The 71,321-nt window shown below is 44.3% G+C and overlaps 2 protein-coding genes across 3 annotated transcripts; one reads left to right on the top strand and one right to left on the bottom strand.

Annotated features, from left to right (window-relative positions):
- Positions 1-2,817: 2,817 nt before the first annotated feature.
- On the bottom strand, positions 2,818-22,723 carry ZDHHC7 (zinc finger DHHC-type palmitoyltransferase 7). Of its 2 annotated transcripts, none has more exons than XM_036390287.2 (8): positions 22,622-22,723; positions 17,144-17,229; positions 14,601-14,929; positions 11,947-12,071; positions 7,482-7,578; positions 7,146-7,227; positions 5,908-6,038; positions 2,818-4,899 (listed from the first exon to the last, which is right to left on the bottom strand). In XM_036390287.2, the coding sequence occupies exons 3-8, from the start codon at positions 14,910-14,912 to the stop codon at positions 4,723-4,725; spliced, it is 924 nt and encodes a 307-aa protein (XP_036246180.1). In that variant the 5' UTR covers positions 14,913-14,929; positions 17,144-17,229; positions 22,622-22,723; the 3' UTR covers positions 2,818-4,722. The 2 variants fall into 2 exon arrangements, with proteins under 2 accessions (XP_036246180.1, XP_036246182.1); XM_036390289.2 differs by lacking the exon at positions 22,622-22,723 and adding an exon at positions 22,536-22,606.
- Positions 22,724-27,127: 4,404 nt separating this feature from the next.
- Positions 27,128-35,641, top strand: LOC118691373 (uncharacterized). The gene is made up of 11 exons (XM_036390540.2): positions 27,128-27,364; positions 28,230-28,364; positions 29,145-29,269; positions 29,570-29,638; positions 29,816-29,929; positions 30,629-30,744; positions 31,043-31,098; positions 32,454-32,506; positions 33,235-33,362; positions 33,919-34,075; positions 35,147-35,641. The coding sequence occupies exons 1-11, from the start codon at positions 27,164-27,166 to the stop codon at positions 35,232-35,234; spliced, it is 1,242 nt and encodes a 413-aa protein (XP_036246433.1). The 5' UTR covers positions 27,128-27,163; the 3' UTR covers positions 35,235-35,641.
- Positions 35,642-71,321: the final 35,680 nt, after the last annotated feature.

The following is a 71,321-nucleotide window of genomic DNA, read 5'->3' on the forward strand; positions in this document are numbered from 1 at the left end:
AGAAAAGGAAGAGGCAAGTCTGTGAGCCACTTTTTAAAAAAAGGGTTTGTATTTAAAACAAGGTGCTTCTGCCTTAATGTAAAATTTAATCAGCAGTTCAACAACAAATGAAATAATCCCAGTGGTGACTACAGAGCCCCAAGAGTTCCCAAAGTGCTGTCATTGTGCTATGGAGTTGATTTGAATGAATGGGACCTTATTACAAAGCAAATTATCAGATTTCCACAAAACCTAAGCTCATTTGTGCACCAACCTCTGCCAACCAGCCACTGTGGGATCAGGAGTGGCCATCCTGAGCCCTGGGACACGATGGAGAATCCCTGGTTCCAAGCCTCTGCACAAATTCCTGAGCCACCCCTCCCTGCTGATGGCAAAGCCGAGCTGGTGGAGGCCAGAGGGGCTTTGGGGAGCCCCTGGAGCTGCTGAGGAAGCACCTGGAGCTGGAGGAAACACAATCCCAGCCCTGAAAGGGAACTTGGGAGGAGCATCAGGACTTCCAGCAGCAGCAGGGGAATTTCAGCATTGCCATTCTGCAGCACCAGAGAGAGCTGAAAGCCACCAGAGAGCAGCTCGAGTTTCACCTGGATCAGGATGTTTTGTTTTTCTCCTGCCTCTGATGAATTTGAGCTGACACTTTATGCTGATAGGCCTGATTTGAAACAGCTCTATCTGGAGAGAAGGTTCCACTGCAGGCATTCCTGCTGCATGACAGATGCAACTTCCAGTGCCTCCAGCAGCTCCATCCCATTCCTCTTCCAGGCATTAAATGTACATTTATACTCATTAATGGTAAGAAAATAAATCTATGGGGGAAATAAATTCCATATTCTCGTATTTCATCCAGACAGTTTGCCTTTTTTCTTGAATTCAAAACCAAGTTTCCAAGGCTCTCCACTGATTTCTCCAATACAGATATCTATTTTTCATTAAAAAGAATCACCTTTGGCTGCAAAGCCTGGCTTCCACTGGACACTGATGGAATTCACAAACCAAGAAGAAAATAAAGTTGTCCATGCACCTGTGGATATCAGAGTCAGCCCCCAGTGTTCAGCTGGTCTGGTGAAGGTTTGCAGCAACAATAATGCACTGTATAAAGGCCCAAAATAGAGAGTTTTGCTGTGAGTCTTCCTGGCTTCCCTATCTCAAACCCCACTCTAATTAAACCAATATTCTTAGGCAAACACACCTTGCAAGTGACTATTTTATTGCAATCATGGTTTGTTAACAAAAGAGGTTCAAAGCCATAATTAATATTTCCCTTCTCAGGTGCCAGCTACTTGTCAGAATGGGACACCTCAGGCAAGAAAGTATTGAAATATTTCTGAGTTATCCCTTTCCTTGCCAATTCTAACATTTGGCATCTTTAACACTGAATGTGGGTCCAATATTAACTTTATGCTGCACTATAACATAAGGAGAAATTGCAGAAGTATTTTGGAGGTGCAAAGTTTTGTTTGTGTTCTTAAAAAGCAGCCTGTGCTTGCTTTGATGCCTGCTGGATAATTTCCAGGGCTCTGCTTGGGGATGACAAGAGTGAAGTGCAGGACAGGAGCAGATGTGCTACTGGAATACAGGCAGGAAAAAAAATAAAAAAAGATATTCAGAACACAAAAAGCCATGACTAAGTGAAAGAAGGAGAATAAAAAATTAACAATCTCATCAATGAAGAAGCACCAGCACATTAAACTTAAAATTGACCTGCAACACTGTTCAGAAGAAAAAAATAATCAATATACAGAACCAATGCTGGTGCACTTAATTTTAGTGTTATTAACAGATTCCAGAATAATTGTACAGCCCAATTTCTGTATTTCAAAACCCCTTAAGCCATTTTCTTTCTCCAACAGCACTGGCCCTGAAGCCAACAGAGAGAAGCAGAACAGTCATAGAAATTCATCATTTCTGCACAAAACAGGCAGAAAGAAATCCATAAATGAATTCTTGCTAATTTCAAGACTTCAAAAAGGATTTCTGGAACAATACTGACGTTACTACTAGAAATTAAATAAGACAATAAAAAGGAGATAAATTGGCAGGATCCATCTGCTGGGATGTCTGTTCCCTTCAGAGAATAAACAAACTCTTCCTTAAAACACACATAAGCACAACCAAATCATTAACCTGCTCCAAAATATCAGCAGCAATGGCACAAAGTCTGTGTTCATGGATTTGGAGCTCTTTTCTCCATAGAAACATCAGAGTAGAGTGTGATACAGACCCAGAAAATATCTCAAAGTGCTTTTTAAAATTATTGCAAAGGGGAAATGAACAGCTTTGAGTCTCCCCATCCTTTCCTGCCATTTGTTCCTCCTCCTCCCCTTGTTTGGGTGGACACTCCCAACCTGCTGCTCTCCAGGCTTAGAAATCTCTTTGCTCCAGAAGCTGCAGAAACAGAGGGAAAATTCAACATTTGCACAGAAAATCTGGAGACTCAAACCTGTATTTATCCCAAATTCCCTGGAAGTGCAAAGGCTGGAACACTGGGGTGAGTTTTCAGACTGGAAGTGTTTTCCCACTGGGTGGGAACAAGATGAGCTTTAAGGGCCCTTCCCATGAAAACCATTCCGTGGTTCTATAATAAAATAGGCAATTACACCAGAGGATGAAGAAAACAGAATGACCAAGAAGGGCTAAAAGGGTGTAGCTTAAAATTCTTAATAAGCAGAAGAACCTCTTTAATTTGGAGCAGTTAATTAATATAAATATGAATTAATTACAAACCAAAGGATTCAAGACTATTTCCCTGAAGCTGCTTCCATCTAAATATATGTGTGAAAAAAAAACCCCTGACATGTAGAGAAGTTAATCAACTAAGACTTCAATTCATTAGTTTATTCTTTTTTACATTAAAAAAAAAATTACAAGGTAAGGATTTGAAAAGCCAAGTAAACCGGATTTCACACGCACACATTTGCCAAGTCACAGGGTCCAACCACCTGGAGTGCTATTTTCTGATTTTCCCATTGAACAATTTACACAGTAAGAGCCTCAGGACAAAGCCAGACACCTTTTTTTCTCCCCAGTCTTTAAGATGTGCAGCTGAATCTGCACAGAATCCTGTGGAACCTCCAGCTTCCCCCTCAGTTTTGTTCACAGGACTGCAATTCCAGTGGATTTCCACCTAGGGAAGGCTCCAGCATTCCACACCACCACCCTCCCCCAAAAGCAAAGTGAACATACCCCAGAGTATTGCACAGTTTTGTTCACAGGGCACAGACAAGAAATGGATCCCTCAGAGCCTTCAGCCACCCCATGGAACAGAAACTGATGGAGCTGGGATCAGGATGCCACGGAGAGATGGAGAAGCAGGGCACTGAGAAAGGAAACAGCTCCTGCAGGGCACAAAGGTTGGAATGCAGGGCTCTGAGCTGCTGGAGGTGGGACAGGTCACCAGTGCCACTGGCTGAGCAAAAGCAAGAACAGGACAATTTTAAGGCAAGTCCCAAAACAGGGAGCTATTTACTTTCTAGGCACGATTTCAAGCTATGCATCATGGCTCCTGCTTTATCCTTTGCATGGTCAGTAATTTATAGGTTAACAATAATACAAAAAATAGTCTAAATGTCATTTTCAAAGAATCAACTTTTAGCTGGATTTGTATTACTTGCAGCTTGTATTTCATTACTTGCAGATTTATGAACATTTTTAGCACTACTGTTGTTTGTCAGGCCCACATAAAGCAGTTCTAGATCTATATTGCTCTCATTTCTTCAAAGTAGTTTTGGTTGGAAACGGTTAAATTCAAAAGAATATTGCAGATGTTTCTACATTTAAGATGTGCTGTACTTGAGAAAGGAGGGAAGTTGCCTCTTTCTCTGCTGTCTTTGTCCAAGGGATCAGGAAGGAGCTTTCCCTCTATGAAAGGTGTCTACAGTAAAAAAGGGGCAGAGCGAGACCCTACAAGGACAAAGTGTTTGCAGTGAATGACCCCCAGTTTGTCCACTCACTGTCACCTCACACAGCAGGACACTGGTCCCACTCATCCCTGTGCAGTCCACACCCGAGTTCCTCTGCAACCAAAGCAGGAGGAACTGGAAATGCACATCCCAGGGCAGGATTTGGCCCCCAGCCAGCTTACAGGTGAAAATTCAGCCTTTCCCCAAATGCCAGATGGGATGGGCACTGCCAAGCACAGGCCACGCTTTAGGGCAGGGTGTGACAGTGCTGGGCACCAGTCCTGGGCACCACCTGCACATGAGGAGTGTGTGGGACACACAGGGACAGCTCTGCTTATCAGGACAAGCTGAAAGAGAATGGAGAACTGAACAAAGCACAATTCCCTGAAATCTGGACTGACAAGGAAGGCTGTGTCTCACTGGAGATCAACTTCCACCAGAAGGCTCCTCCTAATGATTGACAACTGCATCCAAGGACTTAGACTCATTATAAAAACACACAGGTAATTCCCCAGACATTTATCAAATAAAAAGGGTTTAACAAAAGAATGGGGAAGTAATCTCAGAAAATAAATTACAGTAGCATGACAACATTTGGCTTCTTTAGTGTGACCACGTGCTTATCCTGCTGTGAAGATCATGGCAGATCCAGTTCCTGTCTCAGAATTAATGAGATGTCTGTGACAAATAAACGTAGAAAACTCTGCTTGCTACAAGCAAATGTCTGATATCAGTTTCACCTGGTCACAGATTATATGTAGACAGCCTTCTCTGGCCCCAAAATAAATACTATATAGGATTCTTGCAAGTTCCAGCATATTTAGACTCAAACAGAAAACTCAGGTCCTCCTTTCTTCCCTCGCAGTAGAAGTCTCCTGATGCGAAATCCTGCGAAGGGGTTGATCCACAGGAGGGAGGGCTGGCCCCCAAAAACAGATTTCATCCCTTCCCAGCGCAGCCTGCGCTCCCACGTGGGCTTTTCACTCTTCAGTCTCTCAATCTCCTGCAAATGAACACAGGCAGGCATGCCCAAGGTTTAGTTTAATCTAATATAAAAACCTGGTTGTAAAAAACCGGGCTGGCATTTTTATTGTGCTGTTTCATTGTGTTGTGCCTCAGCTGATTAGCTTCTTACTGTAATTTATTAATTATTAAGGGACGAGTTAGAAAGTGTTTTAGCCCTGAGGATACAGGGAAGAAGATTTAGAACATAAAATATGCACAAGAAGGTTGATCTATCTCAATCTCTTTCCCCCTCAAGCTAAAAGACAAAAATCCCAGAAAAGCTGATGGATCCATGTGCAATACCCTACACTACAAGCTGTTTACTCAACTAATGAAAGCAGACAATAGGGCTCCTGCTCCACAATTACTGGAGACAGGATTACTGTCCCAAATGCATTATTTTGATGGTCATTTTTGGTGCTTCCCACTAATGAAGGCTCAATATTTACCAGTTGTTTTGCACTTACTCCCCAGTACAGAAATACACTTTCAGCCATGAGAAAATATTGACCAGTCACAGGATTCAATTTCCTTATGTTTCCAAGCAATTATTCTCTCCAGGTGTGACACTGCAGATCTAAGGACAAGGGAGCCAATGGCCCAAACTCTGTTTTATCCTCTGATAAAATCTATCACAGTGAGGTGAGAGAGAATAATTTTCAGTGTAAACCTGAGAAAAGCAGACACTTCCTGTGGCACCCAGCAGGAATTTGTGCCAGCTGAGAAGGGAAAGTCCAACCTTAACTCAGAAGCTCTGCATTCTTTGTCATTTCTAAACCAAATTACAAAATGTCAAAAAAGCAAATAGTGCAAGAACTTCTGTTAGAAAGCAACCCCCAGTAAACCATTCCAATCTTCCTCCAAGTGCAAAACATAAAAATTATGAACGACTGAAGTTTTGCAGCTTTCTCTGAAATAAGAGCCTCTCCTCATGCAAATAAAACCACATCTAATCACATCCTCCCAGCATCAATTTTACAGAATACAAAAAAGTCAAGGTTTTTACCGTTTCATCATTGCATATTGAGTGGATTTGGGTGCCAAACATGACTGCAGTGAAAGTGAGAAACAGAAAACCCTCAAGGCACAAGAAGATCATCAGGATCACAGTTACAGGTGGGGAGAAGTCACTGCACTCTGTGAAAATGAAATATTGTAGTTACAAAAAAAAAAAAAAAAAAAACAACAGCAAATTATAGAGCATGTCCTACATGTCTGGCACTTGAAATAATATTTCACATTTAAAACAAACTTCTGATTTCGCAGCAGCTTTGTTTGCTGATCAAGAAAATAAAGAATTTTATGGCAGTAACACTTCTGGCTTCCTATAAAGCACATGGTAACTATTTCTGCAATCCTGCCTCAGGATTTCAAGGCTACCAAACAAATGTTTGCACATGAGGGGAGTGAAGAACTCAGAACTGAAAATGGGAGAGCAGCTTGGAGCTTCCTGCATGACAGAGACTGCAAAACCATCCCCACTGTCAGCCCTGACTTGCTAATACAGATGTTCCACTTGGCTGTCATTGCTTTATTACTCTTTTTATTTTCATTCTCCACACAAAGTAATCAAGTTCTGCCTCACACATCTCTGGAGAGCCTCTGATCACCTGATTAACTCAATTATATTTAAACAGGGATAATGTACAGGAAGGTGAATGTTTCAAATGAAACAAAGTTGTAAGATTCCATCTATTTAATGAAACACTCAGAAAGAAATAAAAACCACATGGATTTCCCAGTTGCTTCATATACCAAAAGCACAAGACCAGAATGAGCTCTGGCACACAGGAACAGTAAGAAATACAAGCCAGAAGCCTAAATAAAAAAACCTGGGATAGTTCAGGGAATTTCTTTTCTGCAGGAGCCCCACAGCTGAGCTCCAGTAATGCAAAGAGGGAGAAATCTGTTTAAATTTCAGGTGTCATTCCCAGAACTGAGGTGGGGCACACAGAGCCCAGATTTAGGAGATGTAGTGCTAAGCTCAGTTTCCTTCCTACTACAGAGGTAGTGAATTACTACTGAGTGTAAAGGGGGTGAGAATGCCCCTGACAGCCTCAGCTCTTACAGAGAACAACTGAAGGAAAAGGGGGAAAAACCCAGAAAGGAAAGGAGAGTGATGGATAAACAGATCTAAAATGTTTTAAGGATATCACTGAAAGATGGGACTAAAATAGGAATGCTATGACATTTCCCAATATCTGCTAGATTATGATAATGAAAATTAAGTATTTATGTGCTCACCAGTCCATTGCCCTCGGACACAGGAGAAGAACTGAAATCCACAGAGTACAAGAGCATGAGCTGAAATTAGGGCTATGTACATCTGCAAACAAGAGACAGCATCATTTCACTCACTGTCACTGCATAAAACAAAGCACAACTTTGAAGAAGAAACGTTGAAACAACAGCACAAAATTAAAATGAATATGGGTAGAATCACCTTGCACAGAAGGAACAAACCCACCCAATTTAACAACACAATCACGTCCTAAAGCCATTACTCACCAAGCACAACCTAAATTGTTATAACCAAGGAAAGTTCAGACTAAAACCAAGCTGCTGTTGCTGCTCACTTACCGTAAACAGAACAAAAAATCTCTGATTTTTCTCCCCCACACAATTGTTCACCCAGGGGCAGTGGTGATCCATCTTTCGGATGCATCGCTTGCAAATACTGGAAAAAAGGACAAGAGGCTTCTGCTGAGAAATTGTATTTGAAATGTAGAAACAAGGGCAGCCAGTGGTCACTGGATGATGTGCTGAAATATTTCTTGACAAACTGCAGACAGGGCTTTTATTTGCATTTCTTTAAAGAAACTCTTTGTTCCCTCTCACAGCTCAGCTTTTGGTTGTTCCAAAATGGACTGTGGACATAAAATACTCCTCACAAGAAAACAAATCCAGACCTTCATACACCTGCAGCTCAGAACAAGCAAAGCTTCACCTCTCTCTCATTCAGTATTAAAAAGACCCTTTCCCTTCTGGATAAGTTTTTTAGATAAAATAAATATTTCACTTTTACAGGCTTTTAAGTTGTAAATTTTGTTTGTGGATAAGAAGAAACACAAGAAATTCTTATCTTCAAGGGAGAAACTGTCACTCTTGAGGTCTCAGCCATAAAATTCTAACTTTATGCAATTAAAATCTCAACTAAAGCACAGCTTAGAGTATCAAACCTCACTTCCTCAAGAGAAAACACAAATATTGAAATTATAAGCAGCATTTATCAAGGAGCTACTTGTCCATGAGTTCTTGAACGCTCCTGTTCTCTGCTGGTTCACTTGTTCCTGCCCAGTTTTGAGTCAAGGTTATGTCCACAGAAGTCAAAGAAATGCTCCAATAACTCCATTTTACATCTGCCATAGAGCAGCAGAGGGCTCAGTTCTGCAGCCAAATGTGAAGAATTACACACCAAAAATGAAACAGTTGCAACATCTTTTGTAGTTGTTCATAAATCAATAGCTTGAGCAATGCTGATATTCCATTTTCCCAGCTTTGTACTTAAGACAGCCACACACTCAGTGCTCCAGATTTTCCCACAGAATATCCAGAATATTAAACATTTTCACTTCAGCAGTCACCAAGCCAAATAAGCCTAAAAAATGCAGGCACTGTTATTGAAAGAAACCCCTTTGTTTTTGACACAGGCTGATTTAGGTGTGGTATCTACAAGTGCTGCAGTGACAAACCACAAAGCAAAGCTGGGTGACTCTCACTGGAGAGACAAAAGAGGGAGGTGTGGGGGGAAATCAGTGCTCTGAGGCAGAAAATAATTGTTAAGTTGGCACATTTGTATGATTCTAAAGTAATTCAGCACGAGGCAGAGCGCACCACGTACAGGTCATGGGGTAGAACCCCAAATGAAGCTGCCTTCGCTCTGGGCTATCAAAACCCAGCCCCTACATTCCCCCTGCCTCTTGTTTTGTGGACATGAAAGAGGATTCATCCTCTGCTACAAATGATTTTCTAAATACAAGTGAAAATCCCAATAGATGAACACCACAAGCACTCTCTGGTGCAGGAAAAGTGGGTATCACTCAGGAGGAGACATTCAGGAGGCTCCTCCAAAGACTTTCCTTGCTGCCTGCAAGTTCAGCCTCTCATTTCCCTGAGTACCACAACCAGAGAAGGCTCCTGATGTGCCACAGAATCTATGCCAGCACTCCAAAAAGCAATATTAATGTGAAGTGCTGAGTAAAACCCTACCCAGGCTCAACTGAGCTGAAGGCTGGAGGATGTGAGGTGGGCAGGACTCGATTCCGCTCATTCAGAATTTCTCACAAGCCCACACAGAGCTCTCACAAGAGCTCAGATATCTGGAACCCTGCCTTCATTCCTGATCTCCCACCAACAATCTCACAGCAATGCTTCCAGCAGTGGTTCTGCCTTCTTCCTAGCCCATCCCTTGTATTTTATTCCTTTTTCTGCAGCAGGAGTTTGGGGAAATCCCTCCTTCAGCTGCAGCCAGGGAGAAGCAAACAGCACAAGCACCTGTGGATGGAGGAAGGTCTCTCCTCCAAGCTGGAACTGCTGCTCCATGGACTCAGGCAGGTGCAGTTACAGCTCTGAATGCCAAAGATAACATTCAGAAAGACACAGCTAAAGACTCAGGAGCAATGGGTGTGGATAACAGATATTCCCTGGGAGCCTGGTGGAAACATCTCAGTGACTTTGTTCAGAGTAACAGTTCCCCACACACAAACACAGGCACTCAGAACAGGCAGAAATGATGACAGCTGTGCTCCTTCAGTGGAAATGAAATCCCATTCACTCAGGATAGGGCTCTTCCCTGTGCTGAAAATGTTAACTGCTCACTAAAACATCACTTCAGTTGCATCACTTTATTGCAGAGCTGCTTAGCTGTAAATAAAAGGTTCTTGCTCTTTTCCCCATCACTAATGTGTATTATGAAACTATTTTTCTTCCTTTAAAGAACTTCTGTTGCAGTGTTGCACAACAATTTTCATAACTACATCCTAAGAGTCTCTTCTGTTAATAATTTACTACTGAAAACATGCACTGTGGCTCTCTCTGAGTGTAAGTATTTCCCAACAGCAACCAACTTCAATTTCCATTTTCAAGCCTTTTCTATCAGCAAATTGCCACTTTAAATACTTGGGACTAGATCATCCTTTTAATGTCTTGGAATGGGTTTGCAAACCAATAAAGAAGTTGGCAGCATAATCAAACAAACCTATTTTCTACTGGGTAAACTCCTGCAGTGATAAATTGAAGGCAAAGAATCAAATTAACAGAAACAGACAATTAAACCAGAAATCCAGCTGCTGAGAAAAACATGACAGCAGCCTCACAACACCTTCAGGCTCTGGCTTTCTCTTTCAGATATTCTGTGGAGCCAGGGATGCACTGAGCAAGCCCCAAAATGCCTCCTTTCCCCTTAGGTAAAATATTTGATCAAGGATTAAAACAATTCCTAAGACAGACAAAGCTGGATCCCCAAACAGGTGCTTGGGAAAAAAAAAAACCCTTTGAAAATATCAGGTATTTCCTTTATCACAGACATTATCCATCCTTGCTCTGCTTTAAAAATAAATGTTGCTCAAATTCTTGCTCTAAAGAAGGCATTTGAGCTCCAGGATGTCTGATACATATGACAGAAAAAGAGCTGGAGTATTTCAACAGATGATGTCTTCACTTAGGGCTCCTTCCAAATTAGCAAATTCTACCAGGAGCAGGGATGTGGGAAATGCTTTCCATAGATACCTGCAAGGTCTGTGTAGGAATCAACCTCAATGTGGGATGAGGAAATGACTGAGACCCAGCCCATCTTGGCAGGGGCTGCCAGCTGTCCCCCATGGCCACAGAGCCAGGCCATGTGCACACTGCCCAGCTCTCCTGCATCCCCAGGGATGGATGCTCTGGGAGCAGCTGTGCTGCCTCCACCCCCAGCCACCCTCCAGTGAGCGCTCCTGAGCTGACAAAGCAGCAGCAGCAGCAGCATCCCTGCACAGCAAGGCAGCCCTGGGATGTGCACCTGAGCAAAGCCAGCCTGAAGCACACACCAAGCAACTGCAGACCACTCCATCCTCGCCTGTTTATGCAGGGAACTTCTCCCTTCACACTCCAATCCCACTCAGAGCTGACAGAAGAACAGGAGCTCCATGCCAAGGCTGAGTATTTATAAATGGAGCAGCTTCTCAGCCGTAGCACTGAGCACTGACACACACATGAGGCTTTTAATTTAGAACCCACAAAGCTCCAGAAGCATCTCAGAGTCCTGACAAGACTCTGCTCTGTTCTTTTGACAGGCACTAAGTCAGAGATTTCAATTTAGGACTTCTCACAATTCAACACACATCACTCCCCACACCTAGAGAGCCACCAGAAGCATTTGCATCTTTATGTAAGCCCTGATTATGCAGGCACAGCTATTTTCAACTGGCACACAATAAACACTACAAAAGCATTTCCACAGGGCCTGGAAACTCCAAAGATTGAGAATTAAAAATATACATTTACTATCTCTTCCATAGCATGTTTAGTTCAAATGATCATCATTTCTGACCTTATTCAAATGGATTTTCAGTAAGTGGAAGTGCATTTAACCCATTATTCGTGCAACTTTGGGAAAATAATCTGCCAATTCACATATAACTTCAAATGCACTGCAAAGAAGAGATGACACAAAGTAATCATTTTAAACTACTCTAAATTTTGTTCATTTAAGGCTGCAGGAGTGACTTCTTAAATCAGCTCCCTCAGAAATTTGAGATTCTTTTCTTTGCCCTACATTACCCACAGCACAATAACTGGAATGATATACAGGAAAAGATATTTACTGATCAAAATTATTTAAAACACCAGAGCACAGTTATTGTAATAAAATCTTAGAGTTTCTTACTTCTCTCCCCTCATCCACAGTCATTTTTTGTACATTACACTCATAAAATACTCTGCAATGTAGGAATTTGAAAGTTCAGTGGATACCAAAAGAAATTTGTGTGAGGAAAAAAATGAACAAACATCAGGAATGTTATTCCAGGCCTCCAAATGCAGAACTCTTGAAGGAACTCTGGCATACCTGCAGTGGTGTGCACGCTCAGGTTTGATACTACAGCACTTGGGACATTTGTAGATCACTTCTCCTGGTTTCAGCTGCAAATTATCCATGTATTCTTTAGTGGCATTTCCTTTGGGCACAGCCCCCTGAAATCATTTCAATTAGAGGAGAAAAAGCTTCTTAAATGGCATGAGAGCATTTAAAAATACATTTCATAGACTTCATACCAGCACCCTCAGGATAATTGCTGAAATAAGTTCATTTATTCAAAGCCAGTCTGCTATAAGCCAGAATCAATTCCAAATGAATAAATTACCTCTGCTCGACCTCAAATTCAGCTTTATTCCAGCAAGGCTCATCCCTGGCCAAGTAATACCTTAATTCTCATAGAATATCCTGTGACCAGCCCACAGAAATGAAGAGGGAGACACATCTTACCCTGCAGATACAAGCACTGCCCATCATTTGCTGAGGGGTTACCCTGAATATTTCTTGTGGCATTTGATTAATGGGCCAAGCCACCCACAAAAGTTAAATCAGCAATTATTTGAAAGATGTTATTTCAACTGTCTGAAGCCAGGGTTGAACCACCTGCCCCAAGTTTTTGAGAATTGTAATTTTTCTTTCTAAAATCCTTAGTTTGGACACTGTTAGCAGGACCAGCACTGCCTTCTTTACTCCTCTTTATTGTGCACCTTTGTGGTAAAGATTTGAAGGAACTGATTCAAAAGAAAAATAATTGATTGGGAAAAGAAATTAACTTTTAGTGATTAGTTCTCTGATCTGATTATCACAGAGCTGCACCCTGAGATCAGCATCTAAATTTGGATTAGTAAGGAGAAAATAATGGACAGCATCATTGTCACCCTGCTCATTTATGGAGATAAAGCCTTATCTGTGAGGGGAAGTGATTGTGAAACAAACTGGGATGTGACAGCCAAGTGGCCTTTCTGTACAACTGCTCCAGGTCAGCACTTCCTTCACACAGGGAGAGCCTTCTGCAGGTCAGCCTAAGCCAACTGCAACACTCTGCAATTAATGCTCATTCAAAAAAGCCTCCTGGCAACATCAGCACTTGACACAGACACCTTAAGGCCATCTGGGACAGAATTAAGAAGCCAGCAGGAACTCAGATTCCACTGCCAAACACCCCTCAGCTGAGGCAGGGAGTTTTTGTTACCCATGGCCTGGAATGATAAATTTGTGTTTGTGTTGGCCAGGCCACAGCCCAGGTCCTGTCCCAGGTGAGCTCTGTGGCTGAGTGGTGCTTCAAACCTGACCAGGTGCTCCCAGGGGCACACAGGGACTGCCTTCAGCACTCATGTTGCTCTCCTGAGCTGGATTTTGCAATCTGAGCATTCTCACCCCAGTCAGTGTTTGGTGTAAACATCTCACGCTCCCCTATTCACCTGCCACAAGGATCAGAACCTCAGACCATGCTTTCAAGCATTTTGCTGACAAAAATATACTCTATTTCAAAAACATCTTTCACAGTCACAGCCCAGCCAGCAACAATCTATCTTTTATAGTTACAAGTGTAAATTTAATTCACATGAGTTTTGAGGCAGTTCATTCCTTTCATCTTAGTTTCTATCACACAGTTGTGCCTTCCATTCTGGGAGCCAGCACGAAAGGAATGGAGGAAAAAAGCAGTGACTCATCTCAGTTAGGATCATAAAAAACACCACAGGTCTAGAAAGACACCCAGTTTCACCAGCTCATATTTATAAGCAGTAAATCCTTAAACCATTAACTCTCTGAGCTGTCACAGTTTGTAGAAGTTGTGATATTTCATCACTGGGTGTGGACAGAAGTAAATCAAAGACCTAGAAAATCATTAACTACAACACCCTGCTGGGTTTTTGAATGCTTCTCTATACACTGCTACTGGTGAAAAATCTCCATTTTTCTCCAAAAATCTGGAGAAAATAGATGTTTTTCCCAGATTTATTCCCTAAAAATAGTAATAGATTTTAGTACAAAATCAACCATTTAATCTCTTGAAACCTTGAGGAGTAAAAGTTCTAAGAAATGAGCACTTTCAAGAGTGTAAGAGTGCTCTTGAACGTGCACTCTTACACCTACAATGCTTCAAGGTGTGTTCAGTTTAAATCTCCCTTCCCTCTCCAAATATTCAAAGACAAAAATGCAGGAGTCACATGGGACAGCGGTTTTTCCATTATGCCGAGTGTGCCTGAGGTTTTGCAGCACATCCACCTCTAAAAGTTCTTTCATGTGCCACAAGTGGGAGCATTTCAAGGGATGCAAAAGGATGAAGGTACAAATTTTGATTTTGTATAAATCTGATGAAAAAAAGTAAGAAAAATGAGGACAGAGAAGACTAAACTTTATTAGCTACTTCAGGACCTGGAGTAATATTTTACTGGGTTTTTTTTGAGTCTAACACTTTTATAAATTTTATATTGACCGTTCTATGGCTTCATTAATAGAGTAACAGGAGAAGTAGAGGTACCATCCTGATGATAAGAACAGGTATCATCCAAACCTTGAGGGTTTTGAATCTAACACAAATATTTTGAATCTAGCATGGGGATTTTGAATCTAGCACGGGGATTTTGACTCTAGCACTACTTTTCCCAGCAGGAGAAGACTTCTCCAGACTTCTGTGCAGATGGATGGGATAATCCAATGCCAAGGAACTCTTGGATACTTACTGGATCAGTCAGCATAGTCCTCAGGTGTGACGACAGAGCCAGCACTGCCAAGCAGTTAAAGAGAACCCCGTTGATCACGGAGTACCAAAAGTCTTTGGAAGGCAGCAACATGACAAAAGTCACTACAAAGTCTGCATAGACCACCAGGAGCCAGGTCATGATGGCACAGACCATGCCACAGCCATCCCTGATGAACCAGACCCTGTCAGCCATGTCAGCCTCTGAGGAGGAGGAGGAGGAGTCGTAGCTGTCATTGTCGGCCAGGAGCGGGTGGTGCTCGACATCGCGGAACCGGTGCCCTGATGACTGCATGGTTTGCTGGCCTCGCCCTGCAGGGACAAGCACACCACAACCATCACCATCACCATCATCATCATCACTGTTATTAATTATTAATGAGGAAATAGAGTACAGCTGGCTCTGGGTTTCTGTTTCTGGGAGATAAAGCTTGTTCAAGTTCAAAATAGAGCTGGGATTTTTTACGATCGACACCTGAGTGATTCTGTGACTGCAGCAAGAGGAATATGAAAGAAGGGGGGACAGGCTTTAAGGTTTAGGGTTTAGGGGTTCCTTTTGTTTTTAGTTTTTTTGTTTGTTTGTTTTGCTTTTATTTCTTATTATTCTACTCTAATGTCATTGGTAATAAATTAAGCTGATTTCCCCAGGTCAAGCCTGTGATGGTAATTGCTGACTGATCTCTCCTGCTCTTACCTTGACCCACAAATCTTTTTTTTTATATTTTCTCTCCCCTCTCTGAGAGAGAGACACAGATCAGCTTTGGTGGGTGTCCAGCCAGAGTTAAGCCACCACTAACATGCAATTTCAAAGCCTGACAAAGGGATTTTAGACTGGTTTAATTTCCATCATGCTGTGCTCATAAACCACTCCTCATCTTCTGTCAAAAAACTCAACTTCTCTCTTTTATCTCAGCTAAAATGGCAAAGTCTTCATTAAATTACAGCTCATGTCTCTCTGAAAACAGCAAATTATGGCACCAGACTTTTCATTCTGACCTAGCAACTGAGGGAAGAGCAGAAAGAAACCAGGATGGAAATAAAGCTGTTCTAATACACTGCTCACAACAAACAGCACAACAAGTTAGAAAGCAGCTAAATTTGTTGACAAAAAATGTTATTGTTTTGGAAAAACCACAAGCCTGTCACAAAGATCTATTGGATAACTTATCAAATGGTCTCAGATCAGCCCAACCTTAAGGGAAACAAATGGTTCTGGTTAAATGAACATGGCAACAGATTACATGAATCAGATTTTCAAAGAACACATTAATTCATTTAATTTCATGAAAACTCTTTTAGGGCTTTGTTGTCCTTCCAACGTGGAGCAAAAACCAGACGTGAAGCCCTAACAGTTCTCATGAAAACAGAATTATTTTCCAGACATCTCTCCCAAGGAAAGATATGGAATGGCAAAACTGAAGTGCTATCAACAAACAGGGGACAAATTAAAGCTTAAACATTAGGCCTCAAGAATATCCTGCTGCTTTAAAAGTATACTGTGTTCTAAAAATCATATTGATTCCTGCTATTAAAGGCTGTGTCTGAGAGAAACCTGAAAGCATTTCTATTGATTTATGACAGGCACACAGAGGTCTCCCTTTTCTCCCCTTATTAATGGCAGCCTATACATGACTGTAGGGGTTATGGCACTGCAATTTCAATTTCCATCCCAAGACATTGAATATGGCATCACTTTGTTCCTCTAGAATGGTCCAAGTGACCATTACCAGGTGAAGACACTGGCACTGAGATGGTGTTTGATGAAGCTGTGTTTTTGTCTAAACCCTTTAGAAATTCTTGTTCAGGAATCAGAGTAACACATTCTGCCCAGGAAATCCAGGCAGGAGCGACCTAAGAAACTAGAAATGAAAATAAATACGTGCAGATGCAGCAGAGAGATGTGAGAGCAACTGCGAAAATAGCTGGGAAGCTCCCAGGACACTGGGAGGTGTCTGAAGGACACATTCTCTGCTTGTGGAACAGAACAAACTGAAATTCAGCTCTGCTGCTTGGATCTATTACAATTTCTAGGAGTTAAATTGTATTTTCTGTTCACACATTGGGCTTTTTTTGGACAATATTCCTCTCTCTCACCAGAATGCAGCTGCTAAGCCAAGGATGAAGATGTCACACACAAGAAAATTACCTTAGGGAAGAATGAACTTTATCTCCCTTAAAAGTAATTTAAGCTTAACCTAAATATGACCCTCTTTTCACCCTGATCTTTCTTAATGTTCAAAATTAAAACTGCAATCTGTCCCAATCAAGTCCAATAGCATTTTGGGACGACACCAGCCCTTGTGGTCAAGAAAATTTAAGTGTCATAAAAATACATAATTATCAGTTGAAACATGAAGATAACCATGCAAATCAGTTATTACATCATCAAAAAAGGGCTTCTAAAACTTTTAAGGAATGTTTGAAGTATGGAATGGCACAGAAATACTGCATTCATTTTGCTTAAATGTCTTAAAGACAACCAACAAATTTTAGCACAATTAAAGAAATCCAAACCAGAACAAATACCTCAAAAATGTTTTGTATGTTATTCTGACATCCTGTCCTGCCTTTGGGTTATCCCTGGTTATTCACATAGTCATGTCTGATGTAATCTGCAAAGACATCACCAGCAAACTGATTAGCAAAGCTGCACCAGGAAAATACTGTCAAATACAAATAATAATAGACATCAATAATAGAACAGAATAATATACAGAATAATAGAATAGAGTAACAATAGAACATCAATAGTAGCACTCTGAAACATGCTGCATGTAGCTACAATGGAAAAGTTTGTGTTTTATTTAGAAAACCAGGTACTTGAAACCTTGACATTTTTGGTTGTTAACTTTTGGAAATCACCACATGGCACTTGGAGCAGGATTGCAGCACAGAACCTTGCATTTCATTTCTATTTGGGGAAGAGAACAGAAGAGGTGTGGGCCTGAATTGCTGTCTGAATAAAGTGCCTAAAGAAGCACCTAGGGTTTTCTTCTTCATTGGTTTTATTCTCTATTTACTTGAAGGAATTTTTGATACGTGGAAATCAATCTTATTTGCAAGGTTAACTTAATATATTTTGCAAGTACCATAAGGATTCTGACATTTCAGAGCCACAGCAAATACAAAGTCACTTTCTTGAAAAGCTTCTGAAAGCAGCTTGTTAGAAATAGATACTTCAAACACAACATTACTGGGGGAGTTCTTCAGTACCCGTTTTCAAATGTTCCCAGTTCAAGGGGAAGTGAAAAGGAGAAGTCTCTTACCTTATTGAAATAAACCCAAACAATCTACTGCAAGACCAAACAGTAATGCAAATATTAATTATGAACATATCAGAATTATTGAATCGATTGGGGTGGAAGGGACCTTTAAATGTCACCTAGTGCCACCATCTACCATGGGCAGGGACATCTCCCACTAGCCCAGGCTGCTCCAAACCCCCAAGCAACCTGAGTTTGGACATTTCCAGGGATGAGGCATCCCTGACAGAGCTTCACCACCTTCGCTGTGAAAAGCCTCTGCTATCAAACCCCAACTGACCCTCTTTTAGTCTAAAACCACCCCCCTTATCTTCTGTACCACTGCAGGAAGCTGTGATTGCTTTGTGGTTTGCTGTACAAATAAGCTTTTAGACTTTCCTTAAACTTCACAATATTGTGAAACGCACACCCATTAAGTTGTCAGCGAGGTGGCATCTGGTGGCAGCTGAGCAGAGACACAGAGCAGCCAGGCTGAGTGTGTGCCATTAACGTGCAGTGCCACCCACCCGTGGGGAGCTGGGGATGACAGGCAGTGACACACTCGGCCTGTGCAGGTGAAAGATTCAGCTCACAGCCATCAGCTGCTGCTGGAGACTTCACTGACGAGACAGGGACGTGATCTGTTCAGTCAGCCCCTGATCCCAACTGCAATCCTGTGCAAAATCATCTGGGTTTGTCACAGCCTCACCAGTTCCTGGTTTATGTGCAAGTGGCCCCTCAGCTCAGCTTTGCAGGGATAATGGATTTAGGCATTCCCATGGGATCTGCCCCTTCCTTCTCCCCCCCAGCTGCCCACACCTGGGTCCCTGCAAGGGAAGAGGATCAATGTTTGAAAGCTCTCCCTTTATGAGAGCTCAGCATCCCCACTGAGATGCTCACAACTTCCCTCTACTCTTCATTTATTTGCTTCAGTGCCTGTCTCAACCAAATTTACACTTTGAGTACAAAAGGGCAAAGCATTACACTTCAACCTCTCATACATCAAGCAACAGTTTTTAATGTGACCTTGTACAAATCTTTATTTAGCACCAGAAGATAACACCAAATTATTCAATGCTTCATGCCCAATGTTATGTTTGCACACGTGGTTATATTAAACCTGACCCAACCCTGTTCCACTCTTAGGTGTTATTTGAAATTCTCATCTGATCTGCACCTCACTGGTACTGAAACTCAGGTCCAAAATGCTGATGTACTACTGGAATAAAAAACCACAAACAACTTTTGAAGAAGTTATGTTATAAACTCGTGATCACCAGGAGAATGGCCTTGTAAGATCACTGGGTTTAGTGGAAGAAGGTTGCAAAGGGCACTAGGAAGACAAATGACACAACACAACTAATTGTATCATAAGGCCCCTGAACTGGTAATTAAATTTAAAAAACCAGGCACTTCAGGGTTAGGAACAGTCTTTTTCCCTGGTATTTTTTGAGGATGAACAGAAAAACATTGTTGTAGGAAAAAATAAAACCTTAATTCTCTGTGATTTTTTTAAACAAGTAAGAATTTATATTTATAAGGCTAAAAATCTATCAGCTGTCAAAGCATCAACTTTTTTGGTTGCCTTTTCCTTCAAGCTACACAATGGACAGCTCCTTAGATTCCTCCCATTTCAGTGGTAACACAATAAAGAAAATGCCTTGATGTCAACATTTCCGATTGCTCTCCATAGCTGCAGAGACACCAACACATATTCCACATTAGAATAATAATCCTGCAGCACTTACATACAATGGACTTAAATCCCAGCTGGAAGCAGAGCACTGGGGGCAAATCAAAATTACAGCCCTGTAATCTCCCTAAGAGGCTACAGCATAAACATTAACTCCAGGAACTTGGCAGTTTGAGGTAAACCAAGCAGGCAAAGCTCCTCCTGCACCCATGGGCAATTTGGACTGTGCACCCCTGACAGATAAACATCAGATAATGCACAGAGTCATGTCTCATTTAGAAGAATCACCTCCTTTTATCACAGATGCAGGCAAGCCAAGCTGCAAAGGCATTTAAAGAGTCAGCTGTGGCTGTTTTAATTCTTTTCCAGGGACTGGTCGAGCAGCCACCTTCTCAGCAATTTGGGAATCTGGGATGTCCAACACAGCACACACAGCTCTGGAGAGGAGCAGCTGGAAAAACTTGTGATGGAGATCCATGACACAACCCTGCAGTGTTACCATCAACTTATCCTCAGATCCATGCTCAGGGGCACAGCTCACCATCCCTCCAAAACCCTGCTGTTGCTCTACAATATAATAAGTGTTTCTCTCTTGGATTTCCCATTTGTGCCTTGCAGCCCTTTCCTTGTCCTGGTCCATCTCTGCTCTCCTGCAGGCACACAGGGACAGGTCACAGTGAACACAGAATTAATGTGAGATTATTTGTGTGCACACATTGAAGAGAATATTCACTAAGCACATATTTAATACAGTCAAGTTTCAAGCTGCTGTAACAATTCTCCTTAAGCCAGCCCATCATGAAACACTGGAATTGCTCCTTCCCAGCTGTGGAAAGGGGATGTGCTGCTTCTAAACCTCCTCAGACTAAAGGTATTTAGAAATATACAGAAATACTTCAGCATAACTATGAAGGTCTTATTGGGAAGTTGATCATCGAAGTACTTATGTCTTTTTTTAAACTGAAAGAGAAGAAATTTAGTTTAGATCTACAGAATGAATTGCTCCCTGTGAGGGTGGGCAGGCCCTGGCACAGGGTGCCCAGAGCAGCTGTGGCTGCCCCTGGATCCCTGGAATTGTTGAAGGCCAGGCTGGATGGAGCTCTGAGCAATCCCATCTGGCTGAGGATGTTCCCAGAGGGGGTGGGAACAAGATGATCTTTAAGGTCCCTTCCAACCCAAACCATTTCTATGATTTATGCCAGTAGCATCTTTATAAACACCCTCAAAACACAGACATGAGAATTCACAGTAAAAGAAGTTATTAAAAATGCAAGAAAAACACCCGGATGCATGTATTCCGAACTCATGTTTATACAAAGTATTACAAAGCTTTGCTATCAGACATGGAAGAGATTTATGATACCAACACTTTAATAAAAGCACAAAGTAATACCAGAGATGTTCAAGAGGATATTTTTTCAATAACAGATCTTTCACTCTGAAATGTGAAAGTCAAAGAAAATATATCCCACATGACATTGCTGCCCAGCAAAGAACACTATCTGATCCACCAGGAGTTCACTGGGTACAGCAGCAAGGACAAAAGGCTCCTGGATGAAACAACCTTCACCTGAGAAGGACACGAACACAATCTGTGGCTGGGCTTTGATTTCTGCCTCTTCTGGAACAGGGCCACAGGCTCAAATTCAGATTAGACCCCACAAGGCTGCAGGCTCACACCAATATCAACACTGGCATGTGAAAGCTGAAAGTTTTACCTCTTTGCCAACAACAATTGCATGGATCACATCCTACTTGAGAGAGTATTTTTTTATTTCTCATTTTTGCATTCATCAGTGCATGCTCTGTCCTCACACTCCACTGAAGAGAGCTCAGGTATCACACACAGTGATTGCTCTGTGATATCAACCTGGCAAGCACATTTTTATCTTAGCTATTATATCCACATCCACATCTACACCCATGTGATTCTTCTTCCCAGGTCCCAAAAAATAATGCTATTGGTTAAACTATTCTCACTAGCAACTTCCAATATTCATTAGAGGAATGCTCAAGCCTTTCTTTCAATTGTTCCTCGTGTTCAATTGTTCCTCATTCAAATGTTCCTCATATTTCCACTATGTTCTTCATGTTCAGCCATTCAACCACTGCAAAATTCCATCTATTCACTTTCTTTAAAAGCTCTCCACCCTCATAAAAGGCATAAAAAAGAAATCATCAGATCTGTATGATACAAAATATCCCATGCCAAAGGAAAACCAAGAAGGGAGATAGAGTATTTAGAGAGATAAAAGTATTACCAATTCCTTTCAGCCACAAAGAGATCTCAGCTATTTAACTCTAATCTCAAAACACTAAAATTTCACATCAGTTTCATCTCCTAATGAACCAGTACGGCTCCTTTTTATCTGCAAATTTTCAAAGCCAGAGAGCATTCACTTCAAAAGAGCTAATTTAAGTCTGTTAATGTGAACAGTCACGGCGACTTCAACCTCATTATGTCTCCAGCAAAGCAAACAGTTACATCACTGTAATTCTGCATCCCGATACCATCACACCAGTGGATATTCAGTACAAAAAGTAGCCAGTGATTTCCCAATCCCTTTTTTCCACGGCACGGCTCACACACACGAGCTGCACGAACCCACCCTCTCGTTTGAGAGCTATTTGCATTCCCACTTCCTGCAAGCGCCCTTCTCCCCTCCTGGAAACGAGGAAAAGGAGAAGCACAGAAAGCAGGGGAACTGCCCGGAGCAGGCGGCAGGGCACGGCCGGAAAGGAGCGAGGCAGACACGGGAGCTGCCCCGCTGCCCTTCAGCCTCCGCCGGCGGCAGCCCGGGCTCCGCACCGCCCGCGCTGGGGCACCGGGGCACGGCCGCGCTCCTGCCCGCAGCTGCCGGGGGATAATTTTTAATTTTTTTGGGGATGTAAATAACGCGGAAAGCGACGGGAGACGCGGAAACACCCCACGAGCTGCGTCCACAGCGCTCAGCCCGGCCTGAGGCGGCTCAGCCCCGCTCACCTTCCCCGCTCGCCCTTCCCGGGGCCACCGCGCTCCCTGCCGCGGGGACCCGCCGGGGCGCGGGGAGGGACCGCCAGCGGATTTACCTCAGCAACAGCAGCAGCGGCGGCGGTGGCGGCGCCGCTGCCCTGGCGCGGTGGGGCGCTGGGGCCGGGCCCCGGCCGCTGGAGCTCCGCGCCCGCCGCCACCGCGCCCGCGGCTCCCGAGGCTCCCCAGGAGCCGCAGGATCCCGGAAGCGGCGGGGGCGGCGCTTCCGCGGGAGGCGGAAGGGACGCGCGCGTGGCCCTGCGCAGGCGCGGCGGGCGGGGCGCCCTTGGCGCGGCCGTGAGGGCAGGGCTGGGGATGGGGCTGGGCACACCCGCAGCGCCTTCATGGAGCGGGCACGGAGGGCAGCGACCCTCCCATCCCACCCCTGTCACCGGCAGGGACACCCGCAGCGCCCTCATGGAGCGGGCACGGAGGGCAGGGCTGGGGCTGGGGCTGGAGCCGGAACCGGGCACACCCGCAGCGCCCTCATGGAGCGGGCACGGAGAGTAGGGCATGGGCTGGGGCTGGGCACACCCGCAGCGCCCTCATGGAGCGGGCACGGAGGGCAGCGATCCTCCCGTCCCACCCGTGCCACCGGCGGGACACCCGCAGCGCCCTCATGGAGCGGGCATGGAGGGCGGCGATCCTCCCGTCCCACCGCTGCCACCGGCAGGGACACCGCTCCGTGTCCTAGGGTGCGCCATGGTCCGGCCCGGCGTAGGAGGCTTCCAGGGATGGGGCAGCCGCAGCTTCGTTGGGCAGTCCCTGCCAGGGTGTTCCCGCCCTCACATGGGAGAATTTCCTCCTAACATCTAATCCAAACGTACTCTGTCAGTTTGAGGCCATTCTCTCTGGTCCTGTCACTCCAGGCTCTTATAAACAGTGCCATTCCATCTTTCCTGTGGGCTTCCTTCAGGCACTGCGAGGCTGCCATGAGGTCACCTTGAAGTTTCACTTTTCCAGGTGAACATTCCCAGCTCTCCCAGCCTTTCCAATCCCAGCTCTCCCAGCCTTTCCTCCAGCAGAGCTGCTCCATCCTCTGATCAGCCTGGAGCCTCCTCTGGGCTCTCTGCAGCAGCTCCAGGTCCCTACTGTGCTGCTCTGCAGGTGGAGACATCACCCTGCCCCTGCAAGAAGCACGGAGGCAGTGGGTATATTCCATTTTCGTGGTCATATTCCATTAACAGTCCCTCATTAACTTGTACCTCATCCCTGGCAGTGCCCAAGGCCAGGTTGGATGGGGCTTGGAGCAGCCTGGGACAGTGGGAGCTGTCCCTGCCCATGGCAGGGGGTGGAATGGGATGAGCTTTGAGATCCCTTCCCACCCAAACCATCTGTGATTCTATGATTTCACTGCTAAGAGCCTCAGGAATGTGATTTGGCACCTAATTCAAGAGCATGTTCAGCAGTTGTTCACTATGCTTAAACATCAATAGTTAAATTGTTTGATATAGAAATATTATATGACACTCATTCAGGATTTCCCCGCTGTGTATTAGGAAAAATGCAGACCCAGTGGCTCAAAAAGTACAAGCAAAACAGCAAACCTTGCAGTGTGTGAGCTGAGGATATTTTTAAAACAAATTAAAAACGCTGAAGGATGACAGAAAGAATGACAACTCGGGCAGGCTCCTGCATCCTTTTTTTTCTTGTAGCATGACCACCATCTAGTGGGACACGGGCAGCCCGCGCACAAGGGTGCTGTGTGCTGATAAGTGAATAAAATACAGCTGCTCATGTGCCTGTTTGTCTCCTCTTCTGTGCTGAAATATTGGGGACTTCTGAAAAGCTTGATTTGACATATTTTCTTCTATTTCTCAGCAGCTGGTTGCACATACGAAACGAAATTTGTCTATGCCAGTGTCTCTGCTATTCAAATGTAATTATGTAAATATTTATAGACGCAAAATCATAAGAGCTGATCGTTTTCTAAATCTGCCTTCTCCCTTGGTGTTTTCCTTAATGTAACTAATATGTTATTTATGCAGGAATAAAAATAAAAACAAAAGAATATTCTATTATTTTTTATTAAATTACAGTGAGTTTAGCCCTTGAGAAATCTACCATTATTGTGCTCTTTATCTCAGGCTGGCTGAGGTACCAGAATTACCCAGGCGTTACAACAAAGTTAGGTAGTGTGACATCTTTTTTTAGCAATACTGCAGATGCTTAAGACCTTATACAGAAGCTTAAATTTATGCTAACCAGAAATTCTTAAATTCAGCTTGCTTTTTCTTTGTGTTTTAGCACCATGCATCGGTCACAGATTCCTGCTTTCCTCCTGATCTTAAAAACAAATCAGTTGAGTATTTTCCTCCCCACATTTTTGCTGAACACGTGGAGCAGCTCTTAGACTTGTTTCAATACACAGAGAGCTGATGTTGTCACCCTAAAAACATCCCCAGGACTCTGGTTCTTCTGCAAGTCCTGATGGTTTGGAACCCATTTCCACCACAAATAAATGATATTGCCAAGATAAATTGTTTGCCAGAGATAACTTCAAGCCCTCAAACAAATTACCTAAGAAATGTGGAAACAGAAGGTGGCACGAAACAAATTGTTTCCATGTCCTGTCCTGAGAGGAAGGAAGGAGCTTATCTCTGGTACAGATTCACACAATGCCTTCACCATGGCCTGGGGAGACTCAGGGGGAGGTTGGGAATGCTTCACACATCAGGCATGAAATATTCACATTTCTCCTCCCCTCAGACATGCAAATATTGAAATTCAAGTGGTTTGCGTAAGGACTCCAGCAATTTGGGGAAGGGCAGCAAAGCTGCTTGTGGGTTGCATTGGGGAAAACAAGAGTTTAGAAGAATCTGTCATTTGTTGTAGCCCCTTCCACCTCAGGCAGGGGAGGATTTAATTCTGTGCATGTTTGTAAAGTCCCAAAGGTTTGTCATTTGTGTGGCTCTTTCCCTACTGACTATTGCTTTGTGTCAATAATCTGTTCATATTCTAGCGAAAAAGAAAAGCTGTTTTTCATAATCCACTCCCTTTGCAGCCTTTCTGGGGGCTGAGCCACATCTGCAGGTGCAGGGTGATAACATTGTGACACATCTCTTTCAGACTGTTCTCAATCCCTCCACAGCACAACCTGAAGTAGGAAAATAACCTTATTATCCCTCTGACCCTCTGGAAAACAACCTTATTGGCTCTCTGTCTGCTCTAGGTGCTTAACTTTAGGATGTGCCCCTTCAATATTGGCTGAAGCGATGGTGATTTACAGAAATTAATTTCTGAATCTCATTGTCTGAATCTCTGGTGCCTTCTGCCCTTCTTTTAATTTGATGTGGTCCATGGACAGCAATAAAGCACCACAGACGAGCTGTGCCTGGTCTCAGAAAAGGGGAGCTGTGTAAAACTAAGGAACCTTTTTAAGAAGGTAAAAGGAACATCTAAGGTGCTAAAAGCTTTTGAGGGAACAACAGAAATATGATCACCGAGGCAGTGTAAGTGCACATCAGTATCAGGACAAACTGGGAAAAGGGCAAAAAGGAGCAGCAGAGCTCAGGAGGTCATTAAAAACAAGTTACATTCAGAGAAGAAAATCGAAAGAACCATAAGCACTGATCCATTAAACACAAACCAGGGCAGAGGTGGTTATAAAACCAAACTGAGGCACAATTGAAACAAGGCAGAAAAATGCACAATAAATGTTTTTGCAAGTAAAGGGGGATCTGCTGAGAAGTTTGGAGAGCTAACAGGGAGTCCAAACACCCAGGAGACAAAGAAAGCCCCAGTTCTGAGAGCCCCAGCTTTCTCCAAAGTGAGACTGGCTGCACTTCAACCTCTCCTGAGAGGCTGGGTTTGTTTCAGTGCAGGGAAATGAGACTAAATACTAACTGTAGAAGGAATAAAAAAGATCTCTTGTACAGCCAGCCAAAAGCCTTCAAAAATATGGCTTCTAGAAGTGGTACCTACAATACTACCTGAAGTGATGCTGAGATGCCTGCTGTGGGTGGGGTTTTTTGGTCCTTGAGTGAAATGGGCTGCTGCCTGTTGGCTGGAGCTGGCAGCGGGAGCAAGAGAAGGACCCACTGATGCCAAGAGCCCAATAAAACAGGATCTGAAATCACAGAAACAGAGAATCATAGAGTAGTTTAATTTGGAAGGATCCTGTTGCAGGTCATCTAGTCCAACTCCCCTCTGCCACGATCATCCTCAACTAGACCAGGTTGCTCAAAGTTGCATCCAAATGTTCCCAGGGTACTGGGCATCCACCAGCTCTGTGACAACCTGTGTCAGTGTTTCACCACCCTCCTTGTCAAACACTTATTTCATATCACTAATCTTAAACGGACTGTCCTTCAGCGATCTGCAGCAAAGAGCTGGGGAAGAGAGCCTAACACCCGCTTTTTCTGCCCCGCATCACTAGAGGCTTTCCTCTCGTGTCCTTCCAGGAGAACTGCCTGAACTTCCCTTGGAGTGCGTAGTAACTAAACCCAGCAAATCCAACTTCCCCCTCGCGGAAATGACCGCGATCCGAGCCGGGCCGCGGCGGGGAGCGGCCCGAGGCGGGGTTTGGGGGCGGCCGGAGCCAGCCCCGCACCGCGGCCCGCACCGCACCGGGCTCCGCACCCCGCGCTCCGCTCCCCGCCATGCCGGCGCTGCTGGCGCTGCTGGCCGCGGCGCTGCTGGCGCTGCTCGGGGCCGGACGAGCGGCCGCCCCCGGCTCCTGGGCTCCGCTGAAGCGCTGGGCCCTGGGCTGCCTCCTGCTCTGCCTCGGCGCCTGCCGGCAGCGAGCGGCCGCAGGCACCGCCGAGCCGCGCCGGCCGCGCCCGCTCCGCGCCGACCCGCACGTGAGTGACCCGGGACCCCCGGCGCTGAGAGCCCCTGCCCTGGGACCCGCTTCTGCGACACGCTGATCTCATAGCCTGGCATCCCTGGGTCCCACATCCCTGGCACTCCACTCTCCTGAATCCCCGTCTTCCCCCAGTCCTGGAACTGCCATCCCTGGCATCCTTGCGTTCCCCCAGCTTCACAACTCCCATTCCTGGCATCCCCACGTTCCCCCAGCTTTGGAACTCCCATTCCTGGCATCCCCACGTTCCCCCGGCTTCGGAACTCCCATCCCCAGCATCCCCACGTTCCCCCAGTCTTGCAACTCCTATCCCCGGCATCCCAACATTCCCCCAGTCTTGGAACTGCCATTCCTGGCATCCCCACGTTCCCCCAGCTTCACAACTCCCATCCCTGGCATCCTTGCGTTCCCCCAGCTTCACAACTCCCATTCCTGGCATCCCCACGTTCCCCCAGCTTTGGAACTGCCATCCCTGGCATCCCCATGGTCCCTCAGAACACCTTTTCCCCTTTGGACTCAAACTTCCCTGGCCCTACACCACCTCCATTCCACTGCATCCTCTGTATTCCAGCCCTTGCATCCCCCTGGCAATGCCTCAGGTGCTCCCGTTCCCTGCATCCCGGTGCCTGGCACCCCTCAGTTCCCAACCTCCTTTTATTTTTGAGCTCTCCTTTCTCTTGGCTAAGCTTTCACTGCTGCTTTTCAAGTTGCCTGGCTGTTCTCGGTGTGCCTGCTATGAAACACAAAAAGCGAAAGCAAAATTTGATCCCTGAACAGAGCCTATGGAAAACGAAGGATTGCCGACATTCTCCCCTCCCTTTCCTGCCCCCAGCTGGAGCTGAAATCCATTTCCCTTTCCCCAGGCTCTCGATTCCCTGTACTTCACCGGCTTTGCAGAGACCAACAGGAGCTTTGTGATCACTCGCCTCGCCCGACGCCCCTCTGGCCTGTGTGAGATGTGGCTCTTCCTCAGGCTGGATGGGATAGGAGAGTTTGAAGTGAGTGCTGGATGTGGGGTGATGTTCAGGAGCAGTGCTTAACTCCTTTCTTGAACCTCTGATGGGATCCCGAGCTAAAAACTTATGTTCTCTGCATCTTCACCCCAGTAAGGCACCAGTGCTGTGTCTAAAGGCAGTGGTAGAACTGGTCAGAGTACTGGGTATGTCCCTTTTTTTTGTAGGATCTGACACTCATTCCCCTTTCCCATAATCTGCACAAAACAGAACAGTTTCTAAGAAGTGCCTTATTAAATCCCCCGGGAGGAATTTGAGCATCCAGTCTTTCCAATCAGGTGCAGCACATGGTTGATGAGCTCCATTTTATGCTTATGCTTGGTTTTTCCCCCTTTTTTAATTTTCATGCTATAAAAACCATTTGGAATTGCCTCTTTATAAGAGAGGGAAAAGCTTTTAGGGAGTTTTATGCACATCTGCTTCATTCTTGCTGAAAAGAAAGCTTAATCAGATATCATTAATCAGATTTTTGCCTGAGGATTTTCTTTTTCTATTAAGAGCTGGCTACATAGTAAAGAAGGAGAGAAGACCTGACATAAATCCCTTTGCACTCAACTCTCTTTATATTCACAAATCTCTTTCACTAAGTAGCCATGACCAGAAAAAGCAGGAAAAATCCTATTTGGAGAATATAGGGAAAAAAAAGAGAGGATTGATGTGCGTTACTTTGGGGTTTTAGTAATATTTAGAATAACAAGACTGCTTTGTGGCATCCTCACAATTGAATTAAGCAAATGTTTTTCCTGAAACGTTTCCTCTTTTTAGCACCCACAGCACCCAAACATGATGGTGAGAGATGAATCCAAAGAGATCTGGAGTGGAGGAGGACTCACTATGGAATACTTGGAGCCCCAAATGTGCTGGAAGATAAATTTTGATGGATTACTCAGGTGCTGCAGCACTCCCTAATTTCATTTATCTACACATAAAACCAAGACTTTTTCAGCACTATCTGGAAATACATTTAGTTTATTTTAAATTTAACCAGCTTGAACCAAATGCTGTTTGGTAACTAAAACGCTTTGATTTTTAAGGAATGAAAATAAATCTGGTGGTGTAGAATATTATAGATTTTTCTATTCCAATTCCAAGCATGCAAAAAACATTTTGTTGTTTGTTTAGGATATAAACAAAATTATAATATAATATAAAATTATAGTGATATGGAATTAGAGTGCTTTGCCTTGCAGGAAAGGATCCTACAGACAGCAGTGGAGTGAAGAAGAAGGAGAACTTGTACCAGTTAAATTCTCTTTGCAGTAAGATTTTCATCTTTGCTTTGGGATGTACAGTAAGCTCACAGCTCATTTAAAATGGCAAAAATCAGAATTTTCCAATAAAATACAAAGATTGCCTCTGTCAAAGTAGCAAGTGCACAACTTGGCCTTGTATGAGCTGAATGCTAATCATATCTTTTTTTTCCTCTCTTTTTCTAGATGGGAGAATTCCACAGATGTTTTTAACTTCAATGTTGACAGTAACCCCAGCACATTTGCTCGTGCTTTAGCCCAGGAGCCATGGACCATCAAGCTCTTCCAGAGGGTCAAAAAGTGAGGGACAAGATTAATATTTCCTGGGGTTAATAATAATTTATTTCTACAGCTCTCTTTAAGGTCTGATGTGTGTTATAGTTGATTTAGAAGGTGGGTTTAATTTGAAGTGCTCTAATAAAGGGCACGGCTCTTGGTTTCATTGCCACACCACACCTGGGGGATCCTGCACAAAGATATCTGAGTGTAACCCTCAGCATCAGGAATATTTCTTATTCTTTCTGTTTTCATTGATTTAGGCAGCTCCCAAGTCAATGGTCCAGGTATAGCTAAGAAAAAGAATATAATCCTACGAGAAAGGAGCTGAAGTGGGTGTTTAAAATACTGTACAAGCTCTGGAGAGCTAAAAATATGAGAATCAATGGTGTGAAATTATGTATATCAATAATGTGTGTGTTTTGGTGATACCTGCTGAGTTCTAAGCAGCAGCTGTTTGGCAGCCCAGCATTTCTTCAATCAAAGGGTGATTTTCTATTCTGCCAGGGTGAGAATTTGCTGCTGTTTCATTCTCAGGTGTCTCATTATGTAACAGTAACTGGGAAATGCAGAAGTGATGTGGAAAACCTGGGATAGCCATGGTCCAGATGCTCTGAAATTTCCATCATTTTGGGGGATAAATCCATCAGATTGGCATTGAGGAGATTCTTGAGGAGAGCTGGAGCTCTTTTCTGTGCTGACCCAATCCTTTCTTGCTTGCAGACAAAGGGAGCAGCATTTCCGACACGAGCAGTGGGGCCGGTCTGTTGGAGAGATTGAAATAGGAAATTCTGGGAAAACTGAGCTTTCCCTCCAAGGCATTCGGAGCCACTCCTATGGTAAGAGCACTGGAAAGAATTCCCTCCCTTGGGAATGCCCTCAGTGTAGCTGGCACTGGCAGGGCACTGAGATGAAGGATTAGCTGTTAAAATAACCAGTTTCATGCCTAGGCGTGAAATAAAGACATTCCAGAGGAAATACCATCACTGGTTTGGGGAGATACATTGCTTACCATGTTATCAATGACTGGATATTTCTTTATCCAGAAAGGTTATTGTGAAGTCAGGTACTGTTAGTTCACATTTCCCAGGAATGGTGAAGCTCCAGCTTGGGGGATTTTGGGTTTTTTTTTTGCAGGTGTCCGGAACTGGGCTGAGATTCGCCGTTATGTGATGATTTTGGCACACTTTGAAGTAGGTATTAACATGGCAATACAGGAAATTTTTCTGAGCTTTTCAGGCATATTTAAGTATCCGCAAATAAGGATTTGGGAACATCCATGGTGCACATCAAGAGTTCTCACTGGTGGCACCATTAACCCAGATCAGTGTTGAGAGCTTTTGCTCTCTCTCAAAAGCAGAGCTGTGTGTGTAAAAACTGAGATTTTGCTACACTGATTGAAGAAAAACTTGTTTGATAACTTGAAACAGTTTTTTTTTTTTTTGGCTCTTTCAAGAAAAATTAGGCAGGCAGCTTTACAGGAGAGATTCTCAGCTGCTGCAAGTACCCAGCACTCCGTGGAGCTGCTGCAGAGCTGATTCCCATTAATGGGAAGCCTGAGGTGTTTGAAGCATCCTAAGCCTTCATGACAGCAGTCAGCAAATATTTCTGCCTGTGCTGAGCCATAATTCTCTGCTGTGCTGCGTGGGGGAGAGGCAGAGCTGTGGCTGCTGGGAGCACACAGCCCAGGGACGTGCTGAGGGCAGGCCCTGCCAGCTGCCAGCCAAGCCCAGCACATGCTCCTGAAGAGGCATTTCCTTTGCCAAGCCAGGCATAAATCAAAACTCTCCATTATAGGCAGCATTACAGGGGTTTAGACTGAATTCAGAATAAAAGTTCTTTTCCCAGCTTGGAAAATCCCATTTCTGTACAAATCCTGATTCATCGTGTACCTGTGTATCTTTTACTAGGACTGAGCTTTGGCACCACAATGTGTATAACCAACCTCTCCCTGTTGTCCAGTTTTTTAAGACTCAAAGTGGCTGTGGCTGTTCTAATTAAAAGCCAGCTGACTTCATTAAGAAGTTTATTGCAGATTGAAGCTTGGAGTCCTCTTACCCTGAGTGTCTGTACATTTATAGCATCAGAGGAGGCTTAAATTTGCCTCAGAGCAGCCCAAGTGGAGCATGAAGAGTCCAGACCTAAGGATGGAAGAGAAATTAGTAAAACCAGGAGATTCCAGTTCCTTCTTAACATTTTCCCTATCTGCTGCTCCCAGACATAGATGAATAGAGGTTAGAAAAGTCTGGTCATAGTAAACCAGTTTTGTTCTTCTTTGCAGGCTTTGTTTCCTTCCTATGTCCTCTGGCTGTGGACTTTCTCTTGTTCCCCTTGTCCTTAATTTGTCCTGAATGTGTTTGGTTTATATTCCTGGATTTGTTTGCAGCCAGATTTTCATGGGAGATGTACTGAGAGGATTTTAAAGTGTGAAGCCATAACACTTTGCATAGGCTGAGTTCTATCCAGTGTCTTCTTGGTCCAGCCAGTGAAGCACCCTCAGAAATGAATGTGCACAACTCTGGCTGCTTTTCCTTTCTCTCTCTCGCAGGATGGCACTGCAGCACATTTAACAGTTATCAGCATGCCAGCCACCACAACTCAGTAAGTGACCAAAGAACTTCATGCTGCTGAAACCACTCATCTTAGAGGTGGCAAAAGCTGCTCTGCAGGACACCTGTGTGCAAATTCCTGCTTTGAACCTGCACAGCCCAATTTCCATCCACACCCTCATGCTCCCTGCTCCCAGTTTTTCATTTGCAGTTAGTCACAAGGACAGATTTCACCTTCCCTCGCTTCCTTTCCCCTCAGCTGATGGAGCTGTCTGTCTGTCTGGATGATTTTGAGGTACAAGCTGGGCACTCACAGCTGTTTGAGAGGGCTCCAGCTGTAGTGGAGCATTCCACAGGAGCCCTGCCTTGCTCACTGGTGTTCTCTGCATCCAGAGGGTTAAAGACCAATATCCATGGCCCCAAGGTTGTTCCAAGCCCCATCCAGCCTGGTCTTGGACACTTCCAGAGATGAGGCAGTCACAGCTTCTCTGGGCACCCTGTGCCAGGGCTTCACCACCCTCACAGGGAAGAATTTCTTCCCAATATCCCATCCAACCCTGCCCTCTGGCAGTGGGAAGCATTTCCCCATATCCTGGCATCCAGGCCCTTTTCCAAAGCCCCTCTCCAGCATTTCCCCTTATCCTGGCACTCCAGCCCCTCTTGGAAGTCCCCAGAGTCTTCTCTTCCCCAGGCTGAACAGTTCCAATTCTCTCTGCCATTGTTCTGGTGCATTTGAGTTTTGGTTGAACTTCAAACCTGCTGCCTTCCTGTCCCCTTCAGCCTCACTGTAGGTTATGTGTTTTTTCCTGATGGGAGGAAGGCTGGCATTGAGTGGTCCAACGCCTCCCTGGCTGAGCTGGCTGAGGATGGGCTTATCCAGGATGAGTATGGAGTCAGTTTTACTGCTGGTAAGCTCAACACAGTCCTGCTGCCTCTGCCTTCATTTCTTGGCCTGCAGATCCTTTAGTGGAGTTAAGACTGTTCAGTGAGATTCCTGGGGAATGCATCTTGCACCCTGAGAAATCTACTTAGAGCCATAAAATCATGGTTTGGGTTGGAAGGGACTTGAAGTTCCTCTGGTTCCAACTCCACTGCCATGGGCACTTCCCTGCTTAAATGAAATTATAGTTGTGGTGTGTCCTGGGTGAAATGTGCCCACTGCAGGGTCAGGGCCACGGGTTCCAGAGGGAGAGTTACAGATTATGTTTGTGGTGACTGCTGCTTGTTCTAACCCACACAAAATAGTGATTTCCACATTTTTGGGGTGTCAGAACATCTCTTATGAGGTGGATTCAGCTGGAAATATGGTTGATCATTTTACTTGTCTTACAAAGCAGACAGAACTATCACTCTTCAGAAAAGCATAAAAACCCCCATACACAAAAATAACAGATATTGGGATTGTTTTGAGATAAAATACTACTGAAAGTTGGTGACATTGTTCCCTTTTTACTCTTCTCCAAGGTGGCAAGAGCTTTGATGTTTCTGCAGCTCTGGATAAGCAGGCCTGCCCTGTGGTGTACAATGGCCTGACAGGGAGAGGAGTTTTCCACGAGTGCATTGCACATTTCCAACTCAATGGGGTAACACCAGGCTGGGGCCTGGTTGAGTTTTATTACAGGTAAAATAATGACAGGCAAGAAGAGCTTATCAAAAATCTCCCATCCTCCTCTATTGACTTGGATGGTTACAACTCCATAGATATTTGAAGCATAAATGCATTGATTTTTTTACCTGATGTAAAAAAATGTTGTTCCTTTAGTGCTTAATGTGTTTATTAAGAGAAATGCTCTTATATTATTTGAAAAGGAATAATTGTACAAGCACTTCATGGGTGCAGCATATAATTTCTTTTTTATATAGGTTTATGTGGGTTTTATATAGGTCTCCATGTAGGTTTATGAGTTGTAGGATGCTCCATTCTGGACACTCTTTTATTTAGAAAATCTGTCCCATTATAGAAATATAGAGTCCTCACCCCAAACTGAGACAGTTTACAGGGTGAAACTTGCTCATTCAAGGATTTATTTGGACAGATAAGTGTTCAGAAAATCCCCACAGAAATGGCTCTGTTAGGGGCAAAATTATATCCACAAAGAACGTGCTTCCCTTCTCAGTGAAGTGCTGTTCCTCCTGCCACATGATTGTCACTCCTTCCCTGGAGCCTTTTCCATATGGAGCCATTGCTCTCATGAGAGAAAAAGGCAAATTTTGTTGCTTACATTTTGTTTGGTTTTTAAAATAAACACTAAGCCTTGGCTGCTAGAGGAAATGCCATAAATGACTTTCAGCAGATGGAGACCTCGGCTCCTTCCGAAAACCAGACATATTTAAAGCACATCAAACAGGCCAAAAGTGCAAAATACCTGCTGGTTGAACTTGAACCTGCAGCTGCTGCTAGGTCCCTGCTCCCTCTTCTTTTGGGCTGTCCAAACCTGCCTGGTGGAGGAAATGATCCAGCAGGGAAAGCTTCGGCTAAAACCCAAACCAGGCTCGTTCCGCAAGCCCGGACAGCCCCGCCGGCTGTGGAGCTGCCCCAGGGAGCCTTCCCTTGGCACTGCTGACACAATTCCCGTCAGCTCCACCCCATATCTGCCCCCAAATCAACACCATGGGACAAATGAAAGGGTGGGGGTGTTGTTCTTCCTCCTCTCCATGGGACACCAGCTCAGCGTCGCTGCTCTTCCCGCAGGGACGAGGCCGCCCAGCCGGTTCCAAACCTGCAGCTTGGTTCCAGAACAGAGGGACCTGACCCAGCCACTGATGCCTCTCCCCTGTGATCATCTACAGGCTCATCCCAGCAATGTCAGCAAGCAGCAGCTTTCCACAAAAATGTAATTCCCTGCAAAAAAGCCAGCACTGGTTTGAGTGTAGAGCTCGTCACAGGATGCTGGGGAGGTCAAGGGTATAAAAGGATTTGGAGAGAAATGAGATCTATTTTTATTAGTGCAGCTTTCAGTGGTTGCTAACCAGGGTGGTCTGGAGGCAATTTGAAGGAAGTCTGATTGCAGGAGGAATGCACGGGGAGGGATCATTCCATGCTCTGTCCTTTGGTGTTTTTCCTAAACTTCAGCTGCTCCCCACCGTGACGACCAGGACCTCAGGCTGTGTGGATCACTGACCCAATTTAGCAGCTCCTCTCTTCTCTCAGATTTGTTTTTGAAATAAAAACTGTGTATTTCTGAGCTTTCTGGCTGTTATAGTCATTAAAACGTGGGAAAAACCTGTTAGAGGAAACTGCACTGATTTGATAGTTTTGTCTGTGGCTGTGTAAAACATGAAGTGGAAGGAGCAGGAGCAAGCACATCTAAATGAGGTGTCCTCTAGGAATAACATTAATGGACAATGAAATAAGTGGCACAAACACGATTTTCCCTTGTCTGAAGGAAAGCCAGAGTCTGGTAATCCAGTTTACAAAGGGATCTGAACTCCTCATCATTCCCTTGTAGGTGCCTTGTTAACCACAGCATCCACAATAGTCACTGGCCTGAGGTAGGTATTCCCTACCTAGGTGCATCTTGCCATTAATTACTGAAAATTAAACATACTTAAAATATGTAAAAAAAATTAAAAATTAAGTGGAAAGTGTGGAGAGGAGAAATTAAGCAAAGATACCTTATAATTAGAATAGTGCCACAATTCGATTTCAGAAAATAGTGAAATCTGGGTGCACATCTTTGTGTTTTTATAATCCCTGCTTAGGCTGACAGAGGAAGAGATTTTAATAGAATTCAAAGAAGAATTTTTCCTTCCTGAGGCAGTTCCTACACTTACTGCTACAACAGCTTTTTCTGCAGAATGGGTGCATGAATATAAAATTATTCCACCTGCATTTATGACATGCATGTCCCAGTTTGGGATGTGTCACTGAACAAGGCTTGGGTGCTGCAAGCCTGATGTGCTGTGACAGGCTGGTTTTATCAGCACCCTCCTGCAGCTGTGAGGGGTTCCCATTCCCTAATTAATCCCCTAATTTCTAACCTGATCCCTGTTCTGCACTCCTGCCCTTGAGCTGCACCCCAACAGGTGCTGTGCCCCTCCTTCCATCCCAAAGCACCCCTGGGTGAGCCAAGCTGACTTTTAGGTGCATTTCTTTTGGGATTGGCACTGATTCAGAGCTTTGGATTTTAGCTGCACGTCTATAAACCCTTCTCCAGTTACAGTGGTATTAATGGCCACATTCTTGCGAGCCTTGCACAAACTCAAAGATGTCTTAAATCTGTCTGTGCTCTCGTGGTCTCGAGGTGCTGAAACAGGGAGCTTCTAAATTTCTCCAGACAATGGTACTTTGACAGGAGGGAAGGCCTTATGCCTCTTTTTACACCTCAGAAATCAGTCAAATAGGTAATTTTAGAAAGGTTAGGAAAATAATGATGTTATACATCACAGTTTGTTCCTATTAAGTGTGTGGCTTGTTTTGCTATGATCTCAGGAACATCTGTTCCTTTTTTTCTGTGGAGTTCTTGTCATCTCTTTCCCTTTCACTTATTTCTTCAAGGCTAAAACATTAACATTTAGAAGGTGGAAGACAGGCACATAATAAAGCAAGGTTTTGGAGGTGTCAGAGCATGTAGATTATGAGAAAAAATGTTAATTATGACTCTGAAATCACAGTTTGAGAAATCACTATAAAAATAATCCCCTGTCCAGGCCAAAAATTAAAAAAAATATCCCATCAAGGAAGGGATTGGTCTGGCTATTTCCTAAATTCCAGAAATTGGGCTTAGAAGTAGGGATGCTGTGGGGAAAAGCCAGGTGTCTCCCCAGATTACTGGAAGCTCATGTTCCTGCAGTGGAGGAGGCAGAGATGAAGCCTTCATCACTCTCCTTTTGTCCTCTTCTTGTTTCTTTTGGTACCAGTGGGTGGAGAATTAGAGCACTCCTGAGTTCAGTTGGGAAAAGTTCAAGCAGGGTACAGCAAATGATTCATAAAGTTTGGAGCTGGCAGGTTTATTTGCCAGGTGATGAACTACTGGTCGGGTATTTCAGCTCCAAGGACTTGAAATAATTGACTGTGGGGGTTTTCTCCCTGGATTTCAAATTACTTTAGAGCAAGCCTGTGTCCAGGACAGATGGAATAACTTATTTAATTTAAAATAAATCTCCCAAGCCCTACGCTTTGACCATATGAAGTGGTCCTTCACTTGTGGCTCCTTTCTCAGTGGAAAAATCCATCTTGGGAAGTGCTTCTGCAGCCCAAAAACATTAATTTTGAGCCAAAAAAGCAATAAATGGAGGTGAGCCCTGGCCAGAAGTGAAATGCAGCATGTGATCTGCATGAAGGGGGGCAGCTGGAGCCTGGTTGGGATGAGCTGCTTTCCCAGCATCTGGAGGAGGGAGCACCTGTAATTCCTGCTGCTGTCACGGCAAAATGCTCCCACCAAACCCTTGCACGTCCCCCTGGAGCTCCCTGCACGCTGAATTTCAGGATTCAAGCCTTGTAAAAAGGTCATTTAAAGGCTGTCAGCCCCAAACTGAGCATTTCCCATCAATCTGGCCCTGGCTACTGATGTCTAGAATGGTAAATATTTTACCGTGCTTATTTATTCTCTTTCCTTCTTGCAATTTTTCATGTGTTCATAGCTATAAAGGCCATTTTCAGTGACATTGTATTTCACTGGCAGAAAGAAAGGAAGAAAAAAAAGTCCTTTTTTCTGCTTGAATTTATGTTGTAGCTTTACAGTTGGTGAAGCAAAGTGTAGCCCAGGGAGCTCTGTAATTTATCAACAGAAATGCACTGTATGGCCAAATTATCTCTGCAAAGCAACTGTTTATTTCCAAAGTGGACTTTTCCCTCCACAAGAACGTGCTCAGCAGCCAAATAACTCAAAGAGATTCCAGCCAGAGTGACTGATAACTGCTCACTCCCTTCTCCCATTTACTGGAACCCCAACTCCCTCACATCTGCCATAAAAACCCACATTGCTCTCTCCATCCAAAATTGCTCTTCCCTAAAATGTGACTTTTTTTATTGTTGCTCTCCCAACAGCCCCCGAGTTCAGGTGTCTAAGCAAAGTCTCCAAAGGGATCTGTCCTGGGGGGCTTTTTGGGTCCCCCCTTTTGAGGTATTTTCCTCTCCTCGTTAAAGCTGTAATTAGTTACTGCATTGATTCTTGCTTTTCTTCAGCATAAAAATCTTTTATTAAACCACAGTGCAAGTGAAGTTCATTCTAATCTGGCCATAAAATTTTACGAGAGGTGTAAATCAAAGGGAGGAGTGGCAGCAAATTCTCTGGAACAGTTGAGCCCTGTTCAGGCTCCCTCAGCGGAGTTAAATCCCTCCAGGAGCAATTAGCCTAACGAGCTGCTCTTATAAATAACGTCACTGATGGAGACATCTGGAGGTGTCTGCTCTGTGCAGAGAGACTTTCCAAATGTGCTGAGTGGTGAATGACCTTTTTTGGTTTTTTTTCCCTTCATCCACGGGGTGGGGGTGGAGATGCAGATCTGACGCGTCCCAGCATGTCACGTTTTTGTCCTGGTCTCCAGGAAAGATCAAGAAGGGAAAGCAGGAGTGACATTCTCAGTCAGGACGTCCTCTAGCATTTCTTGGTAGCTGAGCACGGGGCAGCGTGTCTGAAGTGCTGACCCCAAGTGCTTTGGCTCAAAGAAGGCCAGAAATGGCCCTGGGCTCAATGAACCTGGAGAGGGCTCACGGCTGAAGTCCTTGTCACAGCCCTTGGGACACCAGGGACTCGCAAGGCTCTTCTGGCTGCTGTAGGTGTCAGAAATGGATTTTCAGAAGGAAATCCAGATGATGGCTCTCATTTTTTTCCTTCTGCCACAAATTATGCACACTTGATACCTTTTGATCAACCTTTTTTAACCTTCAAACCTCCCTTTGGATTTAGCACAGGAAATTCCACTCTTTGTTGCTTTTGTCACTCCTACATGTCCTTTGAGAGAGGGCTAGGTAAGTGGTTGATAAAGAATGAAAAAATTGATTATAAAAATCAGGTTTAAGGATATTTAATAGTGTTTTGCAGAGGTGAGGAGTGGGAAAAGCTGTGAGGTCACACAATGGGTTGTCTTTACTGAAGCATCCAGATCCCAGTGTTTCCTTTCCCACTCTTGTTCCTGCTGTTGTTCTAAGGCACGTAGGCTTCTCCCACATGTTTATAAGCTGATAAAACCATAATGCCAGGAAGGTTTTCCTTCCCCTATTGCATTAACAAAATAAGCGACTTTGCAGATATAGCCTTGTTTACCTGGCTTTCTACACCAAAATAATAATTGTGAAGAAATGTCATAATTCACGGAGAGGTGAGGAAAGAAGAGTTTCTTTTCTAAATGCTGATGTGAGAGCTGTGCATCTCCTTGTGCATGAGAAATGTGCTGCTCTGCTGTCACACTGCTGCCACACCACTGCTTTGCTGGGCTGGCAACCCTCAGTGGTGACAGCAGGGCTGACAAAATGCTCAGCCCAAATATCTGAGAATAAATCCCAGCAGACACTGCTGAGCAATTCATAATTGGACGTGTCAGGCAGCTTCTGACGACAGGGGCTGGACTCCCAGCAGGGCAGAGCAGCCCCACAAAATGCTTTTCATAGTGCAGGAGGAGGATTTGAACTGATCTCTTCAGAGATTTTCCCAAAGCCATAAATATGCTCTGTGGTGCACTCAGAGGAGCCGTGTGCTGTGTGAGGCTCTCAGAACAAACCCCAGCACAGAGGAGCTCAGGGGATGGGGAAGAGCCCTGAGCCATCACAGCCAATTACACTAAACTCCCCAAATACATCAAGCATTTCATCAAGGGAGATCAAAGTGCCTTTCATGGGAAGGAAGAGCTATGATCTGCCTTTTACCCACGGGAAAGCTCTGGGGAAGAGGCAGTCTGGCCAATTCTATGGCAGCATTCTTTAGCTGTTAACCCCAGAGTTTGCTCTCTGCTCCTCACAGCTCCTCCTGGGCTCTGCCCAGACCTACAGCAGCCTTTAAGCTTCTTGGGATGGGACACAGAGCAGACAAGGTGAAAAGAGGGGGGAAAGTCTGCAAAAAAAAACCCCCAAATATGGTCAAACCTGTAAATGAAACCTGGCAGTACCCACTGCAGATGCTCCTTGTAAATGCTGTGCAACACCCCCAGTAAAATGGTTAAAACTGTGACTGCAAAAAATGATGTTGGATGTGTTGGGCTATGAGGAATCCTCAGTTTTTATGCACATTAGAAATGTGCCATGATGATAATGCCAAGGTTTTCCCTGCCAGTCACTGCTTGGCTTTGGTTTCATGGTCACAACTGGATCTGCTCAGTTGGCATTGAATGGATATTTAGTGCAGTACCTTGTTCCTGGATAACTGAGTATTCTGGAGATGATGGAAAAGCACTGAAATGAGTGAGGGTTAGATCAGTTATCCCTCACCTTAATGAACTGTGCAGAAATTGTTCCTTAAACATTATTTCCATCTTTTTCCATTTGTCTCAGAGAGAAAGGGACCTCTTGGCAAAGCGTTCAAAAGAATCATGGAATGGGTTGGGTTGGAAGGCACCTTAAAAATCATCTCATTCCAACCCCAGCCATGGGTGGGACATTTCCACTGGAGTCCAGCTGTCCACTCAAACACAGAGAGTGATGCTCACAGAAGACCCAGGATCTGCATTTGCACAGGATCTGCATTCACACAATGTTTTCCTTGGATAACCAGTCCTGTTACAACCACAACACCAAATGTTTCTGCTCTGGGGAGGGATTATCAGGTTTGGTTTCAGCTGGATCCTGACTTCAGCCCCTCAAAGGCTCCTGTAACTTTAGGGGTGCTTTGGAGCACGTTTGAGGCTCTGCTGATGCTTGAGGCTCTTCTGCAACCAGTAAAAACTGGACAGTGAAAACCCATTTACACCATCCCCTTCTCCCTCAGGCTTTCCCAGTGTAACAGAGCTGTGGCTCTGCACCCTGCTTCACATGGACTTCACCAACTCTCTTGAGGAGCAAATATCAAATCATAAGATGGAGATTCTTCATTTTATTTAAATCCATCCTCACTCACACCCCACCTGACTTCAATGCTATTTGCTAACATTATTTAGCAATATTTCCTAGAAAAGCTGTAATTCACAGCACTTTATTAATTCCCACTGATTGAGGAGTGAGGATTTTGTGCAGACTGAGGTGCAAATGGAGCAGAAAAGGCCCCAGATGTGTTCTGTGCCTCCCACATTTGCCAGAGCTGTGTTGACACAGCCCAACCCCAGCAGAGAGCACCACCCCAGCCCCATCTCTGCTTGGGAAGGCTGAGCTAGAACAGAGTGACAGAATAAAGCAGGGATTTATTAAAAGGATCTCCTCAATGGATCCACCTTGGGCAGCACAAGAGCCCAGCCAGGGCTGCACCCAAGATGAACCCAAATGGTCCCAAAATGAACCCAAGGTGAACCAAAATGGTCCCAAAATGAACCCAAGATGGACCAAAATGGTCCCAAAACAAACCCAGGATGAACCAAAATGGTCCCAAAATGAACCCAAGACGGACCAAAATGGTCCCAAAATGAACCCAAGATGGACCCAAAGGGTCCCAAAATGCCCGAGCGCTCCCGGGGTCTCTCCCTGGGATCAGTTCTGCTCCATTTGCATCTTGCAGTTCATTGTCCCATTCCAGCTTTAGCCCCTGCAGTCCCATCCTTGTTTTTCTCTCTCAGCCCACGGTGTTTGTGCTCTTGGGCTGAGATTTGGATCATTTGTCCTTGGTGCCCAGCTGGAGCAGGAATTGTTTTGTCTCCCTGCTCTGTGCCCAGAGCTCAGCATCCCCTGATGTGAACTCAGACCCACACACTGAAGCAGCACAGGAATGTGAGAAATAGAAAAGCCAAAACCTGAGGCATCACCTCCAGGATGCTGCTTTCCCTTTCCAGGAATCTGGGATGTTTCTCTGTCTCTCCCCTTTCAGCCTCCTGAGACCAAGCACTTCCAATTTGTCATCTCCAATGACTCCAGAGGGTGTTTCCTCCAGGACCTTGCCTCTTGGATTTGTTTCTCCTGTCTGATTCACAGACCCCCAGTTTGTTTGATCTCCCAGGGCCAGCATTTCCAGCAGCTCCCTGGGGCTCCATGAAAGAGGAGTGAGGAAGAAAGTTCACATGTGCTACACAGAAATCTCCATATTTTCGAGGGTATCCTGTATCCCCTCTGGAACATTTTTAATGGTCCACAAATCAGAAAAGAAAAAAGAGTTGAAAACCACACTTAAGGCATTCATTGTTCAAAGCCCAGATCCCTGGGACTGCTGGAGGCTCCATGGGGGCTGATCCAAGGAATTCTGTGCTGGGGTGGGCTCTGGGAGCCCCCTCACCCAGGGCTGCTGCTCTCAGGCACTCTCTGTTTGCTTTTCAGGGAAATGTTTCCATTTTTGGGTTGGGAGGCAAGCAGGAAAAATTCCAAGGAAGAATCTGCCAAGGTATTAGGTATGGAGATTAATGCCCTGCTTGTGGCAGGGGATTGCTGGAATGTGTGTCAGAAGAGGCAAAGACTGATTTTATTCCTCTGGAAAGCAGAATTCTGCTCTCCTCGTGACATCCTTTGATGAGACTGGCTGGTCAAGCCAAAAGTGATGACTGGAATTTTCAAAAGTGGTAAACCCAGCATTAATCCAGCATATTCCAACTTTTGTCTCCCCTTCAGCTTCTCCATTCATTCCCTCTGCAATTCCCAGTCACTAACACAGGGAAATAGAGACTCCCATAAATAAACTCTTATTTTTTCCTTTTGGTGAGCTGTTTAATTTGTCTTCTGCTTAGTGTTTGGTGACAGGGCAGTGAGAGGAATCAGCAGGAGCTGAAAAGGCTCCAGATCAGCAAGGAGCTGTATTTTGAGGCAATGCTATGCAGAGACTGGATTGAATCTTACCTGGACTCAAAAGGGCAGTACTGAGACTGAAAAACCAATATCCCACAAGAATATTGGGACTGGCCAGCAGTTTGCAGCTTATTGTTTAGACAAAAAAATATAAATTTGTGAAATTGTGAGAATGGGTTCTCCAAAGATTTCTCCAAGTGTGTCCACTATCAGCTATAAATGCTTCCAGACTGTCTTTGTTTCATAAAGTCTTCTTGAAATGGCATTTACTTATAAAAGTGTTTGTGCTGTAAACATCTAGCAATTCTTGTGCTTCTGGCTTAAACAGAAATATTGTTAATTATGCAACCAGAATGGCATTTCATTTGATTTCTGAGTGTTCTGAGTGAAAGTGTCATTTCTGTATTTACTGTGTTGCAGGAGGGTGCAGCCAGGTGTGGGCTGGCCTCTCCCCCAGGTGACAAGTGCTGGGACAGGAGGAAGTGGCACGGGGTGTTCACCCAGTGAAGAATTCCTTTTCCCTCTGGGATGAGCAGCAGAGGAATCCCAAAATCCCAGAATCATTCCGGCTGCTCTTTGCCTGATCTGCTCCCACAGCCACGGGCTGACCTGGATGTTTTGTGTCCTGGAGACGTTTGCCCACGTCCATCATCCTCCTCCTCCTCCTCCTCCTCCTCTGGCTGAGGAAGCCCAAAATGTACCAGATACGAAGGGGACAGCCCAACGAGATGGTGAGGGGACGCGAAATTCCAAATATTTGTCTCATTTCAAAGCAGGAGCACCAGAACCCATGGAAATATCCTGTGATTATCAGGGCTCTAGAGACCTCTCGTGGACAAACATTTCCTTCCTTCATGTGACATGTTTGTTTTAGTGATAAAGTGTATTTGTTTGCCAATAATTTCTTACAATTTTTTACTATTATTATGAATACTATTATTATTTGTATGTTATTATTATTTTTAATTAATTATTGTTGTTATATCTTATCACTAATATATCATTATTACATTTCATAATACAATACTATACAATATAATACAATTAAAAATCGTTAAAATATAAATATATATTTATATGTAAATATATAAATACAATATATAATTTATAAATATATAAATATATAAATATATAAATATATAAATACATAAATATATAAATATATAAATATATAATACAATTTATAAATTATATAATACAATATATAAATTTATATATATAAAATATATAAATATAATATATATATATATATAAATATATATAATACAATATATAGATATATGCAACATATAAATACAATATACACTTATTTTGTATTATATTCTATAAATGCAATATAATGCAATATAACACAATTACATTCTATAATATCATGTAATATAATGTACTAATAATAGAATAATAAAAGAATGTAATACAACTACATTCCAGGTTATTAATATATTCCATGGTGGCACAAAGGTGGGTTCTACTCCTACAAGTGATGATCAAGCAAGTAATATCTTAAATATTTACCCACTTGCCCCCTTTGCCTTGTCCTCAATTTAATATTTTGTTAGGAATTTTGCATTCTGGAGTGGTGTTTGGCAGTGAAAAATAATTTCAGTTCACATTGGGTTTGGGTTTTTTACTATTTTGACTTATCAGACAATAAAAGTGCTAGAAAAGGAAGAATTAAACCAGCAGCACTACATTTCATTCCTATGTATTTATTGTTGACTGTAAATTATTTGGAATTATTTGGGGTTTTTTTCTTCATCTGAAAAACTTATTAAGATTCATCAATTTATTGAGTCTTTCCCCCCTCAATTTTAATGCCCATTTTTTGTCACAAAGCAGAAAACTTCCATCAACCAGAGGGAAATCTGGGATTTGCTGAGCATTTCTGGGACTGGCAGGGGGAGTTCAATGGTTGACACCCACCACTCTTAAACAAGAAATAAATCAGCCACTTGAATTTTTATTTATTGATTAAAAAACTCCATTTTTTTTCCCCTGAGATATGTGTAAACCTGGTTGTGCCCAGGCCCTGGGAGGTGACTCCTACGAGATGAGATTTATCCCCAAATCCCCTGTCTGTAGGGGGGATAAATTGCTTTTTCCACAGAGATTATTCGATTTTTTCCACGACCCGCCTCATTTTCCAGCTCCATCCTTTCCTCACCTGGGTGAGTTATTGGTGGCCCTTGATGTTCTCACTTAACAAAAAGCATAAGGAGAAATTTCTGTTTACTTCACCGCCCTGGCTTTGCATGAAAGTGCTGTAAAATTAAAGGCAGACAAAGAATTTAATATTAAGGAGAGGTAATTAAGGAGTTGCTCAGCCCTCTGTGCTTATCTGCAGCCCACTGTGTGCAAGGCAAAGGCAATTTTTCTTTTTAATATTGCAATAACTCTGAGCTCTTTTAAGAGAAAATCCACTGACCATTTGGGACAAAAAGCTACATTTCAAAAATAAATTAAAATCTTGGCAAGCAGCGCTTGATTTCACAGGAAAATTTCAATGTGCCAGAGTGCTGAAAACCAAATGTATTTCAGCTGAGTACTCTTTGATTTTTTCAGGGAGAAAAAAATTCCTTTTTAATTCTTCTCTGCCCTTTTTTCAGCAGGGGAAAGGTCTGGCAATATTTTAAAATTATTCTTTGTAGTTTTGGTTGTAGGTGCAAAGTTGGAATGTTGGAATTGGGGAGGGAAGGATGAAGATGTTTGCATTCAGGGTGAGCTCTTCTTTTCCCAAACTGTGCTAGGAATGCTTTATATCCTATTTAATACTTTACATATTGTGCAGATTTTAAGTGGATTTTGAAGTAGATTTTAAAGGAATTTTTTCTCTTCAGCTGGTTGCTCTGCTCAACTTCAAGACCTGCATAATTCTGACACCACTTTTTGTTTGGTTCTCGTCCTTGTCCTGTCTGCAAACCAGTAGGACAATAAAAGTCATTTTCAGTCATTTTCAATAAAAGTCATTTTAATTTCCATTTAAAAGTCATTTCTCAGGGAAAGCCTGGAGAAATGTGGTAGTGGTGGATTTAATTTTTTTTCCCTTTTTTCTCCCATTTTTATCCAATACTATCAGCTGTATCCAGGCCAACCATAGACCTGGAATCCCAAATCCTTGCTCCGTTTTGCTCTCACTCTCTAAACTTTCTCATTCCACTTTTGACAAACCACCAGGAAGTCGGAGGCTGGATATTATTCTTCGTGGTACATCTTATCAGCCAATTAATGTTTGAATTGAAACCTACAAGTGCCTATCTCTCTGTTCACAGCTATTCTGCCTGATACCAAACAATTCCTTGCTCCCAGGCTCCAGGAATCAGCGTTATCACCACTCCTGGAGTATCTTATTTGCTTTGTGATAGGAAGGCTGAGCGCATTCTGAAATTCTGTTTTCTGGCCCCGCATTTTCATGTGCCACTCTGCAAAAGCAGAGTGAGCTCAGCAGGCAATTTTCCTGTTGTTAAGCCCTGGACCCTAATCTGGAGGAAACAAACCCAGCTCCTCTCATTTTCAAGCAGATAAGATTTGTGAGGTTGTTAATCACGGGCTCGAGCGGCCGCGCCGGGAATTGGAAACGATCAACGGTTTGATATAAAACTTGTCAACATTTATTCCAGAGAGAGACCATCCGTCCAGTGGGAGCCTTGGAAAGTCATTTTGTGTCTGCTGGATGATAAAGGGCCATTTAAGTGCATAAACAGCCATGACATCATGCTGAACTTACATGTTCTTTCATCTGCCCCTAAATGAGACCGGCTCTTTTTGGCCGTTGCCCTCGAGCTTTGATTTTGGAAGGTTTTCTCCCCCTCCGTGTATCATTTAATTTATTCCTTCTTTCTTAAATTGTTATTATTTAATAGAACAACTTGCTGTTGTTGGGTTTGTTTTTCTCAAAGGGTTTCAATGCTGGATTCAGAGGATTAACTCCTGGGCAGGTGTGAATCAGTGTTGAGTTGGCCTCCCTCAGACAAGGGTTTAGCTCATGGTGTTTAATCCTGGTGCATTTGTACTCTGGAAAACATGAAATGATGTCCTCCCCCATATAAACAGATCCTGGGAGTGCTGAACACATTGAGAGAAGATAATTTTCACATTTTTTCCTTTCTCAGCATTGCTCTTCAGCCATTAAACCTATTCCATGGGTGACTGATACACAGGGCAACCCAACCCATGGACAATTCATGACAGAGATAACTAAAAAAGGAGATTATTTTGTTCTTGCTGAAGCTGCCATGAGCTCTACGAGTGCCCAACAGCCTTTAGCTGGAAGAGCTTGCAGTGTGTGCTTTAACACCACCTTCCATTTGGCAAAATAGGTTTAAGTCCTCATAAATACTCCATGAAGATCTCCCAGTGACCATTTGGTGCAGAAATAAACAGGCAACGTGGCTTGGAAAAGTTGGGATAAATATTTTTCTATCTAAAATATATTAAATAAACAGATTCTATATCTATATCTATATCTATATCTATATCTATATCTATATCTATATCTATATCTATATCTATATCTATATCTGCTCCTGATGGGAAGGGAGCCCTTGCACAGATACCACAGTGCAATTCCAGCCTCCATGGGACACCCCATTCCTTGCCAAGGGCTGTGATAAGATCACAGAGTGCAATAAACCTCTCCAGTCCCTTCCAAGGGATAAAAGATGGGAAGCAAAGTGTTTTAAGTGCAGCCAGATTGCTGTCCTAGGCAGGGGAGGAGAAAGCAAGAGCTGGGGAGGCTGGTGTTTGGAGAAGTGGTCTCTGAACTGGGTAGGGTTTATGTTTGGCATTGAGGAATTAGGCTGTGGAGACTAAAAAAAATGTAGATTTTTGTGTGTGGTGGTGCTGCAGATGCCGAAAGGCAAAGATGTGGCAGAAGTGAAGAAACTGAGATAAGAGCCCTGCAGAGATTTCTCTGATTCCTCTCTGTGATTCCTCACTCCAAGAGAAGAAAGCCCAGGAAGACTTTGAGGGAATAGATGGAATTTCCCTGGTGTGTACAGAGGTTGTTGTTAGGGCAGAGAGCAGCAATGTTCTTGCACCAGAGGTGCCAGGGTGGGCTTGGTTTTTGTTCCTATTCCAAAATCAAAAAGGGAAAAATAAAAACATTTATTTTTTTAAATCCTCTATCTAGGAAATGATCTATGAGCACCAGCCATTCTTTGGTGTGCATTTTATTAAATACTGGTCAAATTGCTGCCTGGAGCTGCTGCACTCCACTCCTATCCCTAACAGATTTTGTGTCACCTCTAAATAGAAACTTCTTCAGAAATCATCCTTCAAACTCTTCAGAGCAAAGGATTGTTTCCATTTCCCATTTTTTCTAGATAAAATAAACTGTTTTCCATTGCTCTCATGAACATCCAGCCCCTCTTCCCTGCACCATATATCAAAACTATATCTATATCAAAACTTGCTTCCATCTCTATTCCTTCATCAGACTCTACATTCAAAAATCTTCCTGCTAAGCACACATATCTGTGAGACTTTCTTGTCAAACTTTCACCCTTCCCAACAAATGCAGAAATTGGTTTTTCACAAGTGTGGTCACCATGGAGCAGGACCCTGCACACATTGGGGGATTTATTTCTCTTCTCGGTGCTCTCACAGTGGCTTTGCTTGCCAAAGGCAAATGCTCAAGTGCACTGGAGGAATTCCAGGCAGAGAAGTGAGGTGCTCACTTCCAATTCCAAAAGGTGACATCCAAGGGATGGTTGTTCACACAGGTAAATGTTCTTCAGCATAAAGAAGTCGCCACGCTCAGAGGAGTCAAAGCTTGCTGACGTTCTGCATTGCATCCTGAATCCAGAAGAGGTGAAAAAGCTGCTTTTTAGTCCATGCCAGCCAGCAGAGCTGCAGAGTGCAGCGTGAGGCGCTGCTGTCCCTGCAGGAAATGCTGATTTGGGGCAGGCACAGTGGCTCTGGGGTTTATTTGTCCAGGTGGCTGAGGAAGAGGCTGGTTCTGCACCTCATGGTGATGAATGCAGCAATTTCCCCATCAGCTTCTGACAGGTTAAACTCTTCTGGGTGACGCTGAGGGGATTTAAACACCCAAACACTTCCAATTATCTGCAGCCAGCAGACGGGTCTGTCAGTACTGATACTCCAGTCAAAAGTGCTGAGTGAGGATTGAGTGACAAGCATTAAAGAAAGGAGGCATGGAACAGGAGGAGCAGCCCCCCACACCCTGAGGGAATTTTTGTTTATTGCCCTGGGGTGTCTGGGGATAGACCCTGCAGGAGCCTGCCTGGCCTCAGGACAGCTGAGAGGGAAACAGGAGCAGGGCTGGGAGATGAATACAGCACAGCAAGTGTTTGTCACCTTCCACAGGAGCTCACCAGCTGCCCTATTCCTTGGTGTTTGGCCACTGCCTTAAAGGAACCTGATGCCTTGTCCATGTTCTGCTCTCCATGCTCTTTTTCTCTTTTTTTCCTTTAACAGGGAATTTTCCCGGGATTTAATTCTGTCAGTGTCTGCAGCTCATGGACCATGAGTAACCCAAACCATATTTTTGTAGTCTGTTTCCAGAACTTTAGACTAAATTTGAAGGTTAAAAAAAAACTTATAGCAAGTATTTAATCGCTCTTGCTTTTAAATTAATCAGAAGTGAGGAAAGGGAAGATCAGCAGAAAGCTGTTTTCACCTTGGTTTCAGAGAACTCTGAAGAGTTGTGCTAAACCAGCTGAGTTCTTTAATAATGTTTTCAGCTACACTCCATCAAATATCCTGGCTGAGCAGGGAAATGGCCAGACCTTTGAACTGCTTTTGTGTCTCCTCATCACTCACATCTGCACAGGACTCTCTCCTAATCTTGATCTGGAACAGAAAGGCAGGAGACACAGCTCACACCTGAGCAGTGCTGCCTGCCAGGCCTCAGCTGATCCCAAAATCCCTGGGAATGCTCCCACATCGAGGCAGATTATTTATTATTATTATTATTATTATTATTATTATTATTATTATTATTATTATTATTATTATTATTATTATTATTATTATTATTATTATTATTTTCACTGATACCTTAGCTAATGGTGTAAACCCTGAGGGGCTCCCTTGGCTCAGGGCTCTGCAGGGGCTGCAGCACAGATGGAACCTCCCTGTGAACCAAAAACCATGGGGTTTGTGTGAAAAAATGAGAATTATCCCTGGAGTCATTTATCTCCCTCTGCAGTGCAAGTGCTGCTGAGATTTGGTGACTTTGAAATCTGATTTAAGAGAGGAGGGGGAGGGAGGTCGATATCTGGGATAAAGCATTGGCCAAAGAGTGGTTTCTCCTGGAATGAAAAAGCAATGGGTGAGCTGGTGAGAAGCATCTCCTTTTGGACAGGGGTCACACAGATCCAAGAAGTCTCCAGAATTCCCATTTTGTGCCGGAAGGTTGGGTAAAAACCCACAGTATCCCAGTGCCCACCTTCCACCTCCTGTGCCAGCTTGGCAGCACACAACCTGTGAGCCTCCCTGCAGCAGGGAGACACAAAATGTTACAAAATCAGCGAGCCTTTAGCAGAGTTTGCATTCCCACGCTGGAGCTGGGAGATGGGAGGCCCCTTTTGGGCACCTGGGACCTGGAGAGGGGCTCAAATGATGCCTTGGGAAGGCTGAGCTAGAACAGAGGCTGGGCAGAGTTAAAAAATAAAGCAGGGATTTATTAAAAGGATCTCCTCAATGGATCCACCTTGGGCAGCACAAGAGCCCAGCCAGGGCTGCACCCAAGATGGACCAAAATGGTCCCAAAATGAACCCAAGATGAACCAAAATGGTCCCAAAATGAACCCAAGGTGAACCAAAATGGTCCCAAAATGAGCCCAGGATGAACCAAAATGGTCCCAAAATGAACCCAAGATGAACCAAAATGGTCCCAAAATGCCCAAGCGCTCCCGGGCTCTCTCCCTTGGATCAGTTCTGCTCCATTTGCATCTTGCAGTTCATTGTCCCATTCCAGCTTTAGCCCCTGCAGTCCCATCCTTGTTTTTCTCTCTCAGCCCACGGTGTTTGTGCTCTTGGGCTGAGATTTGGATCATTTGTCCTTGGTGCCCAGCTGGAGCAGGAATTGTTTTGTCTCCCTGCTCTGTGCCCAGAGCTCAGCATCCCCTGATGTGAACCCAGACCCACACACTAAAGCAGCACAGAATCTGAGAAATAGAAAAGCTCAAACTTAAAGCATCCCAGCAGCGCTGACGGAAAACCAGGTGATGTCTGAACGTGGCTGAGGGTGGGGCCTGAATCTCTGTGTTTAATTTGGGACAACCATCTCCTGTGGGACACGGGCCAGGAGGACTGAGCCGAGAGCAGCAGCCACATTTCCCCTGGCAGATGAAAAGCCCTTTCTGTAACCTCAGCAACACCCCCTGCCAAAAGCTTTGTTTTACACAGTGCTGGAGATGCTGCCCATTAAACAGCAATTAGTCCTTGCTGGATCCAAAGCCTGCCCTCTCTCCCAGATGGCCACTTATTAAGATATTTATGGTTAATATGAATTTCCCCCACCATAAATCAGCAGCTTTATACCTGCAGGGGAGTCAGGGCAATCAGCGACCCCGCTCAGCCGGGCCGGGCCGCCTGCGCTGCCTTGTAAAATAAAGGTTGTAACAACTTCTCCTGGTCGTAAAAACAACGGGAGAGGGGAAAATCCCAGCGCTGGGATCTGATAACGGGCTGTAATCAAGCGCTGGCACATCCTCCTGGAGGAGGCTGGCGAGTGGAAAGTTACAGGGATTCATTTGTCACTCGGGGGTTTCTGGGCAGGGAGGCACAGCCTGCTGGGGCAGGGGAGCAGGGATCTGCAGCCATGAAGAGTCACAAAGGGGTCTGGGTTGGAATGAACCTTAAAATCCATCCCATTCCATCCTTGCCATGGGCAGGTGTGGGGGTCCCAGTTGTTGGTTTCTCTGGGTCTGGATTGAAGGCACTTGAGACAATAATTCATGTTCAAACTCAAGTATTTATCATTTCTTATCAGTGAAACAGTCTCACAACCATGAGATCTGCAGCCTTTCATTAGAAGGCACAAAATAGCCAACCATGTCTTGTTACAAGGTCCTTTAAGACTGAACTATCCAGTTAAGAAATGACACCTAAATTATGTTCCCTTTTAACCCAATAACAGCCTTTTATTAGCAAGGCACAAAAATCGTTAACTATCTCTTGTTACAAGGTCCTTTCAAGACTAAACTATCCAATTAAGAGCTGACACCTGGATTATTTTCCCTTTTGACCCAATAACTGATCCCAAAGAGCTGCAATGGGGACTTTTCTGCCCAATTACAAAATGCCACCCAAGCCCATGGAGAAGGAGGAAGAAGCAGCATGAAGAAGAAACCCAGGATGACACCCTGTGCCCTCCATGTTGCTGCCATCCACAACACACTGAAAACCCCAAAAACCTCAATTTCTCACCCAGTGACACACCTGCCACTGCTCTCCATAATCTATTCACACTTTTGTGGCTTCCAGTCTATCTTGAAGTCTGGGAAACTTTCTCCATGGATGAGGGTCAGAGTCAGTGCTGCCCTGGGAGTCAGACAGAGAAATATTCCCTGTGTGCCCTGGGTTTCCACAGGCAGGGACAGCTCCCACTGTCCCAGGGTGCTCCCAGCCCCAGTGTCCAGCCTGGCCTTGGGCACTGCCAGGGATCCAGGGGCAGCCACAGCTGCTCTGGGAATTCCATCCCAACCCCTCACCACTGTCCCAGCCAGAAATTCCTTCCCAATCTCCCATCCATCCCTGCCCTCTGGCAGTGGGAGCCATTCCCCGTGTGTCCTGTCCCTCCCTCCCGTTGTCCCCAGTCCCTCCCCAGCTCTCCTTTAGGCCCTGGAAGGGGCTCTGAGACCTCTCCAGAGCCTTCTTCAGGCTGAACACCCCCTGTTTCATAGATGTGAAAATATTCTGAGCATTTCTACCCTTGGGCCCAGTCTCGTTTTTCACACCTCTAAGTTTGGTGTGATCCAAAAATAATGATATCAACACTGGCAGATTCCAACCACAGATCTCCAATCCAGGGAAATCACTCTCCCTTTCCCCCTGTTTTTAAGCTGGCAGGGAAATATTTCCTCTGTGAAGGGACTTTCTCTAAAATGCCTCAATTGACAGATGTCACATCCTCTCCTCCACAGCTCTGCAGCTCCGAAGAAGGATTTTCCCTGCACTCTGTATAAGACTCTCACCTGACTGCCTCAAGCTGCATCTCTCTGTCTGGCCTCTCCTTTCAGGTGTTTCCTCCTGTCTTAAATCCCAGAAAAAGGGATTTCACTGCATCTCACAACACAAAAACTTGTGACTTTTGAGCACTGCTGAAGACAGCTCACCCTCTTTGCATTCCCTGTGCTCCACAGAGGAAAATCCAGACCTGCACTATATCCTTGCCCTTTCATCAGGGACTTTCCATTGACACCAGTAGCTTTAATGCCCTGCTAACATTGGGATAATTTCTTCCAGGATGAGTTTGAAGCTGCTTTAATACCTTTGGAGTAGGAGGGCCTGGTTGGAGAGTTAATACAATGATGAAGGGATAGAAAAAAATCAGCTTTAAAGGTAAAATGAATACACTTGAAGCAGTAAAATCAGCTTTTCTGAGTACCCAGGAGCTGCTAACACATCTCAGTAGATGGCACTATTTTATACTGTATGAGGCCCCAGAACAGGTAGGGAGGAGCAGTAAAGCTCAGGAGATGTTGTGAACACAATTTCCTTCCTCCATGCAAAAATGCTCCACCAGGACCAGAGCAGAAGAGGTGAGGGCTTTGCTCTCTGTGATTTCCTCTCTTCCCTTTCCTTGTGCTGAGCCTTTGGCAGAAATTAAGGTTTAAGGAGATCTCTGTCATTTATGGTTCTGGGGATGCTAAGGCAGGGATGCCTCCATGTGTTTATTAAACATCTGGAGCCAACCCTGCTCAGAAAATAATCCTATCACTCCAAACCATGGCCTGTGCTCTCATTTGCTCCCAGAAAACTGCTCAGCTGGGGCAACACTTTCCTTCCTCTGGTCCCAGCTGCTTGTGGAGTGACTGAGAGCCGCTTTCCTTTCAGCTGGGCAGGATTTAAAAGTTTCTCTAATGTAAAATGGCTCTGGGTGTTTTTAGATCTTGGCATAAACCACTCTGTTGTTCCCTCAGTGTTGTAACCTCGCTTGGGCAAACTGGAGGAGGAACCAAAATTGCAAACTGGGGCAAAATGTGACTTTTCTGGTATCTGTTGTAAAGCCCACTCTGCCTCCCCAGCCTGATTCCATCAGCCCTGCCAGAATGCCAGGATAAAAATCCTCTAAAAATCCACGAGGATTTTTGCACCCCCAGACTCTGGGGGCACGGGAGCGGAGTTTGGCCATCGTCTGTCTGTCTGTCTGTCTGTCTGTCCCCAGGAGCTGCTGACTGGTGCTGGGTGCGGCCAAAGGATACCACGATGGGTGTGTGACCAAAGGCACCCAAGGGACCAACTCTGCTGTTTGTTGCCATTTCTGCTGAGTTGACCAGGATTTATTTCAGAGGCTTTAAAGGTCACAGAGTTCAAAGTTCAAAAATTCTCGTCAGATTGAATGTATATTTTGCCTTTAAGTAAAAGAAGAAAAAAAGGAATCTGTCCTTTACTGCTAAATCCCTCATATCAGGAATTCCTGTCTTCCTCTGACAGTGATCTTTTTATTCCCTTTAGTAATTGATTTTTTTTGCCTGTCCCCAGAGCCTCCCTTGTTTTGATTGTTCTCATTTATTGCTTTTCTTTTTACTTTTCACCTCTGAGAACTGTCACCATCCCACCAGTGTGCTCCCCTGTCACTTCATGCCTATATTGTCTGTTTTTCTGTGCTAAAACCAAACCAAAACAGGCCTGAGGAGCAGTAAAACCTCCTGCTCTTTGCTCAGCAGAAAGACCAAACTGTGCCCAGTGACACCCAAGCCATTTCCCCCTCTCTGCCTGCTCCCTTTGCATTGCTGATGTAATGCTGGATTTGTAAAAAAAAAAAAAAAACCAAAAACCAAAAAAATCCCAAAAAACCTTGACTACTCTGCTGCTTTTATCTGGAGGAACATCTAAATCACTTTGGAGTCTGCTGGCTGAACTCAGTAAATAAATAGCAGCGAGCTCAGTGGTAGCAGTGAGTTATGGCTGAGTGCAGCAGCTGCACTCACAGCCACCCCTCACCAGCACGGGGGCCCTTGAATCCAGTTCTGCAGAGTTCCAGCAGTGCTCCCAGCTCTGGGAGTGGGGTGCTGGGTAAGCTGAGCAGGTAAAGCTCTGCCCAAGGGCTGCACAGAGGTGCCCTGGTGTGGAAGGGATGCTCAGACCTCAGCACAGGATCCCAGGACCAGTGGGGTTGGAGAAAACCTCCAAGAACATCGAGTCCACCCTGTGCCCGATCCCCACCTTGTCCCCAGCCCAGAGCCCTGAGAGCCACATCCAGGCCATCCCTGGACACCTCCAGGGATGGGGACACCAAACCCCCCTGGGGCAGCCCCTGCCAATGCAGAAAATCATCCACTCTCCTGAAAAGCTCTGTTTTAACAGAGTGAAACCTTTAAACCCTGCCCAGCTGAAAGGAAAGCTGCTCTCAGTCACTCCACAAGCAGCTGGGCTCAGAGGAATGAGTGTCACCCCAACGGAGCCATTTCCTGGGAGCAAATGGCAGCACAGGAGCTGCTGCATCCCAAAATAAACCAGAAAGTGAACGTGCAGCTTCACTCAGCCATGGCTGATGCTCAGGATTTCTCTCCATGGCTCCCTGTGTGCACTCACACATTTTCAGTGTCACATTTTCAGACAAAACAGGCTGGAGAGGGACTTGGGACAAGGGATGGAGAGCCAGGGCAAGGGGAATGGCTTCAAAGGGAATGCCCCCCTGGGGCAGCCCCTGCCAATGCTGATTTGATGCAGAAAATCATCCACACTCCTGAAAAGCTCTGCTTTCACAGAGTGAAACCTTTAAACCCTGCCCAGCTGAAAGGAAAGCTGCTCTCAGTCACTCCACAAGCAGCTGGGCTCAGAGGAATGAGTGTCACCCCAACGGAGCCATTTCCTGGGAGCAAATGGCAGCACAGGAGCTGCTGCATCCCAAAATAAACCAGAAAGTGAATGTGCAGCTTCACTCAGCCATGGCTGATGCTCAGAATTTCTCTCCATGGCTCCCTGTGTGTACTGACACATTTTCAGTGTCACATTTGCCTCAAGGTCCTTTCCAACCCAACCCATTCTGGGGTTCTGTGCTTCCATACAGATGCAAATGTTGGCTCAGATGTCGTTAATTCTGCAGCATAAAGTGAACACAACAAATGTTTATTCCCACTCCATCCATACACACAAGTCACATAAGACCAGGGATGATCTCTCTGCCAGCACATCCTCTTTCTTATAAATCATTCTGCACGTGCCTATATGTGATAGAAGTTTTGTGTAACCTATATTTATATTATATATTATGCCCAAAAGTCCTAATGACATCAGGGGTTTAAGGAAATAACTCTTTTTTCCCTTCTTTGTATTGATTACAAACCTTTAGTTTTTAGTTCTCTATATTCTAAATATGTTCCCTGTGCCACTGAAAAGAAATGGCTTATTATTTTTTTTAATGTTCTAAATGTAAAAATCATACTAAGATATTAATTATTCTATTTGTTTTGGTTTTTTTATTTTTTTTTTTATTTTTTAAAACCAGGGTAGCAGCATGACTCAGTCCTGCTCCCAACTTCTAACAAAGCTCACAGTTTTAGGTTCATTAAGGCTTTTTATGACAACCTCATAAAAGTATTTACAATATTTCATTATATTTTAAACCAAAAGCACTAAGAGAAAATGCCTGAAATAAAAATGCCCATAATTTTCCTGTTGCCTTGTCACTGTCTGAAAACCTTATCAGAGTTCCTTGTTACTTTAATGGTGTAGGATTAAGGGTAATGAAGAAACATTTAGGGTTCTGCAAATCACTTTGATTTCATTGTATAATGTACCAGCACTCCTCTGTGATTTACTGCCCAGTTGTTTGAAATAGCCTGTGGGATTTATCAGTCTTGGAGGAAACTCTGTTTCCTTGAACAATTAGCTCAGACTGAAGTTGTGTAACTCTTATTTTTTTTTATTATTATTATCCTTTTTTTAAAAGCATTTGTGGGTGGGAAATAAAGAGCTCTCCACTGAATCCTACCTTGATGTTTAGTGGGAGACAAATGACTATTTTTATGGCAAATTTTCTTGCAAACATTATCATTTTCTAGCTATTTTCTCCTTTTTTTTAACATTAAAGGTCATTGATCATTATTAAATTGGTTTTATGTCTATATTCTGAATAATTTTCATTTTCTCATTTCTCTTCTCATTTTTCATTTGGTTTTCAGCTCAGATCTGTTTTCCCCATTGCCCACAGGGATTTCTCTGTTTCCTCACAGTGGGGTGTTTCTGAAGGTAAAAAATTGTCTTGACATAAACCACTTGCACTCAAACAGAGAAATAACATTTTTAATTATTAAAATGCCCATAAAATAAAATTTAAAAAAGCCAAATAACTCCAAAATCACCCATATAAAAAGCTTTTAAAAACCTGTGTCATTTTCATGACAGTTAACGCTGATCTTCCAGCTTTTCTTGATCGTTAAAGTGTCATTTCCCCATGGAATTTAACAACTTCTGCAGGAAGAAGATGGTGGGGCAAAACCCAAACCCACCTTTTTGGGTCCTTGGCTTAATTCCTCTCAGCTCAATCCCTGGCACATGGATTTCTTCCACTTGGGATCCAAACTCTGCTCTGGGGCTGGGATTTGGGAAGGTTCAGGAGCAGTTCAGGGCATGTGGCAGCACGCAAATAAAATAAAAATAAAATAAGTAAATAAATTCAAAATAAATTGTTGGCATCGTGTCTGAAGTGTTTCAGAGTTCCCCAGTGCCGGCAACTCCTCCGAGCCATTTCATAACTGAGGATTAAAATAAGTGTATCTGTGGTTTGGCTTTCAGTGGAATGGGATGAAGGCGAGGATGGACCATTAATTCCCATTAATTAACTCATTAATTCCCTTTGATGAGTTCTTCCCATGGGAAAAATCCATTGTCAGGTGGGAAAGTCCTTCTGGAAGCAGAGCCTCAGCTCTTCCCAAAGGGATGAGCAGGAGCTGATGAAAAATTTGGATTGCAGAACATTCATAATGTGGGACATCCGCAGCCTTAAGGATTTGATCAACACAACATCTCTGGAGCTGGGGATGGTGGAAAAAGGCACCAGGAATCATGAAATCATGGAATCATTAGGGTTGGAAAAGACCTCCAGGATCACCCAGTCCAGCCTTCCAACAAATATCAACATTCCCACTAAACTGTGTCACCAAGTGCCACTTTCTACTCCTTTTTTGAACATTGTCAGGGGTGGTGTCTCCGCCCCTGAGGAGCTTCTTCCACTGCTTAATTACTCTTTCAGTGATGAAATTGTTCTTATTATCCAACCTGAAACTCCACTGGCACAGCTTGAGGCCATTTTCCATTATCTTCAGACATCCAGGCATGTGTTTGAAAGCATGGACAGCGGTGAATATTGCTGATAAGGCAGGTGTGAATATTGTTGATAAGGCAGGTGTGAATATTGCTAATTAGGCAGGTATGAATACTGTTAATATTGTTAATAAGGCAGTTAATAAGAGGCACAAGAACTTAGGTTTGGGTTGGGCATGGCCCTTCCTGCTCCCATTTTCTTAGGGCACAGTTCATGTTGCAATTCCCCCCCTCCCAACTGTGCAAGGATGGCATCTATGGGTGCTTTTAGTGCTATGAATTCCCGAAATTCCAGTGGGAATTAGACACAGCTGATGGCACTGATGTGACAATCACCTGGCCAAGGTGCCAAAGGGAGCATCCATTCAAAGCTTTCAGAGCCACTGCCTACAAAATGCATCACAGGCATCTCATGGCAAGCTTTTCCTTCAAAAACTAAGGAATACAGACTGTTGTGGGAAATGGATTTGTAGAAAATGTTTAAAATTTGATAGAAGGTTTATGTAGTATGCATTTGTATGTAAATTTTGAGATAAGAAATGTTGATTTAGAAATGTTTTGGAATAGGATAGATATTGTTGTGAGAGAAATGGAAATAGAAATAAGTTTTAAAAGACGGTTTTGTAAAAAAAAGATGAAATATTTTAGAGAAATAGAATTATAAAAGATGTGTTATAAGATTTATAAGGGGTAATTTTACATTATTTGTTTTAAGGTATTTATAATATGGTGTGGTAAAAGTTGATAAATTAAAAACACTAATAGTGTATTGTAATTGGGAAATAGCTTCTGAGTGTGGTAGTTTGAATTATAATAGCTATATTGTCTCACCCTTCAGATAAGACTAAAGTTTTTAAAACACCTCTCAATTACCCCATCTCTAGACCAGGAAAAGCTTAATCCCACAACTGTGAACTCATATTCAGCCAGACCAGTGTCAAAAACATAAAAAACAGTGTAAGAGCTTCTGGTCTGCACCAGGCTGAGCTTGGGAAGGGCCTGGGGAGGTTTAGTCCCTGTCTGCTCTTGGGAAGTCTCTTCCCTGCATTCACTGAGCTGGGATTATTGTCTCTTAGTCTTGAGCTACTTGTTTTCCACATTTCCAATGGCTTCTTTTCAATATCCATGGTCTTGTGAGCAGAGAACAACATAATATATCTTGTGCAGCAGAATAATCCTGTATTTCTACTGGGAGATTCCAACAGACTTAAGGAATCACTGAACAACTTTGCAGGGTAATCAGTGCTACCAAAACCCCTCTCCCAACATTTTTTCGGGGAGGGTGGGCAGGAGGAGGGGGAGATTTCCAGCTAATTCTTTCCATCTGGGCTTCATTTGCAGGTTATGTGGGAAAAGGAGAGATTAATCCACGGGAGGAATGAGCAGACATTAATTTGCCATCTGGGGATGTAAACAGGAAGCCCAACACGTCGAGCCTTAGTGGCTGCTTATTGCTTCAGTGAGGAAAGATGAGTTGGTGCCCTGGGTCTTATGCTGAAAATATTTTAGTAATTTCTAATAAGATATTATAAACAAATGTCAGTCCAAAGCTTTTCTGAAAAGGGGAAGAGATCGTTGTCCTTGGATACAAGAGCAGCTGATAGGAGGGGGAAAATATCCTTTGAATGAATTTGGCAAGAAAATCTCACTTGTTTGAGATTATTTTTCTTGAAGTGTGATTTTTTTTTTTTTTGGTTAAATTTCCTTTGAATTGAGCATGTAAATGATCCCCCCTGTTCAGCTTTAGAGCATCTGCTGCTTCTCCTTTTAAAATTTAATAACCGACCTCAAGGACTGACAATGCCTTTAAATCACAAGTTTAAGAGCAATCCTTTTGTACTGTGATGGTTGAGTGAAGGAGGGATGATTTTTGTTTTCCTTTTTGTACCCCACGTATTCATCAAGGCCAGCCCAGACCTCCTGTGTGTGGTGCAACCCCGAGGTGACAAGACCCCATCTCTGCTTCCCCGAAATGTGCGTCCCTCTCTTTCCTCAGCAGGGAAGAGGTGGAAGCTGAGTGTTTAAACCCTGATTCTTCTTTCCCATAGCTCAACTCCCCCCTTCCCCTGCCAGGCCAGGGGTGGCTGCTCCAGGTTTCCCATCACCTGCCCCTGCAGGATTCCAGCAATTCCCTGTGGCAGAGGCTCAGCCAGGCCCTGCTGCAGCATCACTGCACAGAAATCACTTCCCTGAGGCTGCAAAAGCCTGCATCGGGGGGTGTTTGCTCCCAGATTATCCAGAGGATGATTTTTGCCTGTCTGGGCTGCAGCTGTCGCACTGGGGGTCAGAAATGCTCCCAGGTCTCTGCAGGCAGGGATTGTCCCAAGCCAGGAGTGTTTATTTGAGCCAGTGGTCAGGACTGTGGACAATGAATGTCAAGCCCTGTCGTTCATTATTATTACAAAGTTAATTTGAGAAATTAGGGCATCTTAGAGAAATTAGAAATTGTTTTTACGTCTGGCTACAGAGATGGCACAGCCCCTCCTAACTGTGACTCCTCCACCCATCTTTCAGGATCTGCTGTGGGTGTGGGAGTCCCCATCCAGCAGGTTTGGCAGGGTGGGATGTTCCACACGTGAGTGGGGCACCCTATTTTCCACTCCAAAACACGCCACGTTCCCCCTGGCCCAGGAATCTCCTGCAGGGATGGGCCTGGTGATGGTACAGTGAGAATTTAATTTCTAAGGACTCTTAGGCAACTCAAGACTGCTAGAAGATAACTCATTTAAACCTCAGAGAAGCCCCCTTCCTTGCCCATATCCCAAATTATCCTCTAGGTTAATGCTTTTTCAAGCACATCTGTGTATGTGTGTGTATGGACTCATCTACCATTAATTGTGGGGTTTTATAAATTTCCATTCCTGTCTAATGACTTTTTACAGGCAGTGCAATTACCAGTTCTTTTTATTGCCATTCTAATGATTCGAACGTGCATACGAGAAAAGCATAGTCCAGCTAAAGAAATAGCTGCTGTAAAATTCTATATATATTTTCTCCACATAGCTTTAAATTAATCCATTTTTATTGGGGTGCTTGGCAAAAAAAATTAATCGGAAATTGAGTCCAAACAGACCAGGATTTATTGCAGGTCTATAACTCCGAAGAGTGACTTGATTTAAACCATTTTTACAATAAAATAAAATAAAAATAAAGCAAGCAAATTATCCTGGCTTAAAAGCTGGAAACCCATTCTCCCTCCTTGTGTTCTGCAATTTGAACCAGCTGAGACACTGAACTCCAGCTTGGCTTTAAGATGAAAGAGAGTAGATTTTGATGGGATATTGAAGAGAAATTCATTCCTGTGAGGGTGGGGAGGCCCTGACAGAGGTGAGGCTGTGATCCCTCATCCCTGGAAGTGTCCAAGGCCAAGGTGGACAGGGCCTGGAGAAACCTGGGATGGTGGAAGGTGTCCCTGCCCATGGCAGATGAGTTTTAAGGTCCTTTCCCATCCAAACCATTCTGTGATTCCGTAATTTTGTAGCTTTGACAGAGAAATTCAGACCAAATGGGGTTTGGGAACTTGGTTCTCAGCACCCGACCTCCCAACAGACCAGTGTGGCTCCCTGTGGACCTGTGGTGGAAAAAATCATGGGACAGAGCTGAACCCCTGTGGGCAGCCTCTCAATCCACAAGGAGATTCACTGATTCAAGTCGAGTCACTGATTTCAAATCTGAAGGTGGTTTTTAATCAAATATGCAGGAGGAGATTAAAGTTTAGCCATAAGCACTTCAAGCCTCAAAGATGCTAAACGACTCCATCCTCATCTCTTTAAATATGTCAGCATTTGGCCCTTAATTTTTGATACTTTTTTTTTTTTTGTGCAGAAAAGCAAACCCAGTGAAAGCAAGGAGATCTGTGGTGTCCTGTGAGATGCAGTGCCTGTGTGCACCCCTCTTGGTGAAAGCCAATCCTGCTGGAAGTCAGTGGGTGCTGAGGGCTCCCAGCACCACCCTGCTGTTAATGAATCCTCGGCTCCTTGGGAGGAATGTTTTCCAAGACTCGTTTTACACGCTTTAAATCAAAGCACAGAGAGTTGCCTTTGTAAGTTTTGATAAATGCTCTCGTTCTATTTGTGTTCCTGTGGCGTTCAGAGGCTTTAGCAGAGATCAGGGTCCTGTTGCAGAAGGTGCTGCACAAAACCCTCTGAAGGGCTGACAGTGTAAACAGCCAAGGCAAAAATTTGAGGTATGGAAATACAGGGAGGTGATTTGCCAAAAAATCCAGGGAAGCTGGAAGCAGCTCCCCTTCCCCATTGCTTTGGTCACCCAGTGGTCCAGCTAAAGACAAGACCCAGCTGCCACAGGTGTGGCCGTGGCTAAAATGATTCCTCTTTTTTAGGTGTTGACTTTAATGCTGTGCTTGGAGAGAACAAGGTCTGGCAGTGCTGTTCAGAGCGAACTGGAATTCAGGAGCCACAGAGCATATGGAAAAGGGTCCCCAGGGAGGTGGTGGAGTCACCATCCTTGGGAGTGCTCAGAAAATGAGTAGGCACAGCACAGTGTTGTGGCTGAGTTGGCAGGGTGATGATAGCTCTAAGGTTGGATCTTGGAGGTCTTTTCCAGCTTTAATGAGTCCATGGTTCTGCATTGACCTCGAGCAGAAGGAAAAATGGTTTGCAGCAGCCCAGGAGCCACCCTGCTCATCACATCCCCCTGAACATCTCATTTTGGAAAATGAACTTCAAGATTTGCAACACTTTTCAACCATTTTATGGATTATTCAAACCCTAGAGAACTAGAAAATGTTTTCTATCAGCTATGGGCAATTCTTGACCCACAAAGCAGTCACCACATATTTTCTTGCCCAAAAGCAACTGCCTGTCCCTTCTCCTTGTCCAGGGCGTCCTGGGCTGTCCCAAGCTGTCATTGCTGTGTCTCACAGCCCTGCAAGTCAAGACACTCAGCCTTCCCTGGGGACTTGGACTCCATAAAGGAACCCCAGATCATTTATAAAACGAGCAGGGGCTGACCCCAGTGAGCCCCAGTGCAAATGGACCTCTGGCCACCCTGGTTTATAAATTATGTATTTCCTTGTTTATAAATTATGTGTTGCCTGGTTTATAAATTGTGTGTTTTCCTCCTTCCCCCAGTCTTGTCCCTCTGCCCTGACCAGTGTGGACAAGACAAATGGCACCACACCCCAGTGTCTCTGTCAGGGGACAGAAGCTGCAAATGCCTTCTCAGGGAGTCACTGCTGACCTCACTACTCACACAGACAGCTCTGATCCAAGAGACAGATTCCCCCCGTGCTCCTATGCATTCCAAATCCCTCTGTTTGCTCGGGTATTTTTCTTTATCTCCCTGCTTTTCCTCTGTTAACTTCTTCCACTGGCAGTGGCCATCACTCAGTGGGTCACCCCAAGTCATCCCGAATGGGAGCGTTGGCAGCGCTTCACTTATTAGTCAGCCAACTCATGGGATCCTGGCAACCTTTTTCTCTCTGGAAGGACGGGGTCCAAGCTGCTCTTTGATGTTGTCAAACCATGATTTCCACTGGTCTCCCCGCTGATTCCTTTGCTCTCTCTCCCTGGGAGTAAAAAGCCACAGGGAAGATCTGAGTGTTGTGTCAGGCACCAGGCCAACCTGGTTTCAGGCTTTGTTACTGTGTGCAGCAGACAGCCTGTCCAGTCCTGGATCTACAAGAGGGATGCTTTCATCTTCTAAGAATTCTGTGCATTTCAGGTTGTTCCACCTATAGAGCCCATCCAGGCAGCCTCTGCAAAGCCAGCCTTCTTGAAAAACGGAGGAATAACAAAAACCCAAGTCAAACACGCAGATCAAAGTTTGCCCAGAATTTATGTTTTATGGATTCAGAAACAGAGAGGACAAGGTGAAATCTGCATTTCTGCTGGGATATTGATTTATTTCTGTTCCATTTGCCTCCTAAGGCTTGAAAAATGTGGACAAAAAGGAGTCATTCACCATGTCTGAGGCAACACGGGTGAAATTCTGGCCACCACTGAAGGCAATGGCAAGACTCCCATTGACTATGGTGGGGCCAGCATTTCACCCCACGATTTCTCATCTTGCTTTATTTTATTGACCTTTCTCTCGAATACGAGCGAAATGCAAATATTTTTTTGCAGCACAAGTCTTTGTACTCTATGAACTCTGCTGGATCCAAAGCACTTCATATGTATGTAAGAAAAACAGCTAAGGACGAAAGGGAGGGCAGTTAACTGTGCAAATAATGATCTCCACCATCTATAAAAAACGGCCATGCTCAAAAAGAGATAGTGGTTTAAATGGTCAGGACAAATAAAACAGGCTCAAGGCTAAATTTTGGACCACGAAGAGCATTCCCAAGCCTGCATGGTACAGACCACACATCTTGGCAATGTGGATGGCCTCCGAGGCCACCTCAGCATGGCCCCGTGGTGGCCATGAAATCGCAGACGTTTTACTCTCATTTTCAAGTCATGCTGGTGTTCAAAGCCTAAGGAATCCAGCAGTTCTGGTGTGAGACAATGGGTGATATTCCCAATATTCTGGCAAACTGTTCACAGTGGGAAAATAAGGATGTTTCTTTCTCTGTGGGTTCAGTCTCCGCATGGAAGAAAAATAGCTGATTTAAGAGGCAAAGAATTGCCCTCTCTGCTTTCACCCAAAGCCTTTTTTCATCCTTAAAATGTTTTAGCATAACCCCCTCTGTGGTGCCATTGTGAATCCAGGTAGTGTCACAATCGATTAAATTAATATTTTGTCTCCTTGTAGGAAAATGCAAATTGTCAAAGCTGGTTTTCACAATAATCTCACCCTACCTTGCCCACCAAATCCAGAATTTCACCACAAACCTCTCAACCAGCAGCATTTATTTTATTGGGGGCTGTGTTGGATGGGAGATTTGGGCAGCAGGGTTGGAAGAGACCCTCCAGCAGCATCTCAGGCATTTGCAGATGGTTTGGATGCTTTAGTCAGTCCCCCAAACAATAGAAGACTGCAGTTCTCAGTAAAAAAGTCCTGATTTTACTACAAGCAGAGGCAAAAGAAGTCATGTGTAGTGACAGGGCAAGGAAGGGCAGCTGTGGTGGGAAGAAAGCAGAGCTCTTGAATCCCAAAGTGGAGATGGGGTCACAATCAACATCTGATAGGACACAGGAATGAGGAATGGCATCACCTATTCATTTGGAGAGCTTGCCATCCCTCCCAGGAGGAGAAGGCTTCTGGCACTCCAGTCTTCACCCTCGCCTGCTGCCTGAGTGTTTTTCAGCAGCCTGGTGCAGTGGAAGGTGTCCCTGCAGGGAGCTGAAATGAGGTGATCTTTAAGGTCCCCTTCCAACCCAAGGCATTCCATGATGCTATGATCCTTTAATCCACAGACAACCTCACTACTGCAGGACGTAAAATCCAAGGCTCCTCCTGTGTGGTGCTGCTGTGAGGCCTTTCCTTTATAACCAAATAAAAACGAGGGTAAGTTTTAAGTGCTCTGGGCTCACATTTTCTCCCCTTTCATTTATTTTTGTTTCAGAACGTGCCTCTTTTTATTAAAAACAAAAACACGACAAAGACATTTCCATCATCTCTGGGGCCATGTTCTGATGCCTCATGGACCACCAGTGGTTCACAGACCACAGGGTGAGTAATGGTGCACGAGAGCACATTGAGTCCTCTGCTCTGACTGCCAAAGGAACTCTGTTTGCACCAACCTGCTCACCCGGGCTTTGTCAGACCCAGTTCTGCCTGGTTTGAGTTATGGAGCTCCCATCACATCTTTGGGGAACATTATTTCACTGTCTACCAGGTCTCTGGGGCTGGAATGTGGATTCATGAAGCCCACGGTGTGTATTTAGTAAAAGAGCACTTTGAAATTAATAAGCTTGAGGAAATGAGGCCAAAATTCTGTCCTCAGCCTCCCCGGTGTGGTGCTTGTTAAAATGCAGAGGAGCCTGTTGAATGACAAGGGAAGGAGGATGGGGGGCTTCTGCAGGGGCTGGTGCATCACTGAATTTTGGGGCCTTTGGGAGATCCTTTAACATTAATCACCCCAGCTGGGGAACTGAATAACCCATCAAACCTTTGCTAAAAAGCCAGCTCTGCACTTAAATCAGTGTTATCACTTACACAAATAACAAACAAATCATATGGTTTGGGCTCCACTTCCTGCCTGGAAGGAGTGTGAAGACTGATCACTCACAGAAAGAGAATTTTATACTATTTTTGCTTTACAGCAAGTCGTGGATTGGACTTGTGAACATGGATCAACAATATTGTTCTTTCTGCAAATGTTAGCGCTCACTGAAACACTTCAGACAAACATCCCATGAAGATTTAGTGGCCTCAGCTTGTTTGACTTGGAATTAGACATGATTTCTAATTAGCCAATCTTCAGCAGTCCGTCAGAAAATGCAGTGAGCTGCCAATTTTCACACCTTAGCCAAAAAAAAAAAAAATCCCAATAAAACCCTTAAGAAAAATGGCCTATCACTTGTGCTGCTAGGAAATTCAAAGTGTGTCCAAGGTTCCTCTTCATTCCCACACATCCATCCATCCATCCATCCATCCATCCATCCATCCATCCATCCATCCATCCATCCATCCATCCATCCATCCATCTGTATGCCCCTACACACTCATACACAACCACCACCCAAATCTCAATATTTATAAGCTTAGACAGCCTAAACTATGACCATTTTATTAATTTCCTACAATTTTCCATAGAAAGGGGAAGTTCAATGTAGCAAAACAAGCCTCAACCATTTAAAATAATGACTGTTAACCAGTGTTTTAGCTGTTTAAATCAAAACACATACATTGGTGTTTTTGTAATGAAAATCTATAGGGAAATGAAAAAAATAGGGGGTGAATAAATGATTCTGAAGTTTAAGCCATCAAAGAGCTGTTTAGGTCAAGCTTTGAAGTGAAATAAGCTCAGTGCAGCTGAGACTGCACTCATCATTATTTTAAATGTCTTTAAAAGCATCCATTGTGAGTCCAAAAATGCATCCAAAGCCTTTTCTTTCTAAGTTTTATCAAATTGAAATAATTACTGACCATTTTACATAGCCCCCAAATCTCAGGTGAGATTCCAGGAGGACACCAAACTACAGCTACTTCCGGGACCAAAATAAGTCAAAATGCTGTTTTATGGAAAATTAGGAAGAAATTCTCCCCTGTGAAGGTGGTGAGGCCCTGGCACAGGGTGCCCAGAGAAGTTTTGGCTGGCCCTGGATCCCTGGAAGTGTCCAAGGCCAGGCTGGATGGGGCTTGGAGCAGCCTGGGATAGACACAAGGTGTCCCTGCCCATGGCAGGGGGTTAGATTGAGATGAGCTTTGAGGTCCCTTCCAACCCAAACCATTCCCTAATCCCATAAAATGGTAGAAATGGAGATGAAACAGCAGAATATGTGCTCTTAATGGTGTTGGCAGGCCCAGTGATGTCTCCATCTAAATTTTTGCTTGTGCTTCACTTTTTTAGGTACGACTCTGTCTTCTTTTCTCTCTCTAATCGTGGTCAGATGCAAGGGAAAATATTGTTCCCTGTCAGCCACAGTGCTTGTTCAGCTTTGAGCCCTGCACCTGGCTATGAACAGCCTTGTGGGGGCTTCCTGACACCTAATCAGAGCATCTGGTACAAGAAAGGGCAGTGGGCTTCAGTCCTGAAGACCTTTTTCAGCTGGTATGGAACTCCTAACCCAGGCAAATTCCAGCTGCCTCCGAGAGACATTTTGGCCAATTAAAGTCTAGGTGAGAACTCCCAGATTTGGCCAATACTAATAAAATCAGAGAAATGTGAGTCGCTTCCTCAGCTCATGGTTTCCTTAAAGGCACTACCAGATGCTGCTGCATTACTCTCATCTCTCTGGGCAGCCCAAAGAAATCTCCCATGGATGTCAGTGGATGTCAGCCATGTCTGTTGGGGATTGTTTGCATTCCTTAAGCCAGCACTCAGCCCATAAATTACGACAAGAAAGGCTCTTCTTTGAGCCCTCATCTTTAAAGTCCTCTTTAGGAAGGTTTTCGCTCCTATCACGACCCATTAACTAAGCCATATGTAGGATCCTCCATCCAGAACCATTCCACTCCCAAAAACACAACTGCCAGGGAGAAATGAATATTTGGATTCACTCTTGTTTTCCTTTCTGACTGTTTGCTTAACAGTGGAAAGATTATTGAAGATGTTATCTCAGAGAGAGCTCACTGGGGCATTTTTCTGTGACAGTATTATTGCAAAGGCCCTCGCCTGGCTCTTCTCTTCAGCTAAAAAAGGTGTGTTAAAAAGGAAAAATTGATCAAATGTGAGCTGATTCTAATTTCATTTGAGATTTTTTGAAGTAAATATCCAATTCTTACATATTTTGTTTGATTTTAAATGTTTATCTGCTGCTTTTCCAACATAAAAACTAGAGGGGCCCCAGCTGGGAAGGGAACATTTGGGTGTCTGTTCTTCACAGTCTTACACCTGTGGAATTGTGTGTAACCCAGGAAAGTCCATATATTCACTGGGAAAAAGCTCTCCAGCACCCCACAGCAAGCATGAAGTACTTGCTAGGAGAAAGGAAATTATATATAAATTGAGGGAAATGCCCAGATGGGGCTAAACCGTGATTTACACTCCAGGATCCCACAGAAAAAAATATGTCTTTGCACCTCCAGTCTCCCTGGAGATTCCTGCCTGTTGAGGAGAGGGAAAACATAATTTCAGTTGCAGATCTGGTAATTTGCAGTCACTCCCATGGATTTGAAGGCATTTTTGGTGCCCCTCAGAGCTCCATCGCAGCCTGGACCAGCCATTCTGACCCTTCCAGAAGGGATTAATCCACACAGCAAGGAAACATGGGATTATTCCCATCAACACCATACAAACAGCACACAACGAGCATCACACAGACTTTAGGCGAGTCCTCAACATCCCCTTTGGTGCAGATGAAGTTTTACTGTACTTTCCCCCCGCTCATTTCCAGCGTTTTCCCAGACTGGGGCCGCCTTTCACGATCTGTCGGTAATTTGCGCGCATTGTTACCACTCAACGACCGTATTCTTTCTGCTGACCCCACTTGAACTCTCTTCCCCCCGAGTCCGTGGCACGTCCAGGAGGCGAGGGCTTGGTTTACAGCCACGAGCCCTCGGTGGGGCTGCACCTTTGGACCACCCAGGAACGGCAGCAAGCCGTGGCACGGCTCGGATCTGGAGCCCACCTGTGCTCCTTGACCTGTCTTGGCTTCCCCTTCCTTTCTGCTCTCCTCCAGAGCCACCGTGCCCCTCATAATTTAGCACTCATCTCCCTCTCTCCCTCCTTCCCTCTCCTCACAAAATCAGTGGTGGAGTTGACTTTTTTTTTGCCTTCACCGGGAGTGCAGCTGTTCCCAGACTGTGCTGGAAGCCATGGGAACTCCCATGGCCAATTTGCATCCTCCAAGAGGCTGGCCCAGGATGTTTTCTATTTTAATTTTTATGTCTGCACCTAGTGTTCCAGTTGGATGTGTTTTAAAGTAAACAGAGTCAATAAATAAAAAAAAATGGTGCGTTTCCCAGCCATCCCAGAATATTTCTGTTCCTCCCTCGTCGCCTGCCCCCTCCTAGTCCTTTACTGCTTTAACAGATACAACAATTAAATATTCAGCTGGCAGGCCAGTTTTTCCTCTTGCTCAGTTGATTCATCCCAAAATCCAGTTTTTAAATGGACTTCTTCTAAAAGAAGCAGTGCCAGAGTGGGGAATTTAGGTTGTTGGGTGGAAAACTCCTTATTCAGGACTTTTCGCCCCAAATTAGTCATTAACCATCAGCAACCAAAGATGTTTTACTCTGACCTGGGGAGCTAAAATGCAGAGGCTCAACAAGGAGGATGGGAACAGTGATGTCCAGCTGACAGCAACCAGCAGAGAGCCTGGAATTTCTTCTGGATCTGGGTGGTGGAAACCAGAGTGGAGCATGCCCACGTTCCAGGTGAAGGGGGTGGGCATGGGTCTGTCTCCCCCATCAGCTCTCCTGGTGCTCACCTTCCCTGGCCTTCTGTGTGTTTGGGAGCTGTGACTTCAAGGGAATTTGCCCTAGTCTGAAGCACCAGCCTTTGATCCCAGAAGCCAAGGTCTTTATTAGTTTAAGATGGTAATTAGATGAAATTAATAGTGGAAAGATTTTTTAAATTAATTAGCCCTTAAGAGTTTGAAAAGCGCTGTTGGATGTATTTATTTTTTAATCTAAATCCCATTTTTTCTTATTTTGTGAATCTGCTTTCTGTTCATCCCTTTCATTAAAGACCTCTGAGCTAAACGCTGGGGCTTGTGACTTGGGAAGCATTTGGATTTTATGATCCAAGGACAAGGCAATCACCTGAACAGCCCATTCCTGCTTGTTTATTGTCCCAGCCATGGGACTTCTTGGCTCAGAAGCCATCAGAGCACAGGTTCCAGACTTTTCAGGCTCTCACTGTGTGTCCCAGCTGTGTTCAGACCCTGGCAGGTCCAGCTCTCCTCCAAAAGCCACCTTCCTTCCCTTGAAACAAGCCTGGGGATCGTCAGGCCTTGGTGCATTTCCAAGGTCTGTAAATTGAACCCGCAGGGCTCAGTGCTGCTCACACAGAAGGAGCCCAACTCCTCGAGCTCTGTGCAGCTGCTCTGCCTGCTGCAAATGCAGAGCACATGCCAGCCTCACAGCCCTGTGTGGGAAATAAGGGACT

The sequence above is a fragment of the Molothrus ater genome, chromosome 12, assembly GCF_012460135.2.
Source record: "Molothrus ater isolate BHLD 08-10-18 breed brown headed cowbird chromosome 12, BPBGC_Mater_1.1, whole genome shotgun sequence".
In the NCBI taxonomy this organism is placed as follows: Eukaryota; Metazoa; Chordata; class Aves; order Passeriformes; family Icteridae; genus Molothrus; species Molothrus ater.

Coding starts and splice junctions, on each gene's coding strand:
- ZDHHC7 (XM_036390287.2), bottom strand. CDS start 14,912: ATGCAGTCATCAGGGCACCGGTTCCGCGATGTCGAGCACCACCCGCTC. Junction 12,072..14,600: donor GGACTATGCTGACTGATCCA/GTAAGTATCCAA, acceptor AAATGATTTCAG/GGGGCTGTGCCCAAAGGAAA. Junction 4,900..5,907: donor CAATATGCAATGATGAAACG/GTAAAAACCTTG, acceptor GTTCATTTGCAG/GAGATTGAGAGACTGAAGAG.
- LOC118691373 (XM_036390540.2), top strand. CDS start 27,164: ATGCCGGCGCTGCTGGCGCTGCTGGCCGCGGCGCTGCTGGCGCTGCTC. Junction 29,270..29,569: donor AATTTTGATGGATTACTCAG/GTGCTGCAGCAC, acceptor TTTGCCTTGCAG/GAAAGGATCCTACAGACAGC. Junction 33,363..33,918: donor TGGAGTCAGTTTTACTGCTG/GTAAGCTCAACA, acceptor CTCTTCTCCAAG/GTGGCAAGAGCTTTGATGTT.